The sequence below is a fragment of the Pollachius pollachius genome, assembly GCF_949987615.1.
Source record: "Pollachius pollachius genome assembly, chromosome: 8".
Lineage (NCBI taxonomy): Eukaryota > Metazoa > Chordata > Actinopteri > Gadiformes > Gadidae > Pollachius > Pollachius pollachius.
The window spans coordinates 2,531,059-2,586,058 of record NC_136941.1 but is presented as its reverse complement, the minus strand read 5'-3'; the positions used below and the strand labels follow the sequence as shown (position 1 = coordinate 2,586,058).

Sequence of the window (55,000 nt, the reverse complement as noted above, 5' to 3'; positions counted from 1 at the left end):
TAAGGAGGTGTTCATGAGGAGATAGAAGAGGAGAAGTGAGAGTTAGGAGGTGTTCATGAGGAGATAGAAGATGAGAAGTGAGAGTAAGGAGGTGTTCATGAGGAGATAGAAGAGGAGAAGTGAGAGTAAGGAGGTGTTCATGAGGAGATAGAAGAGGAGAAGTGAGAGTTAGGAGGTGTTCATGAGGAGATAGAAGAGGAGAAGTGAGAGTAAGGAGGTGTTCATGAGGAGATAGAAGAGGAGAAGTGAGAGTTAGGAGGTGTTCATGAGGAGATAGAAGAGGAGAAGTGAGAGTTAGGTGGTGTTCAGGAGGAGATAGAAGAGGAGAAGTGAGAGTTAGGAGGTGTTCATGAGGAGATAGAAGAGGAGAAGTGAGAGTAAGGAGGTGTTCATGAGGAGATAGAAGAGGAGAAGTGAGAGTAAGGAGGTGTTCATGAGGAGATAGAAGAGGAGAAGTGAGAGTTAGGAGGTGTTCATGAGGAGATAGAAGAGGAGAAGTGAGAGTAAGGAGGTGTTCATGAGGAGATAGAAGAGGAGAAGTGAGAGTAAGGAGGTGTTCATGAGGAGATAGAAGAGGAGAAGTGAGAGTTAGGAGGTGTTCATGAGGAGATAGAAGAGGAGAAGTGAGAGCTAGGAGGTGTTCATGAGGAGATAGAAGAGGAGAAGTGAGAGCTAGGAGGTGTTCATGAGGAGATAGAAGAGGAGAAGTGAGAGCAAGGAGGTGTTCATGAGGAGATAGAAGAGGAGAAGTGAGAGTTAGGAGGTGTTCATGAGGAGATAGAAGAGGAGAAGTGAGAGTTAGGAGGTGTTCATGAGGAGATAGAAGAGGAGAAGTGAGAGTAAGGAGGTGTTCATGAGGAGATAGAAGAGGAGAAGTGAGAGCTAGGAGGTGTTCATGAGAAGATAGAAGAGGAGAAGTGAGAGCTAGGAGGTGTTCATGAGGAGATAGAAGAGGAGGAGGACCAGAGAGAGGAACCTGGGCTTCCTGCCATCAGATCTCTTCCCGCTCTCCCTCCAGCCCTGCGTCTCGTCTGCAGACGCCGTGAACACCAGGCCCTGGTGACATCACTTTACAAAGAAAAAAATCTTTATTTTGAGTCCCTTATTAATCCTATCGAGACGTTTGTGTTGCATGGCCTCACTCCATCTGAAAATGTGTTTTGGTGCGTGGCAGAAGAGACGTACCATCGTTTGAATCTACATTCAAATATAAAAACAAAGCGGGTTTTGGATGAGTTTTGAAGCTGTGGCTGATCAGATGGCTGTGAGGTCATTTCGATTTTCTAAAGTTAATTACTGATCATCAAGGTGGGGGTCTCTCCTCCTCCAGCATGCTACACCCGCCCCCACAGCACTGTTCAAAACATCTCCTTGATTTGCATAATAACTGGGTGCCTGCCGGGATGAATCCCTGTACATCAGGATAATGATGTTTTAGAAGGGCGGCCGGTTTGGTGTGGAGGTAACCTGCAGCCACATGTAAACGCTGGGGAGGAATCCTGTTTTTGGTGTTGTTGTGTCCTTTTTGCTGTAGGAAAACAAGCACGCATGCACACGCACACACGCACACACATAGACACATACACACACACAAGCACGCACGTACGCACGCACACTCCGGAGTGTTCTTGTATGCAAATGTGTGAGTGCAAACGAAAGTACACATGCACACACACACACACGCACGCGCACGCACGCACGCACGCACACACACACACACACACACACACTAACGCACACACACACACAGACATACACACTCACACTCACATACACACACACACCCACACACACTCAGGAGTGTGCTTGTATGCAAATGTATCAGTGCACTCATTATTTTGCCTCCAAGCACACGTGTGTGGTTGCACACACACACACACACACACACACACAAACACACATACACACACACAGGATTCCTGAAACACACTGTGTACAACTGCACTAAAAACATTGAATTATTCATAAAGAATTAAAGTCGGAGAGATGGAGGCAGTGAACAGTGGCGCCACAATATTGTGACAGGTGAAGTTAGGAATGCAGGCAGCGTGACCATTATTCACAGCAGAGCCGCCGCCGCGTCCAACACAGTATAATGCAGCAGCATACAGAATGACACAGGAACACAGATCTGGGATCAGCACTCCTAACCTTGTGTTTTATCACCGTGATGCTAAGGTGCTCCCCGGCATCACGTTCCCCCATAATGCCTTCTGATCCCACGCCGCTCCACTTAAAACCCCTGGACCGTGTGGTGCTCTCCCATTGGACGGCCAGGGACGCCGTTTACAGCCTAGTTTGGTCCGTGAGGCGTGGCGGGCGCCGGGGACATCAGGTTTATCGTCTCCGGGCCCAACCAGCTCTTTAATGTCCGGAGTCTCACTGGCTCGTTGCTCCGGCTTATCTGAGGTGGGCTTCTGGTGGACTGGGGCCTCTGGCGGCCATGATGAAGGCGCATGACCCTGAGCCCTGCCCTTTAGACATGTCTCTGTGCCGAGGGACATGAGGAGAGAGGAGGTGGAGAGAGGAGGTGGAGGAGGGAGAGAAGAGGAGGAGGGAGAGAGGAGGAGAGAGGAGGGAGGAGGGAGAGAGGAAGAGGCGGAGGGAGGGAGGAGGGACTGGAGAGAGAGAGAGGAGGAGGAGGAGGGAGAGTAGGAGGAGGAGGTGGGTGAGGAGTAAGCAAGAGAGTGGAGGAGAGAGGAGAGTGGAGGAGGAGAGATGAGGGGAGGAGAAGAGGAGGAGGTGGAGAGAGGAGAAGATGAGGAAAGAGAGGAGATGAGAGGAGGAGGAGAGAGAGAGGAGATGAGAGGAGAACAGAGCTCGATAGTAAGAGTGAGAGCCCAAGCTGAAGGGTCCTGGAGGTGAAGAGGAACACCTCCTCTCGGCGGGACCTCATCTGGGAGAGAGTGTGGCCTCTGACTCCTCCGTTAATAGAGCGGGGGACATCTGTCACCCTGATTGGCAGAGCGGGTCACGGTCCAGGATCAAGATCAGGATCCAGATTCAAGATCAGGATCCTGGATGCAGGTCAGGACCCTAGATCTGAATCAGGATCCCCATCACAGAAACCGATTTCTTCCATCTTTGTCTTCTATCTCCACCTTCCTCTCAGCCCCCTCTCACTTTCATGGTGGGTTCTTCCAGGCCTACCTCCGGCTCCCAAACCTCCCAACCACACCCCACCACCCACAGTGATGAACAGGAAGTGAGATGGTCCGACATACAAACCTCCTCCCCCCCGCTGGCACACAGCCGGACACACAACAGGACACACAACTGGGATGATGACACCGCTGTACATGGTGATGGTTAACGTTGCTGGTGAGAAGTGTAGACCTCGGTTTATATTAAAGGGTAACGCCAATGCCGAGAAGAAAGAATTAGAGCGATCAGAGGGAATTTTGGGAATAGTAGTCTCTGTTCTTTTACTGTGTCGAGATCACTCAAAAGCCGTCCTTTCGGCGAACATACTCTCTCTTTTGACATCACGCTCTCTCTCTTTATTTTAATTCTGTCACGCCGTCTCTCCTTCCCCCTCTCATCCGCGCACCATTGAGAGACACCCTCATTCCACAGGTCAATTAATTTTAATCAGAGTGTGTCAATTTAATCGGAGTTCAAATAGCCAGACAGACACTTTGTGAAAATCTCATTAACCTTCCCGTTTCCAATCTGTCCATCCGCTGGGCCGGGCGGCCCGCGAGTCAGCCGCTCCCAGAGTCGCCACACGCTTTTATTTTGTAAAGCGGTAAACAAACTGGGGAGTTCAGGAAATGTCACTCTGAAAAAAAAGGCTGTAAATGTCAGTAGAAGGCGGCGACATCGGTTACCGCGCCAACGCCGCCGTCGCCATCGCCGCTCCGTGGCTCCGTTATTGTCTTCCTGCGTCGACGCTAAGGTGTTAACGACCCTGTTTTGGCTGTTAATTGCCGCTGCTCAATTAATATCCAACAGTCTCGCCGATGATTAATACTGTGCAAATACGCTGCAAAGGCTTCTGGGAAAAGGGATGAGTGCGACACGGAGCCGGCTTTACCGGAGCATATGCAGCGTGTTTGTTGTCAGATCAACTGATTTAAAAAGCTGTGTCGCCGTAACTCTCCTTCCTGAGGGACCATCACGGCAGCTGTCTGTCTGCGTCGATGCGCTTCCACTCTATCAGGGACAATCTCTTGCTTGTGTGCACGCGTGTGTGTTGTCATGACGTCGTCATGATGTCACAACTCACACGACGTACCCCAAGGTTCCGAAATGGTTCCCAAAGATGTGTTTTGTTACTTTCTTGGACTGTTTTAGACCTTTTTCAGACAGAAATGAACTTTCATGAACTCATTGTTATGCTGCTGATGATTCTTGTCTGCCCATGCTGTACCGTCGCACTCCTAGGCATGCCTGAGGTGATGACACACACACACACACACACACACACACACACACACACACACACACACAGGCACACACACGCACACGCACATACACGTAAACACAGGCCAGGCACACGTACACAAAGGCACACACATAAACATACACACACACACACACTTAGACACACAGAAAAGTTGCCGTACAGATACACATACAAACATGTACAAACACACATGTGGATACACACACACACACACACTCTAATGCGCTTTCTGCCCATTATTGGTGGCTCTCTCTCCTGCTCTGGGCGGCTACATGATGACAGGCCTTCGCCTTGCTTCAGCCTCTGCTTTCACCCCACAGCCTATAGGGTTCGACCATGTGATCCAAAGATCCGTCGAGGAACTTCAAGTCTTCTTGGCCATTTGTTAGCCTATCTTGTGTGTGTGTGTGTGTGCGTGAGAGATTGCGTGCATACGCATGGGTGTTTGCTAGGTGGCAAACTAATTGTATTTATGCAGTGGCGGTTTTAGGCACGGGCGAACCAGGCAGCCGGCCGGGGCGCCATATTTGTGGGGGCGCCAAATTACATGGGGGGCGCCACGAGCAGTAAAAAATAAAAACGCGCCGCGAAGCGGTTTTCAATGAAGTACATAACATTGTGTGGGGAATTGGTACAAACCCCCCCCCCCCCGCCCTTGGAGGAAGTCTTGCCCTGGGCGTAACTGGACGTAGAACCGCCACTGTATTTATGCAAAAGTGCAGCATCTAATGAGTTGTAAACATTCAGATTGCGGCCACAAACAGAGCAGAAGACAACGCTTCATTAGCGTTGCGATTTATTCCAGCAGGTATGGGATGTTTGTTGCCCCGCAGCGACTTTAAATAAGCCTCCTCTGCTGCTGCACTCAGGGACCAGGCCACTGAAGGCAAAGCAATAGCACCGCAGATTAGACTGGCTTTGCTGCGTCATGCGTGCGTGCTTTATGTAAACGGTACACAGTACAAACGATCTAATGTAAATAAGTAATAATAAGTAATATCAAAGAGTTGCACTTTTGTCGCATGTGCACTTCTCCTATATTTAGTTCATCTCGACTCTGCATAGAAACCAATGCACAGCCACCATTGAATGTTGTACGTCCTGGCACTTGTACATTGCACTTATTCAAGGTACTTAATTGTGTAGCATCTACAGTAGCTGCTATCGCTGCTTTACACGGGGAATGGGTTAGCCTAGCGATTGTAATACTTGCACTTGGTTCTATGAACATCTTTACTGTACCGACAGCGATATATTGTTTCACTTCTTATGACAAATGTACTTATTGTAACAAATGCACTTATTGCAAGTCGCTTTGGATAAAAGCGTCTGCTAAATGCCCTAAATGTAAATGTAAATTTATGCACTCTATTTATGAATATAATTAACACAAACACAAAGCACTTCTGCTTCTTTGATTTGTTTTACATTTTAAGCAAAGACACAGTAATATAATATTTAAGAGCGACTGGAAATGAACAACATGTTCCCTTGCCGTCCGTCTCCTTCCTGAGCCATTAGACGGTGACTGTGGATGTCTGGCTCACACTTCACACTGCGGTGAGAAGCAAGTTGTTTGTTTCGATCTATCACAACCACACTCCCTGCCGATTTCTAATCAGGCTTCCTGTCGGCCACCTTGATTATGATGTTGATTAGGCTGTATGTATGTGTGTGTGTGTGTGTGTGTGTGTGTGTGTGTGTGTGTGTGGGGGGGGCAGTTACTAATTGGATGACAGAAGAAATCAGCCGAGAGCCAATCAGCTGGCTCATCTCAGTACACCACTTCATTGGAGGATTTTGGGGTGCGGACGGGGGAGGGAGAGGGGCAGTCATCAACAGCCTCTCTGAGTTCTATCTTTCTTTCCTTGTCTCTCTCTGTCTCCTTCACTACCTCTCTTTCACGTCATCTCTCTCTGTCTGTTACTCCCTCTTTCTCTCTCTCTCTCTCTCTCTCTCTCTTCTTTTCTCTCCCACTCATACTCTTTTTCTATTGTTCAACTTCATCTCCCACCTGGGAAGCAGCGCTTGAAACAGCATCCGAGAGCGGACATGTGAGCATGCACGTGAGCGTGCATGTGAATGAGCATGCATGTGAGTGAGCGTGCATGTGAGTGTGAATGTGGTCGATCATGCATGTGAGCGTGCATGTGGGTGAGCATGCATATGAGCGTGCATGTGAGTGAGTGTGCATGTGAGCTCTGGTCGGCCTCGGTTCCAGGCCTCAGCCGTGTCTGATGTGACTGTAATGCAGTCTGTGCGTCCGTCACAAAGAGTTGGGGTCTCTGTTGGCTGTGTTAAAGAACCTTTCTCAAGTTTTCTCCTCCTTAACTTTTTCTCCTTTGAGTTTTTATTTCTTTCCTCGGTCCTTTGGGGCTTTGAGTCTGACAGACAGGCATGCGCACTGTAACCAAACCCTTCCGACCATAACTGTGATAAAGTCCTACACGTCGAACTAGACTCTACCCCAATAAAGATGTGTAGCTCATTTTATTGACTGATCTACATTTCCCCCTCCCTCCCTCCTCACGCTACCTTTTCCCGCTATTTTCTCCCTTCACTCTGCTCTCCCTGTGTGTTGGCGTCCATCTTGGAAGGCGCTGGTCCTCCATCTTATTTCCTCGGCTCCTGTTCTGCCGTCAGGGACTGTTGGTCAGGGACGACGCACCGGGGAAGAACGCTGCCGTTTAAGCACAAACACACACACACACACACACGCACATACATGGTACACGCACACACACACACGCAGACATATGCACACACACACACACACACACACACACACACCGTATACCCACAACCACACAGACACTGATGCACACCACCACACACACAAACACGCAGGCACACACACACACCGTATACCCACAGCCACACACACAAAAACACACACACACACACACACACACACACACACACACACACACACACACACACACACACACTCTTTATCACATCACTTGTACAGTACAATCGTGCTGCTGGCTGAATTGGTAATTTTCTGCCTGCCTCCCACAATACATCAGGGGTGTAAAGCGCTGCGTTGCGTTGCTCTGAAGTATGGAGCTGACGCGCTGGAACCACGGGGGAAGGAGTTCAGGCGCCTGGACTTTTCACTTACCAGACGGCGGCTCCTTCTCCTCCTCCTCCGAGCATTCTAACTGGATGCCTGCCCTTCAAAACGATGCTGTTTCCCTTTTGTCATGTAAAGTAGTGCCTCTACAAAATGAGATTATAGTATTGATTATTAATGATAATTATAAACAATAGACTAGCAGTTGATCGCATTGTAACTAGGGGGTTTATCCCTATCGACTCCTTTCCTGATGACGTGCGTTTATTAAATCACTGTCATATAGAGCTAAGTGGCTAGCAACTAGAAGGTATAAAAAAGCACTACTTTTACTTTTTTTGATACTAACTACTCAAACAAATAAATAAAATAAAAACTATTTAGAAATATATCATTTTTATATAAATGACTTTATGACTACCCATATTCATGTATTATTACTAAAACTATATATATTTTTTACATTTATCCACATTACTTTAGCTGGGGGCCCCTAACTTAGGGTTGTGCAACCTTCACCGTCCAAAGAGCCTTCACCTCTCCCGACTAATAGAATTAATACGGGGCCACAAAACTTATTGGACCCCTAAAATTTATAAAACACAGCTTTATTTTTCTACTTGTAATGTGTTTCCCACCACTATCAGCAAACCCTCAAAGCATTTGTGCCATACACATGTGTTGATTTAATAAAAAATAATAAAACATAATATCCTGACTTGTCAAACCAAATCAAGTGCGGCGCGTGGGTGGTCAGTCGACTGCTGCTTCACGACATCCTGCCGACACCGCGACAACGAGCAGGAACCCTTTACAGCAGACACACTTTACGGCAAGCATTATAGCGTGAGGGAAGTTAGCCTGGTAGCTAACAACAACCGGTCTCTTGGTGAACTGCACAGCGATATACTTCTACATTTACATTAAGTGGACCGACCTGCCGACATGGACGTGGGCGAACTCCTCAACTACCAGGTAGATGTTGTCTGGACTGGATGTTTCTGTGTGGACGCACATGGTAGCGTTGGAGACGTTCATTCATCCTGAGCCTGGCGTTGTCACACAAACACAAACCTAGAACACTAACGCGGTCACCTGACAACATTTACCGTTCACCTTTATGGCCTAAACTCTGTATTCTATCATATTATAGCACCGTATGTTGAGTGCTGCTCTGAAAAGTAGATAAAACACCCGTTTTATCCGGACTGTGCCATGTGTGAGTGCTGTTTCGTTACCAGGGAGTTAACCTTGTTACGTGTTACCTACGTGTTATTTTATTTAGTGTATTTAAATGTATCTTGCCTGTTGTGTATAAACATAGTACACATCAGACATACATCTGTATGTCGTGGATATTCGTTATTAGTTATCTTTAGTGGCGCGGAAGTCCAAGGCGGGTTCTGCCCATACTGTGAATTAAAAGTAGAAAGTAAAATCCGATTAAGATAATCAAACTGAAGTGCACATTTGTCTTTTCAGTCCTAGTGGAGCTATTTCATAACTGAGCTGTACATGTTGAGTGGAAATGCCTGAAACTTACCCCTCAGTTCATGGCCATGTTGCTTTTCTGTGCTTTGCTTTTGTGTGTCTTATTCATTCATACGTTGTGCGTTGATCATTTTTTGGTGTACAGGAACGAGTAGTGGTAAGAGAGATTGACCCCCAGCCGAGAGGTACTGGCTTTGATCCCCAATGTCCTTAGTCTAGCTACGGGCTTCCTAGAGCCAGATATTCCTACCTGCTCCTGGATGACGTTGATCTGAGTTCATTCAAAGTTTCATTGGATGGAAGATGAACAGATAGATACTTTCTTCATCCCCTTGGGGAAATTCAGGTATCTAGTAGCTCCCGAAATCAGTCAACAGTCAAACAACAAAATGGACAGTAAAAGTCAATAAGAAGTGAGCAATATTAGAAAATTTTGCAAGTGTACCAAAGAGAATGACTCAAGGTAGATTACGTGTGCTACTCCTTTCCCGGAACAGGGTAGGTTCCCCTCAGAATACTCAGTGTACCCCCTACACTTCTAGACTTTTGAAAAGTCCACCTTGGGCTGAGTGTCCATTATGTCTCCTAATCCCTTCCTCTGTCTGACCGTCAGCCCGACAGAGGAGCGAAGAGAATCCGGGACGAGGAGGGAGGAGGCGAGGAGGCCAGAGGCGGTAAGCAGCTGAAGGGGGCTAGGGATCTAGCTCGCCACAGAGAGGCGGCACTAGGACCTGGGGACGACCCGGACCAGGAGGACACCAGCGAAGACAGGAAGAGGATCCTGGAGAAGCTGATGGACTCAGAAGAGGAACCTGAGGTAAGTCGAAGGCCCTCCTTGTTACCTAACCTCAGTCCTTTTTGTTTGTTCCCTTCTTCCTACCTAAGCTTGTTCCTCCCTTCCTTTATGGATTCCTTCTTCCTACCTTCACTTCCATCTTTCGCTCTTCCTACCTTCACTTCCATCCTTACCTTTTTCCTATCTTCACTTTCATCCTTACCTTCTTCCTACGTTCACTTCCATCCTTCCATCCTTCCCTACTTTCTACTTTTACTTCCATCCTTAATCAAAGTTTGTGCCCTCCTTTAGGGCACAAATTTGGTTATTCCTTCTTTCCTTGCTTCCTTTCGTACTTCCTTCCTTTCCTCCTTGACTGCCGTCTATCCTAAATTTGTTCCTTCCTTCCATCCTTTCTTCGATACTTATTTCATACCCTCATGGTTTCACGTTCATGTGCTTGTTTATTATGCGGGGGGCAATGAGTTGGCATGGGGTCAAACAGGGCGAGATATGGGCTTTGAACAAGTAACTTGGCTATTTCATTTATAACGGTTAATATTGACGCTGCTTAATTACCGAGTAATTACAAAAAAGTTACCTTGTATTGTTGTCTATTATGATAAAACGCCCCTTTGACTGTGTTTAGCTATCCATCATATTAGCAGTTGTGATATGAACCTTCAGAATCCATGCTTTATTCCACTGAGCTTCCATCCTAGTTCTCCCATCCATTGGCATCACACACGAAAGTAAAGTAGAGCAGCTACCACCTGTTTTATAGAAACGTTAAATGTTGCGCTGATTAATGCAATTAGGTTTTGCCCCGAAACCTTTTAAAGCTGTTGAGGTGCACTATTTGTTGTACAGATGTGAACGAATCAGGGCGAGGCGTCTCATTATTGCCAACTCTATTTTCTGTTTTTCATCTGGGCTCTACTTCTTGTCTGTAGGGCGAGCCGGTGGACGAGAGCTCCGTGAAGAAGATGATCCTGACCTTTGAGAAGAGGTCCTACAAGAACCAAGAGCTGAGGATCAAGTTCCCCGACAACCCCGAGAAGTGAGCGCCGAACTCAGCCCCCCCTTAACCTACACCTTAAGGACTCCAGTCGTCCCCTTAACCTACACATTAAGGACTCCAGTCGTACCCTTAACCTACACATTTAGGGCTCCAGTCATCCCCTTAACCTACACATTAAGGACTCCAGTCGTCCCCTTAACCTTCACATTAAGGACTCCAGTCGTCCCCTTAACCTACACATTAAGGACTCCAGTCGTACCCTTAACCTACACATTTAGGGCTCCAGTCATCCCCTTAACCTACACATTAAGGACTCCAGTCATCCCCCTTAACCTACACATTTAGGACTCCAGTCGTCCCCTTAACCTACACATTAAGGACTCCAGTCAACCCCCTTAACCTACACATTTAGGACTCCAGTCGTCTCCTTAACGTACACATTTAGGACTCCAGTCGTCCCCTTAACCTACACATTAAGGACTCCAGACGTCCCCTTAACCTACACATTAAGGACTCCAGTCGTCCCCTTAACCTACACATTAAGGACTCCAGTCGTCCCCTTAACCTACACATTTAGGGCTCCAGTCGTCCCCTTAACCTACAAATTAAGGACTCCAGTCGTCCCCTTAACCTTCACATTAAGGACTCCAGTCGTCCCCTTAACCTACACATTAAGGACTCCAGTCATCCCCCTTAACCTACACATTTAGGACTCCAGTCGTCCCCTTAACCTACACTTTTAGGGCTCCAGTCATCCCCTTAACCTACACATTAAGGACTCCAGTCGTCTCCTTAACCTACACATTTAGGACTCCAGTCGTCCCCTTAACCTACACATTAAGGACTCCAGTTGTCTCCTTAACCTACACATTAAGGACTCCAGTCGTCCCCTTAACCTACACATTAAGGACTCCAGTCATCCCCCTTAACCTACACATTTAGGACTCCAGTCGTCTCCTTAACCTACACATTTAGGACTCCAGTCGTCTCCTTAACCTACACATTTAGGACCCCAGTCGTCCCCTTAACCTACACATTAAGGACTCCAGTCGTCCCCATAACCTACACATTTTTCAATGGACTTCAGTGACCATACTTAAACATTTCCCTCTTCCAACTTAATTTACGCAGTCACAGTTATTATAGTTCTCTAGTAAACATCCCACTCATTAGATGATCATAGGAATACAAGGGCCATATTTTATACTTTTGCGCGGCAGTATTTTTATAGCTACCATTCATTGTGTTAGCTCTGATACTCTGCTATACATATCCAACTACTGCTGTTCACACAATGGCTAGTAGTAGAGTGATGCGATGACGTTCAACAGGACATTGATGTTAAAATTGATAAACAAAGAAATTACAAAGTTGCTGCAAGTTTCCGGATAAAAGCCCCTGTTCACCCAACAGGAAATGGAGCAATATTGTCTGTCAGATAAAAGTTTTATGACGGTCTTAAATCTATGCACTCTGCATGTGCTTTATTCCCATGGTACGACCCGTTATAACCCCCCCCCCCCGTGCTGGCAGGTTCATGGAGGCGGAGCTGGACCTGAACGACATCATCCAGGAGATGCACGTGGTGGCCACCATGCCCGACCTGTACCACCTGCTGGTGGAGCTCAACGCCGTGCACTCCCTGCTGGGCCTGCTGAGCCACGAGAACACTGATATCCTTCACCACGGACGACCACCGCCCCCACTCAGACTGACCAGGGGTTTACCCCCATCCTCCGGTCGGATTCCCCTTCACGTTATCCTCTCATGAGTTCGATTTTAAGAGATCATGTTTAGATCGATTAAGATTTATAGTAGATGAAGTTTTTTTTTACGATCGATATGACTTAAAATAAAATACAGAAGTCACGACAACGCGCAGGCACACACGCTAGATAACCTCAGACACAGAACAGACGCATCCAGTGTGTGGGGGCTGCGGTCGGAGGTGTGCTTGCTGTAGAATAGACGATGTGGCCCTCAGGAAGTGACGTGCAGGAAGTGACCTTAACGGGCCCACATATCGCCATCGCGGTGGTGGACCTGCTGCAGGAGCTGACGGACATCGACACCCTGCAGGAGAGCGAGGAGGGGGCCGAGGTCCTCATCGACGCCCTAGTGAGGCCACTCTGTCTGTCTGTCTGTCTGTCTGTCTGTCTGTCTGTCTGTCTGTCTGTCTGTCTGTCTGTCTTCTGATAGAATCTATACCACCTAATAATTCACATAATGTGTTCCGGCCATGGGCCTATGATTACTAATTTGAAAGGGTACTGGGTTTGTGTGTGTGTGAGAGACACCCATTTTTCTTTATTTGTTTCATATTGACGTAAATAACAATTCGGGGTTCCTAAGGTAACGTGTGTGTGTGTGTGTGTTTGAGTCCTGTAGCTTGAGGGCCAGGTGGTCTGGGTTCCTATTGTAACGTGTGTGTGTGTGTGTGTGTGTCCTACAGCTGGAGGGCCAGGTGGTCTGGGTTCCTATGGTAACGTGTGTGTGTGTGTGTGTGTGTGTGTGTCCTACAGCTGGAGGGCCAGGTGGTCTGGGTTCCTATGGTAACGTGTGTGTGTGTGTCCTACAGCTGGAGGGCCAGGTGGTCTGGGTTCCTATGGTAACGTGTGTGTGTGTGTGTGGGTGTGTGTGTGTGTCCTACAGCAGGAGGGCCAGGTGGTCTGGGTTCCTATGGTAACGTGTGTGTGTCCTACAGCAGGAGGGCCAGGTGGTCTGGGTTCCTATGGTAACGTGTGTGTGTGTGTGTGTGTGTGTGTGTGTGTGTGTGTCCTACAGCTGGAGGGCCAGGTGGTCTGGGTTCCTATGGTAACGTGTGTGTGTGTGTGTGTGTGTGTCCTACAGCTGGAGGGCCAGGTGGTCTGGGTTCCTATGGTAACGTGTGTGTGTGTGTATGTGTGTCCTACAGCAGGAGGGCAAGGTGGTCTGGGTTCCTATGGTAACGTGTGTGTGTGTGTGTGTGTCCTACAGCTGGAGGGCCAGGTGGTCTGGGTTCCTATGGTAACGTGTGTGTGTGAGTGTCCTACAGCAGGAGGGCCAGGTGGTCTGGGTTCCTATGGTGACGTGTGTGTGTGTGTGTGTGTGTGTGTCCTACAGCAGGAGGGCCAGGTGGTCTGGGTTCCTATGGTAACGTGTGTGTGTGTGTGTGTGTGTCCTACAGCAGGAGGGCCAGGTGGTCTGGGTTCCTATGGTAACGTGTGTGTGTGTGTGTGTGTGTGTGTGTGTGTCCTACAGCTGGAGGGCCAGGTGGTCTGGGTTCCTATGGTAACGTGTGTGTGTCCTACAGCAGGAGGGCCAGGTGGTCTGGGTTCCTATGGTAACGTGTGTGTGTCCTACAGCTGGAGGGCCAGGTGGTCTGGGTTCCTATGGTAACGTGTGTGTGTGTGTGTGTGTGTGTGTGTGTGTGTCCTACAGCTGGAGGGCCAGGTGGTCTGGGTTCCTATGGTAACGTGTGTGTGTGTGTGTCCTACAGCAGGAGGGCCAGGTGGTCTGGGTTCCTATGGTAACGTGTGTGTGTGTGTGTCCTACAGCAGGAGGGCCAGGTGGTCTGGGTTCCTATGGTAACGTGTGTGTGTGTGTGTGTGTGTGTGTGTGTCCTACAGCAGGAGGGCCAGGTGGTCTGGGTTCCTATGGTAACGTGTGTGTGTGTGTGTGTGTCCTACAGCTGGAGGGCCAGGTGGTCTGGGTTCCTATGGTAACGTGTGTGTGTGTGTGTGTGTGTGTGTGTGTGTGTGTGTCCTACAGCTGGAGGGCCAGGTGGTCTGGGTTCCTATGGTAACGTGTGTGTGTGTGTGTGTGTGTCCTACAGCTGGAGGGCCAGGTGGTCTGGGTTCCTATGGTAACGGTTGTGTGTGTGTGTGTGTGTGTGTCCTACAGCTGGAGGGCCAGGTGGTGGCCCTGCTGGTGCAGAACATGGAGCGTCTGGACGAACAGGTGAAGGAGGAGGCGGACGGCATCTACAACACGCTGGGTGAGAACCGCCGGTCGGCTCAGGGCTTCACCGCGCTTCACCTGCTGCCTTCCCATGATGCAGCGGGGCCTCCTCAGTGGGTGGGTTTGGGGAGATATCGGCCGTGTACCGTTCGAGGGGTCATGGTCCAACGTGGGAGACCGTAACCGTGGTGACGGGCAAAACAAAGAACCGTACTAACGTTCGATACTTACTTTAGATGAGTGTCCACTGTAACCATGGCAACATTCACTTTTATTTATGGTTCTGTGGTCAGTATGTCCGTCACTCCAGTAAGGTGTGCAATCGAGTATAAATTCACACAAGAAACAATGATGACTTCACAGCATCAATAGTCTCAAAGAGTTTATATTGAAGGGGATAACCTTCCCAGCAGCCCTAGTCCTCCGAAATTCCTGCCATGATGAGTTTTGTTATGAGTTTGACTGTTACGTGAGGTAGTGAAGTTATTTTCAATGACAGCCAGAGAAGAGAAGCCAGAGAACATCTGCATTCAGTGAGATTGGTTTTGGTGTGAGGAGAGCCAGGAGGGTTTTTGAACTACTCCCCTCTATTGTTGGAGCTCTGGGGGCCAGCTTCTCCCACGCTGCTCTCAACCACAGCCAAGAAACACCAACTCCCATAATCCCTTGCTGGGGTGTTGGCTGTTGAAGGAATACAAAGCCACAGGAGGGCTGGAGAAGATGAAGTGCTGAAGACGTGATCTCTCTCTGTGTCTCTCACTTTCTTTCGGTCTCGCCCTCTTTCTCTCTTACTCCCTTTCTTACTTCTTTTCGCTCTCTCTTACTTAATTCTGTTGACATTTGCTCTTCATGCATTCTCAGTCTCTGTGTCTCTCAGTCTCTCCCACACTTTCTCTGTCTGTCTCTCACTTCCTCTCTCTCTTTCACTCTGCCTTTAAGATTTGCTCTCTCTGTCTCTAACTCGCTCTCTCCCCCTCCCTTCCCCCATGGTGGTGGTTTTGTGGTGAATCAGCTCTGCTAAGACGATTCTACCACCGGATTGGGGCTATATGTCAAGGAGAAGCCGCGCTGCGACCAGCTGCGGTTTGTGTTGTTGTGCGTGCACGTTAGACCGTGAGCACACACACATACGAAGCACGTGCACACACATACGAACCACACCACAGGGCTTAACCACTGTGCTCTGCTACTGCAGTATGAGGAATTATCCTTATTTATGACCAAATAGGGCAATATGTTCAGAATCACAAGCACTGCAGGATGATGCATGGGCAATTTTATCATCCGTATGTCATGATTATGACGACGCTGTAACAGTGGTTCACACATAAGCTTCTTCCCTTGACACACACACACACACACACACACACACACACACACACACACACACACACACACACACACACACACACACACACACACACACACACACACACACTACTAGTAGAGAGCTGGTTTCAAGATTGTCCGACAATTCCCCTGCTGCATTTAGGTGTTTTTCGGTATTTCCTCTGTGGAGCTCGGTCCAAATCACATTGGGTTAGAGGTGGCGTGACATGGGGCTGATTGTCCTCTGTTTGTGACTCCCTGTCCTCCTCTCTGCAGCCATTGTGGAGAACATGGCGGAGTTCCGTCCCGGTCTCTGCACTGAGGCCGCACAGCAGGGCCTCGTGCAGTGGCTGCTCAAGAGAATCAAGGTGAGGCTCACTCCCTCTCTCATTCACACACACACACACACACACACACACACACACACACACACACACACACACTACAGACCGTTGGTATGAAATGCAGTTTCTATGTGTGGCTATTAAATCCTTCACATCTATTTGAACTCTACTTACTACACCAGAGTACTGCGGGTATCCGTGGCAGGGGATCAGAGTCGGCCTCCAAACCCCAGCAGCATAATGTCAACCCTGTTGATGTAAACCGGGGGTTTCCGAGGACGACCTCGAGGAGCGGATTTGTCGGGGCTCAGCGATGCCTCTGAGACAGCCCCTGTTTGCAGAGGGGCTGGTGACCGGCATAGCCCCCCTTCCGCTCCCTTATCCTCACGCCCGTTCTCCTCTCTGCTCCGTCTCTCAGGCAAAGCTGCCCTTTGATGCCAACAAGCTGTACTGCAGCGAGATCCTGGCCATCGTGCTGCAGAACAACGACAGTGAGTCTCCGGGCCGTGGGGGGGGGGGGGGGGGGGGGGGGGGGGGGGGGGGGGGGGGGGGGGGGGGGAGCTGGGGCCTGAATGTCGCGTAGCTTCACCGCTCAACTTCTCAGTCCCTTCGGTTTGTTTTCTCTCTTTCCACGCCAACAAATGGATTCTTTATGCGTCTGAATAACAAACCGATGTGGAAGAAGGTCAAACTAGGAAGCCAAACAAAACAGAAAACCCGTTATCTCAAATCAATATCCCCCTTTCCTCGATAGACCGGCGTGGTCATTATTTCCAACCGCCTTTTCCCTCCAATACCCTGGTTGCTAACAACGCTAATTTGCTAGAAACTAATTTGTTGCGTTTTTTTCTATCAACTTGAAAATAAATTGCAGAAGTCGCCAAAATTGAATTCCCAGAATGCGTGGGTGGTGTGTTAATGCTGCTGTGCGTTGTGCGATCTAAATTGTGCGGCGAACGTGACGCTGAGTGTGTGTGTGTGTGTGTCTGTCCTGCAGGCACCAGGGAGCTGCTGGGGGAAATGGACGGCATCGATGTCCTTCTGCAGCAACTCTCGGTGGGCCCAACCACGCTCTTAATTAACTTGATTTATTCACTCACACGCACACACACACACTCATGCTCATGCACGCAAACACATACTCTCTTTCTCACACACACACACAGACACACACACACTCTTTCTCACACACACAACCCATCTTGTTTTTTACGCGAGCAATCCTTCACATTAAATGTTTCACACGTTTCATTCACGTCACATCCTCTTTCACATTAAAAGTTTGCTACTTTTCGGGTGCTGTGTCCTCCCACGATCCTTTGCTGTGCTGTGGTGTAACCCTGTGATTCGTGTTGCTATCCTTGCCCCACCAGCACCACTGGTACTTTATTTATACCGCCCCATTCAAACACCCCTGACAGGGGCCGCTAAACCCTGCTGGTTAGATACAGAGCTGCACAACATGGGCGGGGTGGAGCACAATAAGCAATGTCCTGCTGTAGCTCCACTCGCAGGCCTGCACTCCACAGATGAAATAAACGGAGATAACCCATCATATATATAGAGAGATAGAAATAAATATAAATACAGAACCTAACCGGAAACTACAGATCATATATATAAAGAAAGTAGATAGACTTGAAACCGAGAGAGATAAAAATGAAATCAACATGAAATAAGTATGATATAAATTCATAATTCAACTGGAAATGCATCCCATAATAATTAACAATGAAAGATTGCGCTGGATGAAAGCCAGTCAGCATAACGTAATGGTGGTCTATGATCTCCATGATCCTTTGCGGTGCCATAGTAGACCCCCTGTGTTTACCCTCGGTTTGCCGCCCCCCCTCAGGTGTTCAAGCGCCACAACCCCTCCACGGCGGAGGAGCAGGAGATGATGGAGAACCTGTTCGACAGCCTCTGCTCCTGCCTCATGCTGTCGGCCAATCGGGACCGCTTCCTCAAAGGGGAGGGGCTCCAGCTCATGAACCTCATGCTCAGGTGAGTCGCCTCGCTATGCTCCTCTCAGGTGAGAGGGAGAGCCATCGCTCAGGGATCACTTCAACACTGCGTCACTCTCATTTGGGCAGCTGTTAGCTTGTCTCTCCAGTTGTTTTCTAGTTTCCTGCACGTCTCTCCATTTGTTTGCTAGTTTTTCTGCTAGTCTCTCTCGGGTTGTTTTCTAGTCTCCTGCTTGTCTTTCTCATGTTTTTTCTGGTGTCCTGCTTGTCTCTCTAGTCGTTTGCTAATTTCCTGCTTGTCTCTCTCAGGTTGTTTTCTAGTTTCCTGCTTGTCTCTCTCAGGTTGTTTTTCTAGTTCCCTGCGTGTCTCAGGTTGTTTTCTAGTGTCGGTCCTGTCTCTCCAGTTGTTTTCTGTTTACCGTTTGTCTCTCTCCGGTTGTTTGCTAGCTTCCTGCTTGTCTATCTCAGGTTGTTTTCTAGTCTCCTGCCTGTCTCTCTCCAATTGTTTGCTAATCTCCTGTGTGTCTCTCCAGTCATTAATAGTTTCCTGCTTGTCTCTCTCAGGTTGTTTGCTAGTATCCTGCTTCTCTCTCCAGTTGTTCGTTAGTCTCCTGTGTGTCTTTCAGGTTGCTAATAGTTTCCTTCTTGTCTTTCTCGGGTTGTTTGCTAGTATCCTGCTTGTCTCTTTCAGGATGTTTGACAGTTTCCTGCGTGTCTCTCCAGTCGCTAGTCTCCTGCTTGTCTCTCCAGTTGTCAGTTAGCTAGTCTTCACCACGCTCCGTGATGCAGAACATCACGTAGCGCTATCGGCTGGGCCTTGCCTTCCCCGGCCGATTGATCTGAAGCCAGATGACCTTAAGGGCTGATAAAGAGACATGACGCACATGTAGTGAACCCCCCGGCTTCCTGCTTTGATGAGCACATCAGCAGAGGGAGAGACGCAAAGGGCGGCTCAATATCCCGCGGAAACACCACATCCTTTTCTGCACCGTCTGTGTTAGCTTTGGTAGAGTAGGATGATGAGAGAGAGAGGAAGGGAGTGAGCAGTTGGGAGAGAGATTTTATAATAAAGGTGGAGGAGTGTGCTGTGTTCACCAATCTCTGGATCCTCTGCATCGATAGTTATAGAGTTAACGAACAGGCTTTATGTAATGTGGATGTAGGGTGGGGTGGGATCCTCATGATGTTCAGACTGATGGAGCATGGAGACATTTCATTGAGACTGATGTGATTATAATTAACAGCTGTTAAATATATATATATTTTTACAAAATATTGCACCATATTGTTATCAATCTAATTGTTTTGCTTGTTTTAGCTGTCCAAACTGAACTGCTGATGTTTGTAGCGGCTGATGTTTGTTTGTTTGTTTGGAAAATTGGCAGCCAGTCATGGGTTTTAATTAATATTCGAGCACCTCATGTATTCCTGGGGTCTGAACCCGTGGGGGTTGTGACCAGTGTCCGCAGCGTCATCGGTCCTGTTGAGGCCTGGTTTGATTTTCCTCCTGACTCAGAAACGTAACTGGTTTATGGCTCTTCTCCTGCGTCATACACTGTTGGAGCAAGCCCTGGGAAAGCGGTCGAACACTCTTGACAGCTGATTATTATGATTTTTTATAATTATAAACGTGTTATTATATTGTCAGCCCCACAAGGTTTGATAAAGTATACCGTTTTTGTTTTGCCTTCTCAAAGTCAAACCATCGGTCCAATTGACGAATGAAAAAAACGATTGTGTCTGTTCTATAAAAATATATATAACTATATACAACTTCCAAACCTCCATGAATATAACAAACCTTGTCAACGGATTTAGTCTCTGAAATGTGAATACATCCACACCCCTCTCTTCCTTCCCCGTACCCTTTTCACAAATCAACACCGAGAGATCAAATCCAGGGCTTCAAGTCCCGTCTCTGAGGCTGTCAAGACATGACAGCTGCCCGCTAACGGGCTTCTCTGTTGGACAGGCAGGCAAGGCTGTCTGCTGCATCCCGTCTGTCTGTCTCTCGTCAAACCCCAACACCGCCACCTGTCATTGGAGGGTGTTGTGGGAAGTGGCTGTGTTTCATACCCTGATAGGTGGAGGAAGAGATGCCATTAGAGGATTTGACAGACTTTTTCTATTCCCTGTTGTTGTGTTTCAGGTTTTCATGTTGGAGACAGGGATTTGAATTATACACTCCTAGTGTAGCTTGAGGCCGTTTTGCAGTGAGGTTTTTGAATGGGTGTACCGATAATTATTCCGCCACGTTTTGTGTGTGTGTGTGTGTGTGCGTGTGTGTGTGTGTGTGACGGTATAGATAAAAAAATATGAGCAATAAATCAATTACAGTAAATAATGACATGAAAATTGGTTCAATATTGCAATCCTTTCCTCATCAAACAGGAGGTTATGAGAACATAACACTAAAGCCTCCTGTGTAAACCATACAACCATATTCATATCATCGTCTCACAGTCCTCACAGTGAAAATCGTTGTGAACATGTTCTGACGCGAGTCTGGTCTTTCTCTCCCTCCCTCCCCCCGCAGAGAGAAGAAGATGTCCAGAACAAGCGCCTTGAAGGTCCTGGACCACGGCATGACCGGACCCGAGGGGACCGATAACTGCCATAAGTTTGTGGACATTCTGGGCCTCAGAACCATCTTTCCCCTCTTCATGAAGACGCCCAAGAAGATGAAGAAGGCCGGGCTGTCGGAGAAGGAACACGAAGGTCAGTCGGACGATTTCACTTTCCCTTTCACTTTCTATTTCCAAGAGAATGCCCGTGGAGCTCTGCCAAATGGTTTCACTTTCACTTTTTATTTCCAAGAGAAGGCACATGGAGCTCTGTAAAACGGTTTCACTTTCACTGTCATTTTTTCAAGAGAAGGCCCATCTATCAAATGGTTTCACTTTCAGTTCAGATTCCCTTTCATTTTAAAGAGAAGGCACCTAGGAACACATGTTTCAGTTTGGGTATTGGTTTGCCTTTAATTTTCCAAGAGAAGGCAAGTGGAGCTCTGTCAAATAGTTTCACCTTCAGTTTTTGTTTGCCTTTAATTTACCAGAAGAAGGAACATGCTGGTATGTTAAATAGTTTCAGTTTAAGTTTGCCTTTAATTTAACAGAAGAAGGAACACAGAGCTCTTGTCAAATAGTTTCCCTTTCAGTTTTGGTTTGCCTTTAATTTATCAGCAGAAGGAACACAGAGGTCTGTCAAATTGGTTGACTCAAAGTTTACCTTTCATTTTCCAGTATAAAGAGAAATCATATTTTTGCCCCAAGGTTCCCGTCTATAACGTCCAAAGCGAATAACCTGGCCAAAGCATTGGTCACCATTGTTTGACCGACCTCAAAACTCAGACAGTCCATAAAATCAGCCCAATCATGTTTGATTTGTTCTGTCTGGGCTCCTGAAACTATCTTGTCTCAGGAGTAGGTGAGGGAGGGACAGTGGAAAGTAGGGGTTGAGGGAAGGGGGCACGGATGGGGAGTTGAACGAAGGTTTGAGGACGAAAGGTTGAGTGAGGGAGGGTGTGAGTGAACAGGCGATGGACGGAGTTAGGCATTGGGTGAGGAATGGGTGGGTGTTAGGGTGTCAGCGAAAGAGTGATTTGGTGTGTGAGGGATGAAGGCTGATTGCGGCTGTTGTGATGGAGTAGAGCTGCAGGATCATGACAAAAATGTTAATTGGGATTATTTTGCCCTGATATTTTCATTGCGATTATTAATTGCTATTAACGGAGCTCCATCCTGGCCACTGCGTCGCGTTGCCTCGTGTGATTTATTAAGCGCTGGTGATTACTCAGACCTCGCATGGACCCACACGATTCTAGCGCACGCTGATTAATCAGAGCGCTCATTGCTTGTGTTGCAACTGTTTTTAATTAGCGTTTAACGTTACCGACATACTAAATCGAATGTGTTTATGTATTCAATTATTTTACATACGTAAAATAAAAAGCATTCATCTTTGCGACCTTCCGCAATCATCCAATGGCAGAGGCCAGAATCGGGTTTTCCAATTAAAACGCGACGAGTTGTGCGGCCCCACGAGGGGGGGGCGTGTGATTGGCCGCCGGCGGGGACAGACACAGCGGCGGATGTAGAGCAAGTGGGAGCAGCAGTGCATTCAGATCACACGCCTCGCGTCACACTGCAGCCAGCCAACGAACGGAGCCGTTCGATTGGGCGCTACCGCACGTTTAAAAAAACAACACGACCCCACAGCGACGCGTCGCACTGTGTGTATTCTAAACTTCAAAAGTACCCCCCCCGGCAGAAGCTTGATAGAAAACACAGAAATGCTCTTGTGCGGAACCCGGTGTTCTGCTCCTGTGGGTCTGGCTGGCCCAATTACCCCCCGCTGCCCGCCACCCCCCCCCTTGGTACAATCATCATAATTCACCTTTATGTCCTGGGCCCGCCGCGACCCCGAACGCCCCCCAGAGAGGCGGACAAAGCGGCTGCCATTTTGTTGGCGACTCACCTGTGGTGGGCCGTATTAACCCTTGACCCTCTCAAGCAGCAGGGGGGGGAAGAGTTATGAAACGTGTTTGTGTGTGTGTGTGTGTGTGTCGCTATGCAGTATGCAGATGACCTGAACCCGGTTTCACCACATTAGCTTCCACGTTGGCATCACACGCTGGGCTGCCATGGCAACGGGACCGGCAGGTCGCCTCCGAGAGGAATCCATCCTTCAACGACCCCAAACGACTCCCTTAATTAAGGCATATGTCCACGCTCTTTCCGCTACGATGAAGGCAGGGCTGTGTGGTCTTTGGTACACACTTCCCCAGCGTTCCTGGTCGCCACACTTCGTCGTCTGTGGAATTTAAAAAAAAAGGTCTTTGTTCTGGTAGATGCGTAGGCGGGGGAAGGCTGTGGTGGAAAGGTTGTTGTAAGATAGGGATGTGATCCAGACATCGTGGGCGGGGGTCTGGGAACATGAGAGGGGTCATGGACCTCAACGGGGAAAACACAGTTTTCAGTTTTCAGACACGTTGAGGAAGATTCTTCAGAACAGAGCTAGTGTGCATGCATGCGTCACACTCTTGTCCGTGCTTTGTTTCAGTCTGTCTTTCAGTCAGTCTGTCTTTCTCTGTCTCTCTTACTCGCTCCCTCTTTCTTTACCTATTGCTCTCACTTTCTTTCTCAAACCGTTCCTCCCTCTCCCCCACCCTGTTTCTCCCACTTTCTCTCTCTCCCCCCTCCCTAATGCCCCTCTGCCTCTCCTTCTCTGTCTTCCTCTGTGGTGGGGTAGGGGACAGCCAGGGAATCGCCCTGTGAGAACAATGCACGCATCCATTCATCCATTCACCAAGGTGCAACGCGTAGTGGAAATGAGAGACGAGAAAAGTAGTTTTTCAACAAGTTCCACAGAGTGTTCAGAACGCACCCTCGAGGTGCTTCCTGTGATGTCATCCCCAGCCAATCAACAATGCCGGGGTGAGAATGGGTGGCAGACAGGGGCTATATTTAGGGGCGCTGTGAGCGCTGTGTCGCAGAACAGATGCCAACAGACGCCTCATTTACATGCACACGCACACCAGCCAGTCCCCGTCACTACGGGAACGGTGGCTGGTTTCCTGTGTCGGTTGTTCTAGTGTTGTGGTGTGTGATGGAGTTAAGGGCAGAAGGAGACTCCAGTGGAGTTCAACCCTAGAGCTTCGAAGTTTTGCTGTTTGTGATTCTGTAAGCATAGTACTACAACTCTGTGCACACGCACACACCTGCGCACACATGCTTTCTCACACACACACTAACACGCACAAACGCACGCACAGACGCAAGCGCACGCACAAACAGACCTAATCACATACACAAACAAAGAAGCACTCACGCAAACACTTTCACACGCACACACAGACGGACGCACAGTAGAGATGGGCGATATGGCCTAAAATCCATATTGCGATATACATTGCAGCCTCTTGCGATAACGATATATATCACAATATAAAATCATAAAATAACTGTTTCAGAACAGGTTACATAGACCCTAAGGAAAGCCAAACTGCTAAATGTATTAAAAAGAGAAAAAAGAGAAATATAGTATGTCATTTCAAGAACATTTATTGTGAAACACTGTAATCATACAACATAATGTTGCAGATAAATAAAATTAGTATTGGGTTTCTTTTCTTTAGTGCAAACCATTCTAAAAGGCACTACACTTAGTTTAAGTCCTTGGTTCTTAAATGCCAAACCAAGATGCAGAGAACAGGAAAAACGGGTGTCTTTCTAGATAAGGAACAGACACTGTACTGACAATTAGGGATGGGCATGATTAATTGATGATCGATCATTGATTGTTAAGATTTTTGTCGATTACGTGATATTTTTAACCATCAAAAGGAGGTTGACCCAGCCGGAGAGGTGGTCTCGGAGACGTTGCTCAACATGGAGCAAAGAGGAGACGGAACGTCTTTTGGATATTTGGGTCCAATATCCAAAAGACATTCCGTCTCCTCTTTGCTCCATGTTGAGCCAACACCCGACGGTCCGACAAAAGCAAGTAAAAAGTATGCTGGAAAACATAACTTAAAAATGCAGATGCATTTAACACATTCCGAGTCAGGATGAGGGAGAAGGAGTTGGACCAGTCCGCAGATCAATGTATATCACGCTGGATATCCATGATTATTTACTTTCACCAGTGCTTCCCCCCCCCCCCCCCCTTTTTCTTTAACACTCTACAACGCCCCAGACCTTTTTGTCCAATGATTTAACGTTCTTTGCACACATGCAGGTTTGTTGACGAATTCTGGCACTGTTGCGAAAATTGCAATGTGAAAAGGAATTGCACCAAACCAAAAATTAAACATTCTATTTTGCGTCATCAACATGCATTATCGCGATAGAGTGATAGAATTAAAATCTCTATCGTAGGCCATTTTTTATCGTTTATATCGTATATCGTTTATATCGCACATTACTAACGCACAGTCACAAACACATTCACACGCACAGACGCAAACACACTCACAAGCGCACACATACTCATACACACGCACGGTCAAACGCATCCGAAGGCACACACCGACAAGAGGCACGCACGCACACTCACAAACACATCTACACGCACACTTAGACAGAGGCACGCACACACAGAGACACAAACACATCTACACGCACACACAGACAGAGGCACGCACACACAGAGACACAAACACATCTACACGCACACACAGACAGAGGCACGCACACACAGAGACACAAACACATCTACACGCACACACAGACAGAGGCACGCACACACAGAGACACAAACACATCTACACGCACACACAGACAGAGGCACGCACACACAGAGACACAAACACATCTACACGCACACACAGACAGAGGCACGCACACACAGAGACACAAACACATCTACACGCACACACAGACAGAGGCACGCACACACAGTCACAAACACATTCACACGCAAACACAGATTGGCGCACGGTCAAAAACACATCCACATGCACAGACGCAAACACGCACAGTCAAACGCGTCCACGCGCACACACAGACATGCGCGCGCACGCACAGCCGCAAACAAATCCACACGCAAACACAGATTGGCGCACGGTCAAAAACACATCCACATGCACAGACGCAAACACGCACAGTCAAACGCGTCCACGCGCACACACAGACATGCGCGCGCACGCACAGCCGCAAACAAATCCACACGCACAGCCGCCCCAGCCGTCCCCTTGCTACCCAGCAGCGGGACCGCGGCGGCCAGTTTTCGGCGGATGAGTTTGATGTTAATCTGCGTCGTCATAATCACACGCGGCTAATCCCTTTATGAGCCACTTTCCCGGGGAGAGATCCGCCGTGCGATGCCCGGGTATAGACACTCCTCTAATTAACATTTCCTCCACGCTCCGAGGAGTGCGCCGCCTTATCTGCTACACGCCACTCGCTGTTCCCCTTTCACAGCCCCCCCGCCTTTGTGCCTGTGTCACGCCGGCCCCCCGCTGGGACAGCGGTCGTGGTGGTGATTGTGGAGCGTTGTCTGAGTGAAACAGGGCGCCCGGGTTGGGGGGCGGGGGGGGGGAGTTGGAAGCTGCTGGAGGTCACATCAGGGAGCTGTAAACAGGCGGTGGGAAAGAACCGGAGAGGATCTAGATGAATTAAATGGACTTAAAACCGACCACTCCCTCCCTATGTTCCTCCCTACGTTCCTCCCTCTCTCTCTCTCTCCCTCCCTCCCTACGTTCCTCCCTCTCTCTCTTCCTTACCTATGTTCCTCCCTACGTTCCTCCCTCTCTCTCTTCCTTACCTATGTTCCTCCCTACGTTCCTCCCTCTCTCTCTCTCCCTCCCTACGTTCCTCCCTTCCTCCCTGCGTCCCTCCCTCCCTACGTTCCTCCCTCTCTCTCGCTCCCTACGTTCCTCCCTCTCTCTCCCTCCCTATGTTCCTCCCTCCGTTCCTCCCTCTCGCTCCCTCCCTATGTTCCTCCCTACGTTCCTCCCTCTCTCTCTCGCTCCCTACGTTTCTCCCGTCCTCCCTGCGTTCCTCCCTCCCTACGTTCCTCGGCGATTAAGAAGTGCTGCTGTCATGCTGTCCCTGTCATTGACAGGCACGATGGGAAGACATGCGCTGATTGGTCAGAAATGAGCCGGGGGCGGTCTTCAATCTAAATTGCCTCTTACAGGGTGCAGGCCTGGGTTCAACCACAACAGATAACCTCACTGAGCGTCCACTCACTCATAGCTGACGGATGGGGATGGCATAGCTAACGAATTACACTATAATGATGGCTCTTAATTCCTACCTGCAGTACCTTCCCCTTTTGAGGTACTTTAACCCTGGACTGTTTTTGGGGGCTCACATCGTAGGAATGTGACTGCTGGTTTTCTGTATATACATCCCAATCAGCCAGTCCAAACCTGTCTCTCTACCGGTCTCTCTGCTCGTCTCTCTGTACCTCGCTCTCTCTACCAGTCTCTCTATACCGCTCTCTCTACCCATCTCTACCTTTCCCTTGTTGACCTTGATTCCTTCTCTCCCCACACCAGTGAGAGAGTGATGGAGAAATGTAAAGTAAGTACGTATCCCGCTCTACCTGTATTCATATTCTATCTATCTACCTTTTGGACGGTCGACAAGAAGTCCACCGTCCACAAAACATCGTGGTACAGGGCTAGAAAAACTCTAAGGATTTGTTGTCAGTTTATTCCGAGCGAGGAGGCAGTTATTGTTCCTGGTTAAATTCATCCGGCTTTAAGGTCTTCACATCGCTGTGGTTTATATTCCCCCGGGGATTCAGAGGTGTCTTAAAGCCGCTGCGCGCCGTCAGGCTCCGCCCTCAGACAGGAAGCTTTACAGACGCGCCGCTGGTGGATCGCCTCGTCCCAGTGGACGCGGCCGAGGCCCTGACACTGACCAATCACAGCGCGGGTTCACGGAGAGGGAGGCGTCCTCTCAGGACACGAAGCGTCATGTCCATCAAATAAGCATAAACAACGCGGTGAAGTGTCACCAAAATGCTGAGATATTGAGCAGATTGAACAGGAGTATGTGTGTCTAGTGTTTCAGTGTGTGTGTCTAGTGTTTCAGTGTGTGTGTGTCTAGTGTTTCAGTGTGTGTGTGTCTAGTGTTTCAGTGTGTGTGTGTCTAGTGTTTCAGTGTGTGTGTCTAGTGTTTCAGTGTGTGTGTCTAGTGTTTCAGTGTGTGTGTCTAGTGTTTCAGTATGTGTGTTTAGTGTTTCAGTGTGTGTGTGTCTAGTGTTTCAGTGTGTGTGTGTCTAGTGTTTCAGTATGTGTGTCTAGTGTTTCAGTGTGTGTGTAGTGTTTCAGTGTGTGTGTCTAGTGTTTCAGTGTGTGTTTGTGTGTCTATTGTTTCTTTGTTTGCCTCTAGTGTTTCAGTGTGTGTGTGTCTAGTGTTTCAGTGTGTGTGTCTAGTGTTTGTTTGTGTGTGTAGTGTTTCCTTGTGTGCCTCTAGTGTTTCAGTGTGTGTCTAGTGTTTGTTTGTGTGTCTATTGTTTCTTTGTGTGCCTCTAGTGTTTCAGTGTGTGGCTAGTCTTTCATTGCGTCCGACTAGTGTGTGTGTGAGTGTGTGTATGTCTCATGTTTGTGTGGGTGTCTAGTGTTCCATTGTGAATGTGTGAGTGTGTGCGTGCCAGATGTTGCAGCCTGGGTCTTGTGGGTAACGACGCTGCATCATCCGGGGGACCCTTGGGAACGGAGCGGTGCCCCTGATTCTCTTACAGTTGTCGCCTAGCAACAACCAAGCCTCACCGAGAGATTATTGACCCCTGTTGATAAGATCCAATTACACTCCTTTTCCCATCTCTCTCTCTCTCTCTCTCTCTCTCGCTCTCTCTCTCTCTCTCTCTCTCTCTCTCTCTCTCTCTGTTCGCTGTGCTGTAGTGGTTCGCTCTCTCTCACTCTTATTCTCTCTCTCTCTCTGTTCGCTGTGCTGTAGTGGTTCGCTCTCTCACTCTTACTCTCTATCACTCTCTCTCTGTTCGCTGTACTGTAGTGGTTCGCTCTCTCTCTCACTCTTACTCTCACTCTTACTCTCTATCACTCTCTCTCTCTCTGTTCGCTGTACTGTAGTGGTTCTCTCTCTCACTCACTCTCTATCACCCTCTCTCTCTGTTCGCTGTGCTGTAGTGGCTCTCTCTCACTCTTACTCTCACTCTCACTCTCTCTCTCTCTGTGTTCGCTGTACTGTAGTGGTTCTTTCTCGCTCGCTCTCTCCTCTCCAGAGTGTACTGTTCAGTCGATTTCTCTTCTCAAAGCCTGAGCAGATCTCAACTGACGAGCTTGATTGGCCGCCCGGAGGGACAGGCGGGCCATGCAGTTAATTACGCCCATCATCTCGCAGCGCCTGCCTTTACAACTAATGAACGCACAGCCATTATTACCCTGTTAAAATGTCAGCGCAGCTCAGGGCACCGTGGTTACCTTAAAGGTAATACGGCCTGCTAATGGAGGGCCATATAATAATACACATTTATTCACTTGTCTTGCTCGTTTCAACGGCTCCTCTCGTCATCTTGATGTATAGTTCAGACTGGCCATTAAGGGGGCAGCTAGGGCCATGGATGCCCGCAGGTGGAGTGTAGCCATGCAGGTTCCCCTGGGAGTCAGGCACCGCCACCCCTCCACTCTCCTGCCCCCAACTGTCTGCTATTGTTTATTCACCCAGCCCTCCCGCCAAGGTGCTGGTCAGTCTATTTTTAAACACGTCACTGATGAGCGCTCCACTTTGTTGGGACTGACTGACGTCTGCATCGGCGTGTCTCGGACTCCGGCCTGCGTCACGGCCCTGCCGAACACCACCCCCCGGCACCTCTGTTAGTCTGGGCTGTTTGTCTCCTCCCCCCCCCCCCGCCCGCCCGTCCGGCCCGCAGGTGCTATGGCATTCAGATGCCTGCTCCAAAATGTCACTTCCAGGAGGAGTGTTGCACCCGGTACCTCTCAGACCCGGTACCTCTCAGACCCGGTACCTCTCAGACCCGGTACCTCTCAGACCCGGTACCTCTCAGACCCGGTTCTTCTCAGACCCGGTACCTCTCAGACCCGGTACCTCTCAGACCCGGTACCTCTCAGACCCGGTACCTCTCAGACCCGGTACCTCTCAGACTCGGTACCTCTCAGACCCGGTACCTCTCAGACCCGGTATCTCTCAGGTACCTCTCAGACCTGGTACCTCTCAGGTACCTCTCAGACCCAGTACCTCTCAGACCTGGTTCCTCTCAGACCCGGTTCCTCTCAGACCCGGTTCCTCTCAGGTTCCTCTCAGACCCGGTTCCTCTCAGACCCGGTTCCTCACAGGTTCCTCTCAGACCCAGTTCCTCTCAGACCCGGTACCTCTCAGACCCGGTACCTCTCAGACCCGGTACCTCTCAGACCCAGCTCCTCCCAGACCCGGTTCCTCCCAGACCCGGTTCCTCCTAGACCCGGTTCCTCTCAGACCCGGTTCCTCCCAGACCCGGTTCCTCCCAGACGTGCGTGGAGGCCTAGGTTGGGGCAGCCCTGGCCGGGTGAGTTCTGAGTGTTCACGGCCTGTGTCCTCTTGTGGTCCTGCAGAGCACGTGAGCTCCATCATCTCGTCCATGCTGAGGAACCTGAAGGCCCAGCAGAGGAGCCGGCTGCTCAGCAAGTTCACCGAGAACGACTGTGAGAAGGTGGGCTCATGTTACCGCACACACGCTACCGCACACACGCTACCGCACACACGCTAACGCACACACGCTACCGCACACACGCTACCGCACACACGCTACCGCACACACGCTACCGCACACACGGTACCGCACACACGCTACCGCACACACGCTACCGCACACACGCTAACGCACACACGCTAACGCACACACGCTACCGCACACACGCTACCGCACACACCCTACCGCACACACGCTAACGCACACACCCTACCGCACACACGCTACCGCACACACGCTACCGCACACACGCTACCGCACACACGCTAAACCACACACGCTACCGCACACACCCTACCGCACACACGCTAACGCACACACGCTAACGCACACACGCTAACGCACACACGCTACCGCACACACGCTACCACACACACCCGACCGCACACATGCTAACGCACACACCCTAACGCACACACGCTAACGCACACACGCTACCGCACACACGCTACCGCACACACGCAACCGCACACACGCTAACGCACACACGCTACCGCACACACCCGACCGCACACACCCGACCGCACACACGCTACCGCACACACGCTACCGCACAAACGCTACCACACACACGCTACCACACACACCCGACCGCACACACGCAACCGCACACATGCTAACGCACACACCCTACCGCACACACGCTAACGCACACACGCTACCGCACACACGCTACCACATATACGCACACACCAATGCACACTGGAGCGCACCAGGTGCTCATTTGCACACGAACACTTCCAGCCACACATGGATCCCACCCACACCTTCGTCTCAAGCAGAGACTTCGCTCGCTGTAGACGTGGTGTGTGTGTGTGTGAGTGAGGAAGAGGAGGAGAGGTGAGAGACGGAAGAAGATGGCGTTAAGAACACAGCAGGTCCCCGACGTGGGGATCCGCTCTGATCATGTGACGCCCTCATAGAGCGGCATGGTGGCTGAGGGGACGCTAACGTAGCGTTGGAAGCGCCGTGAAGAGCAGAGCTGTTGTTTAGTATGTGGAGCACAGCGGGCTGGCAGTCACCTCCTCCCCTGGTGTGTGTGTGTGTGTGTGAGACTACACAATCTGCTCTGTCCCTGTTGTCTTCATTTGAAGCATTTCTATTTTTAATTTAGCCTCTCTTCGTCCCTTTCTGTCTCTCTATGCGTCTATCTCTCTTTCTCTGTCCCTGTCTGTCTCTCTCTCTGTCTCCCCTCTCTCTCTGTCTCTGTCTCTCTCTCTCTCTGTCTCTCTGTCTCTGTCTCTGTCTCTCTCTCCCTCTCTCTCTCTGTCTCTCCTTTCTCTCTCTCTCTCTCTCTCTCTCTCTCTCTCTCTCTCTCTCTCTCTCTCTCTCTCTCTCTCTCTCTCTTTTCCCCTCCCCAGGTGGACAGGCTGATGGAGCTCCACTTTACGTACCTCGAGGCGGTCCAGCAGGCTGACAAGAGGATCGAGGGCGAGAAACACGTACGCATCTAAAAATAATCCCATTAATATTAATCATACTGCTGAGACTCACAGGACCTGTCTGTCCTCGCCTGGAGACAGGCAGACAGACAGGCAGGCAGACACACCACCGCTGCTGCTGCTAGTCACAGGACCTGTCTGTCCTACCCTAGAGGGAGGCAGTCAGACAGGCAGACATATCACCTCTGCTACTCACAGGACCTGTCTGTCCTCCCCTGGAGGCAGGCAGACAGACATGCAAACAGACATATCGTTGCTGCTGCTGCTACTCAAAACACCCGTCTGTCCTCCCCTGGAGACAGGCAGACAGACAGACAGGCAGGCAGACATACCACCGCTGCTGCTGCTAGTCACAGGACCTGGCTGTCCTGCCCTGGAGGCAGACAGACATGTAGACAGGGAGGCAGACATACCACAGGTCTTCTGCCGCGACTCAAAATACCTGTCGGTCCTCCCCTGGAGGTAGACTGACAGGTAGACGGGGAGGCAGGGAGACAGACCAACAGGCAGACTGTTGCAGGAGCGAGGAACTGATAGAACACCGGGGTTCATAATGGCTTTCTGAAAAAGAGAGAAAGGCAGATGGAGGGAGGAAGGGAGGGCTGTTCATAGAGGGAGGGAGAGAGAAAAAGGGGGAGGGCAAAAGATGGAGGAAGAAAAGGAGAGAGCAGGAGATAGGGGAGGGAGGGTAGCCGGAGATAGTGAGGGTCGACTCGGGGGGGGGGGGGGGGGGGGAGGGAGGAAGAGGGAGATGGAGAACGAGAGCGGGAGGAAGAGAATTCAGAGGGTTGAATATTTAGAGTGTGTAAATGAAGAAGAGAAGGGAGCGATGGACGAGGATGAAACCAGATTACCTCCGAAAGAAGAGAGGTCTGGGGGAGGGGGGAGGCGAGGAAAGAGTGAGGCAGCCAGATCTCTATCACACAGTGGCACTAGATAAATTCCTCAGACGGCTACTGTGGCGAGAACGCCAAGAAAAGGACAGCAGGACAGCTTGACATTCTCATTCTCTCTCTCTCTCTCTCTCTCTCTCACCCCCCTTCTCTGTCCCTCGGTCCCTCCCCCGTTATCTGGGTGCTCAGAGGGAGGATGTGTGTGCTAGTGATAAGGTAGTGATAAGCCGTACAGGAAACATAAAGGGCTAACACTGTCCTCTGCCGGCGGCCATCTTGGAGCAGCTGAGTCCTGTTGGGCTCCGGTGTAGCCAGCGACCGCCCCCCTGGCCTCCATTAGGGATCCCAGTCTCCGGAACCAATATCACTTGTAAAATATGTTCCACTTACAACCCGTATAATGGTTGCTCGTGACGATGGCTAACGAATATAAAGGGGGGGAAATTACGTAAAAGAGTAATTGTTTTGACCGTGTTTGATGCGTGATTGTAATGGTTTAGGGTGGAGGAGTTTGGCTGGGTTATAACAAGAGCCCAACCGACGCTTGAATCTAGGGGACTAAAGTATTAAATATCAACCAATATTCACGGTACAGATATATCTGCCGTTATTCAGTGTATATATATCGTGGTATCCGGGGGTTGGTTCAGCCCCTTGTGTTTCGATTCTGACCCTCCAGCAATGCTTCCGACCACAGCAACATGCTTTAACACCATGAGCTAAAGGAACCAACGACCTACAGTGTGGGGAGGAGCTACTGACCTGTAGGGGGAGGTGCTACTGACCTGTGGGGGAGGAGCTACCGACCTGCAGGGGGAGGAGCTACCGACCTGTAGGGGAGGTGCTACCGACCTGTAGGGGAGGAGCTACTGACCTGTAGGGGGTGGAGCTACTAACCTTTACACAGAACAGGATGTGAACCTATTAGTGTTGGGAGTGTTTACGTGGATGTGCTCGGTTAACGGGGTGAAATTATGCCACCTGCTGTGAGTGTGATTAGCCCTTAGAGGCTGTTTGAAACTCTGCCTTTTACCCAGCATATGTCTAGGTGGACAAGCCCACTTGTGATGTCACAAAAAAACAGGAAAAGGCAGTTTTTCAAACAGCTCTTGAACGCTTATCACACTCACACCTGGTGGCATAATATCACCCCTTTTAGAGAGTGAAAGCATTTAGTGGTTCAAGCACCACAGTAGAGGATTTATAAAGAGCTGATTACATTTATAAATCAGTATTTCTTCCAACAGTATTTCTACATTTTTCTATCTCCCGCGCTTATGTGCAGACATGTACGTTACCCATGTATGTGACAGGCCAATGTGGTCGGATACAAACCAGTCACATGCAGCAGTCCAGGGAGTTCCTATCGCTGGACGCAGTTTGTACTGGGATAGGAGGCTGGTGTTCTGCGGTCTGGTCGGTGCTAGTGAACCACCGCCCTACATAAGGCCTTTGTTGCCCTCGGCTAAGGGGGTTCTGATGGACTGTAGTGTGTTTGGGCCGCTTGCTTCTATACGTTTTGTTTAACAGGAAGATAGATATGTCAGCCTTCTGCCTGTAGCCCATGTTAGGTCAGTCTCTCCCTCTCTCTCACCCTCTATCACCCTGTTTGTCCCCGTCTCTCTTACCCTCTCTGTCTGTCTCTCTCTCTCTTACTCGGTCTGTCTCACTCCTTTACCCTTTCTCACTCTGTCTGTCTTTGTCTCTCTCTGTCTCTCTCTCTCGCTCTGTCTCTCTTTGCCTCTCTGTCTGTCTGTCTCTCTGTCTCTCTCTGTCACTCTCTGTCTCTCTCTCGAGCTCTGTCTCTCTTTGTCTCTGTCTGTCTGTCTCTCTGTCACTCTCTCTCTCTGTAGCCTCCTCGAATGTTTTCCCCCCCTTGTTGTGATTTAAGCCGTCTCTCTCTCTCTATGTATCCTGTTCTCTCTCGCCCGCTCCCTCTCCCTCGTTTTCTGCTGTGGTTAAAGGTGTTTGAAGGGCTCCGAGCCAAAATGTTTTTCCTCTGCAACATCCACAGATTTCTCATGAGGATAGCAGAGGAGAGCGGTCCCTGCCCCCTCTCCCCTCTCCTCCACCCAGCTCTCTCCTCTCTTGATCTCTCTCTCGCTCCCTCCCTTCCTCTCTCTAGTCTGTGGAACCAATCTTAATAAGCAGCTTATTTTTTCTCCCACCTTGGCACATCTCTCCCTCTCTCTCTCTCTCTCTCTCTCTCTCTCCGCTCATTCTCTCTCTCCAAATTTTAACTACTCTTCCTTTCATAAAGTCATACGGTCTGTGTGTGGGTGTGTGTGTGTGTGTGTGTGTGTGTTGCTGTTTTTAAGTGTCTGTGTGCGCGTGTGGTGGTTTTTTGCGTCTGTGTGTGTGCGTCCCTCTGTCCGTGCGTGTGTGTATACCTCTTTGTGTGTGTGTCTGTTTACACCTCTTGCCTCCCTTTTTTCTAGTAATTCCTCACATCCTCCCCGTTCTCCTTTGTCTCTCGCTCTCCTCCTCTTTTCCACCTCCCTCTGCCTCCCCCCCTTCTCGTCATCTTTCTCTTCCTCCTTCTCTACCTTTTCCTTTCCCTCCTCTTTCCAAATCCCCTTCTCTCCTTCCTTCTCCTCCCCATCCCCTTCCTTCCCTCCATCTATCTCCTCCTCCCCTTCTCTCCATCTATCTCCTCCTCCTCCTCCCCTTCCTTCTCTCCATCTATCTCCTCCTCCCCTTCTCTCCATCTATCTCCTCCTCCTCCTCCCCTTCCTTCTCTCCATCTATCTCCTCCTCCCCTTCTCTCATCTATCTCCTCCTCCTCCTCCCCTTCCTTCTCTCCATCTATCTCCTCCTCCTCCCCTTCCTTCTCTCCATCTATCTCCTCCTCCCCTTCTCTCCATCTATCTCCTCCTCCTCCTCCTCCCCTTCCTTCTCTCATCTATCTCCTCCTCCTCCTCCTCCCCTTCCTTCTCTCCATCTATCTCCTCCTCCCCTTCCTTCTCTCCATCTATCTTCCCCACCTCCCTCCCTCTTCCTCTCCCTCCTCCTCCTCCTCCTCCTCCTCTCTGAGGGGCTGTCATAACCAGGCTCTTAACTAGCTGCTGAATTGACTCCCTGACAAGTAATTACTCCGGCTGTCCGCTGCGTCTCCTGGTGCGTCTCCTACTGCTGGCCCCCTGTCCATCCCTGGCCCCTCCGCTGTGTGTGTGTGGGGGGGGGGGCTGAGGACGGAGGACTGGGCCGCGGGGGCCAAAGTTGGGTTGTGGCGGTGATTTCAGCGGGAATCCCTCTTCAGCAAAAGTCGTGCACGCTAAAAATTGGGGAAAGAGCGTGCGCGCGCGCACGTGTCCGTGTGTGTGTGTGTGTGTGTGTGTGTGTGTGTGTGTGTGTGTGTGTGTGTGTGTGTGTGTGTGTGTGTGTGTGTGTGTGTGTGTGTGTCCTTGTCGCCGGCTTATGCTTTCAAGGAGGCTGGCCAAGCATCAAGACTGCTAAGCTTTGATGCTTTGCCAGCCTCACACACACACATTTATACCCACCGTCTCTCACACACACACACACACACACACACACACACACATCTCCTGTAAACCCTGCATTGCCAACCTCCTCCTCCTCCGAAGAGGTGTCAGAGGAAGTTTTAAGGAGTTTAACTGAACGATCAAGACGCCTCTGCCTGTTCCCTTCAGTGTGTGTGTGTGTGTGTGTGTGTGTGTGTGTGTGTGTGTGTGTGTGTGTGCGTGCACTGAGGGACCAAGGTGCCAGGCTTTATTTATTACCTTGAGAGATGAATAAATCAGACAAAGACCTGTGTCGGCCCGGGTCCCCTGCCGCTGAAGTTTTAACATGCTGCAACTTTAATGAGAACGCACACACACACACACACACACACACACACACGTACACACACACTCCGTCTCTCTCTACACACAAACACACACAGAGCCACAGAGGGTTTAGCCGAACTTGCTGACAAAGAGAGAAACGGCTTTAATTCTGCATCCTAGACTCCCATCGGACGGACACACACACACACTCCCAAGATTTAATAATACGCTAACGCACATCAAACCTGCACATGAAAACACACATCCAACCACACATAGGCAGGTTAACACTACAGCAACAGAAAGAACCCAGGCGCACACACAAATACAGAATGCACACAGAATACACACACACACACAGAATGCATACACACACACACAGAATGCACACACACACACACAGATTACACACACACACACACACATACACACACACACACACACACACACACACACACACACACACACACACACACACACACACACACACAGAGAATTACGCAGCCTATTACGTGAGCGTAGCGGTGGGGGGTCTGCTCTCGCTGGGGACTGCTGTAATAGACCCCTCCTGCACCTCATCCTCCTCTTCCTCCTGCTCCTCTTCCCACTGCTCCTCCTCTTCCTCCTGACCCTCTTGCTCCTCATCCTCCTCTTCCTCCTGCCCCTCTTCTTCCTCCTGCACCTCCTCCTTCTCTTGCTCCTTCTGCAAATCCTCTTCCTCTTGCTCCTCCTATACCTCCTCTTCCTCCTGCCCCTCCTCTTCCTCCTGCCCCTCCTCTTCCTCCTGCAAATCCTCTTCCCCTTGCTCCTCCTGCCCCTCCTCTTCCTCCTGCACCTCCTCTTCCTCCTGCCCCTCCTCTTCCTCCTGCCCCTCCTCTTCCTCCTGCCCTTCCTCTTCCTCCTGCCCTTCCTCTTCCTCCTGCCCCTCCTCCTCCTCCTGCCCCTCCTCTTCTTCCTGCCCCTCCTCTTCCTCCTGCACCTCCTCTTCCTCCTGCCCCTCCTCTTCCTCCTGCACCTTCTCTTCCTCTTCCTCTTGCTCCTCCTACACCTCCTCCTCTTCCTCCTCTCCTTCTGTCGCTCGGAGGTCATCAGATTTCTTTGTGAACCTGTGGTCGACAAACCTTCTTCAGCCTCTTCCTCGTTATCTTCCTCTTCTGTTCCTCTCCCTCCTCCTCTTCCTCTGGTGTCTGATGAGGTGCTCCTCCCTCCCCGGTCTGATCCAGTCTGGTCCGGTCTGATCCGGTCTGATCCGGTCTGTACCGATGGCTCTCCGCCTCTACACCACGGATAGGGTTCTGATGGGGGAGGATCTGATGGCCATTTTGCTTCGCTGTGATCTAACCAGACCAGACCAGAGACTCTTTCCTGTTTCTTTAGTCCTTTTACTTTAGATCTTTCCTCAGCGTATTGATATATTACGATATATCCTCAAGTGTAATTGATCTGATCGAAGATAAGGCCCCGTGCCCAGCCCATACTTTGTCTCTGAGATTAAATCGTGTGTGTGGGTAAATGCCGCTCGCGCTGGTCTGTAGCTCCCCGTGGCTAAGTGGTCATTTATTTTCATTAGCTGTTTTGGGAGCATTGCTATTGACTCGCTGGGTTTGTTATTCAATAGGCCAGGATGAAAATATAGGACGCTTACGCCAACATTGCTGCCATAAGTATTTCTGTCACATCTCTTTTATTGGTTAAATCGTATAAGCGCACAGCCGGTAGTAAATAACCGTGCATTTACCTCCAGCGCCCCCACCCGCCCCAAGGAGAAACACACGCTCGTTATATTAAAGGAACCATTTTAAGACCCAATGGGGTCTGAGATTCATGGCGTACCTTGAGGATTCTGATAGTCCGCCAAAATCTTACTTTTTATTCCCCTGTCCCCGGTTTTATTCCCTCCGTATGCTTTTATTCGAACTCTCTGGATTCACGTTTTTTATTCAGATTTTATTATATCCTGTTCCCTCTAGGAACTCTTTAACAATGGTCGGGTGGTCCCAGTGAACGGGCCTGTAATGGGGGTCCTGAGAGCGGCCCGGGAGTCGGTTGGTGCAGGAGGGAATCGGTTGGTCGGTCTTGGAGGGAATCGGTTGGTCAGTCTTGGAGGGAATCGGTTGGTCGGTTTTGGAGGGAATCGGTTGGTCGGTCTTGGAGGGAATCGGTTGTTCTGGGAGGTGTCTGTTCTAGTACTTTGGGCTGGGCTACAGCGTCAGTAGCCTTAGCACTTTGTTCTCTGTTTAAGTATGCGTATAAGTACTTGCCGTGGTTCCTATGGGTATTAAGAAGTAGCACTCCTTTGGTATTAGGGTGTTGTTTCCCTGGGTCTGCAGTAGTAGTCTGGAGGGGAACCAGCTGAAGACAGTAAACTGTGGCTCCACTGCGATGTGGGTTGAGTGGAGGTTTGAAGAATGTCAGTAATGTTGTCGTGGTGATATTGATGGAGAGTCAAGCCGCAGGTTCTGTACTTGTTCTTCATGGCCAGAGAGACATTGAGCTGCAACTACCAGAGGGGAGAAGGAGTGCGTGTGGGTCTCTTCTCTCTCTAGTGTGTTTGTGTGTGTCTCTCTCCCGCTCTCTCTCGCTATTGTGTGTCTGTGTGTGTGGGTCTCTCTATAATCTGTGTGTGTGTGTCTCTCTCTCTATATAATGTGTGTGTGTGTCTCTCTCTCTATAGTGTGTGTGTCTCTCTCTCCCTCTTGTGTGTGTGTGTGTCTCTCTCCCTTTTAATGTGTGTGTGTCTCTCTCTTTATAATGTGTGTGTGTGAGTGTCTCTCTCTATAATGTGTGTGTGTGTGTCTCTCTCCCTCGTGTGTGTGTGTGTGTGTCTCTCTAATGTGTGTGTGAGTGAGTGTCTCTCTCTATAATGTGTGTGTGTGTGTGTGTGAGAGTGACTCTCTCCCTCATGTGGTGTGTGTGTGTCTCTCTCTAATGTGTGTGTGAGTGAGTTTCTCTCTCTCCCTCATGTGGTGTGTGTGTCTCTCTCTCTAATGTTTGTGTGTCTCTCTCTAGTGTGTCTCTCTCTCTCTCTAATGTTTGTGTGTCTCTCTCTAATGTGTGTGTCTCTCTCTCTCTAATGTGTGTGTGTGTCTCTCTCTCTCTGTGTCTCTCTCTCTCTAATGTGTGTCTCTCTCTCTCTAATGTGTGTGTGAGTGTGTCTCTCCCTCCCTCATGTGGTTTGTGTGTGTCTCTCTCTCTAATGTAGTGTGTGTGTGTGTGTCTCTCTCTCTCTCTCTCTCTCTCTCTCTCTCTCTCTCTCTCTGTGTGTCTCTCTCTCTAATGTGTGTGTGTGTCTCTCTCTCTCTAATGTGTGTGTCTCCCTCTCTAATGTGTGTCTCTCTCTATCTCTCTCTCTAATGTGTCTCTCTCTCTAATGTGTGTGTGAGTCAGTGTCTCTCTCTCCCTCATGTGGTGTGTGTGTCTCTCTCCCTCATGTGGTGTGTGTGTCTCTCTCTCTCTAATGTGTGTGTCTCCCTCTCTAATGTGTGTGTGAGGGAGTGTCTCTCTCTCCCTCATGTGGTGTGTGTGTGTGTCTCTCTCTCTCTAATGTGTGTGTCTCTCTCCCCCTCCGCGGTCCAGTCTCTAATGATGATGAATGGGAGCTGGGAGCCTATTGGCGGAGAACTGTTATTGGCTACTTGTTAAGATGGATAACTATGCAGGGGAGTGTGCGTGTCAATTAGGAGACCCCCCCCCCGCCCTACTGCGGTGGGGAGGTGGTCCCAGCAGGACAGAGTGGTGCCTGGGGGGCAGCTGGAGACCCCGGCATTAAACCCACAAAAGATTAAATCGCACAAGAACAATAAATATTGTATCGCAATATTAACAGAATCACAATGCTGTCATATCTGTATTGCGTGCGTGTGTGTGTGTGTGTGTGTGTGATGTTTGTGTGTGATTACGTGTGTAAATAATGTGTGTGTGTGCATACATAATGTGTGTGTGTGTTTGTATGTTGTGTGTGTGGGTGTAATGTTTATAATTATGTGTGTGTATATAATTGTGTGTGTAATGCGTATAGTTATATATGTGTGTATATATAATGTGAGTGTGTGTAACGTATATAATTATGTTTGTGTGTTTAATGTGTATACTTGTGTGTGTTTGTGTTATGTGTGTGTGTGTGTAATTTATATAATTGTGCGTGTGTGTAATGTGTATATAAATATATGTGTGTGTGTGTGGGTAATGTATATGTGTGTGTGTTTAATGTGTATAATTGTGTGTGTAATGTGTATAATTGTGTGTGTCATGTGTATAATTGTGTGTGTGTGTAATGTACATAATTGTGTGTGTGTGTGTAATGTGTATAATTGTGTGTGTGTAGGAGATGGTGCGTCGGGGGGAGATCCTGGACGACGGCCTGGAGGATGAGTTCTACCTCAGACGTCTGGACGCCGGCCTGTTCGTCCTGCAGCTCATCTGCTACATCATGGTGGAGATCAGCAACTCTGGCATAGCCCAGGTACAGACACACACGCACACGCACATACAGACACACACACATACATTATATATACACACACACCTCTGTTGCATCGGGTGGAGATCAGCCCCTCTGTCAACACTCGGCACACGCGGCCATGCAGACATTTGGTAAAGGCCACGCATCCATAATTCCAATTGTATTCAAATGTTATCCTCTGTCTGTCTGTCTGTCTGTCTCTGTGTGTGTGTGTGTGGGTGTGTGTGTAGCTGCATCAGAGGGTGCACCAGATCCTCAACCTGAGGGGAGGCTCCTTGAAGGTGGTGAGACACATCATGAGAGGTAAGACACACGCAGTCTGGGTCACATCGTCACCAACTTTATTGATCCCATCTTAGAAAACAGAACAACAAACTACAGAAAAAAAACTTTGATCAATTACATTTATTTAAATTGTACAAATATTTGTAAAATTCAGGGATAGATGGAGGGCCTCTGGTGTCAGTATGCCTGCTACAGTGGGAATCAAACCCGCTACCTCTGGGCCGGGAGTCTGCCTCCCTAACCACTGCACTGAACCTGCTCTTGTGTTCCAGAATACGCTGAGAGCATCGGCGATGGCAAGACCACCGAGTTCAAAGAGGCCGAGAAGAAGAGAATCATGGACCTTCTGGAGAATTTCTAATCACACATACGCGCGCGCACGCACACACAAACACACACACACTCAAACGCACACACACACGCACACAAACACACAGTCCCTGAAGGAGGATCCAGTTGTATTTGTGGTCGGGTTCAGCCTCTCTGAAGAGCTCAGATTGGATCTGATTGATTCGTCTCCATGCTGAGCTCTGCTGGCCTCACATGACTCTGCAGTCTCGTCTCTATGACAACACCGGGTTCCGGAGAGAGGCAAAATAAATAGAAAGTAACGCAGAGCAATGGGATCAAGCATCGACATCGGGTCGACATTAATTGGGCCAATCAGAGATGGCAGCAGGATTGACCTATGGTTCGAGATAGGGGAAGGCTGGGTTTGAACGCCATAGTTCTGAAGTGATCTCCTGTATACATATGACACCATGGGCTGACAACTGGGACGTGTGGAATTTACAATTGGGCTCCCTCACCCACACAGAAACACGCACACTCAGACATATACACACCCATGCGCACAAACTCTTGTGTATTTTACTTACTTGTTTTAGATATACATGTAAAATATTTTGTACCAAAACATTTGTTAATAAAATGCTACTCGAATGTTCGGGCGTCGTTTGTTTGCTTATTTAACTCAGACGTTAAGGACTTTGGCGCGCGGTCTCACCACCAGCTGTCTGCAGATCAGTCCCTAACACACACGGGAGAGGATAACGCTTTTCTCTGCAATCAAGACGACGCGGAACGGAAACGGTGGCTTTATCTCGGCCAGACGGGCCGAGGTGGTCGAGTCAACCGAGGGGAAGTGGGCTGACAACCTGAACCCACAGCGTCTGATAAGAGCTCAGGCCATCCTCAAAAACCCCCACTGTCAGACCCCCGTTAACCTGCCCCGGTCAGCCTCCACACGGGGAGCACGCAACGTCGTCTGTTCTCTAGCCCCCAACCGGCGTCTTTAAATCCTCATTATAAATGATTTGTGTCTCTGAATCCATCATTCACTGAGACTTTATGTGGCCGTCTTTCCCGTATAAACCGCTCCACAAGCGACCCATCGTTCATGATCTCGGGTGACGGTATTTTTTGTCTGCCTCCTTGTTTCAATTGATATTTCATCACCTTACAGTAGACCACAGAGAAAACGAGGTTTCCACGCCGATGCTTTATCATTCTGCAGAGTCTTGAGTCCGCTCCCCCCCCTCGTGGGTGATAGACACCCAGCCCCCCCTCCTTCCCCCTAGAGAATTCTTGTTTACATCGTGTACCGCAATCTGCCCATCAGCGGGCGTTTATTGACCTATCAAAACCCGCACACGACTCCGGTCAAAGTGGCCGATCAAGGCGGGAGCGGAGCCGATGTTTCCCGACGTGACAGCTGTCACCTGTCTGTCTCCCGCGAACACGCACGCGCGCCCTCTGACATCACTCGCTAACGAGACGTCGGCGCGATCTATTTGCATATACTGGCGGCGGGGCTCGCGCGGCGCGGGTCTCTTATCGGTGATTAGGGCCGCGCCGTGTTGAACAGCGGTCGTACAACAATTTCACAGTTGAGAAGCGGCACAATAATTGTATTTTCCGAGTGACTGGATACGAACAGTGTGGTGCTGGGTCCTCTCCCAGCCTCCCAGGCTTCGTACTGACAACCCGCCGGGCAGGGGGAGGTGGGAGAGAGGAGATGAGAGGAAAAGTGGAAAGGATAAGGGAGGAGTTGTTGGGAGGAGAGTGTCGATGGAAAGGAGAGGGCCAGGAGTTTAGAGCAGATGAGACGGGAAGGAGTGGGATTGAAAAAAGAGGAGGGGGGGGAAAGGAGTGTGAGTCAGAGGAGGAGGCTGAGTGGAAGGCGTGGGAGTGAGAGGATAGGAGACGGGAATGGGACTGAGAGGATTGGAGGTGGGAGAGAAAGAGCCGGAGTGAGAGGATGGGATTGGGGGTGGAGAAGAGGAGGAATATAAAGCTGTTCTTCAGTATTTATTTGTCCTCCCAGTGGTGCTCAGAGAGATGTGAGCTGCCGCTGGTCAGCGTCGGAGGCCAGTGTTTCCTCCTCCAAGCTCTTCAGAGTAGCGAGGTCGTCCTAGTGAGCGTCAGCCTTCTGGAATTATAAAGGCCGAATTTTATTGTTGGTAACTTTATTTCATATTTTCTTAACAAATGTGGAGAATATATAACTTCATTCATCGCGAAAAAGAACCCACTCTTGAAAGCATGGCTTTGTGAAACTATTCACATAAATTAACGAATACTAAGGTCTAAGCTGTTCTCTGATTGGATGTCAGCCTAGTCAGTATCTTAGCTGTTCTCTGATAGGGTAACAGTCAGTCAGTATGTTAGCTGTTCTCTGATAGGGTGAAAGTCAGTCAGTATGTTAGCTGTTCTCTGATTGGATGACAGTCAGTACGTTAGCTGTTCTCTGATAGGCTGACAGTCAGTCAGTATGTTAGCTGTTCTCTGATAGGATGTCAGTCAGTCAGTCAGTATGTGAGCTGTTCTCTGACAGGATGTCAGTCAGTCAGTATGTTTCCTGTTCTCTGATAGGCAGACAGTCAGTATGTTAGCTGTTCTCTGATTGAATGACAGTCAGTATGTTTCCTGTTCTCTGATTGGCTAACAGTCAGTATGTTAGCTGTTCTCTGTTTGGATTACAGTCAGTATGTTGGCTGTTCTCTGATTGGCTAACAGTCAGTATGTTAGCTGTTCTCTGTTTGGATTACAGTCAGTATGTTAGCTGTTCTCTGATTGGCTAACAGTCAGTATGTTAGCTGTTCTCTGTTTGGATTACAGTCAGTATGTTAGCTGTTCTCTGATTGGCTAACAGTCAGTATGTTAGCTGTTCTCTGTTTGGATTACAGTCAGTATGTTAGCTGTTCTCTGATAGGCTGACAGTCAGTCAGTATGTGAGCTTGGTCTTCTAGCCAACTTGGGAAATCGGCTTTTCTGTTTGCGTTAAGAACTTTGCTTTCAGAATGTTCCTGTCCCACACTCAGTGGCTTTCCATCCATCAAGTGGACGGACCATAACGTAGAAAAACCCTCCAATCTGTTGGAGGTAGAGATTCGAAACTCTGGCAACTGGCGTTCACGCCGTCTGGGCCCTGTTCAGTCGCCTGGAGCCGTATGCTCCTGGGAACTTAAATATCTAATTATCTAAAATCGATGGACTCACCCTGTCAATGCCTTGGGCGAGACACGTGTCGTTTGTCAAGGAATCCGGCTCGATATACCTACAGTGTATAACATTAGTAATCTATGGCTCTATAGAACTAGTGTCTAACATTAATGACCCACAGCTCTATAGAAATACAGTGCATAACAGTAATGACTAACGGCTCTATAGAACTACACTGTATAACAATGACCTACGGCTCTATAGAACCACAGTGTATAACAGTAATGACCCACAGCTCTATAGAACTAGTGTATAACATTAATGACCCACAGCTCTATAGAAATACAGTGTATAACAGTAATGACTAACGGCTCTATAGAACTACACTGTAAAACAATGACCTACGGCTCTATAGAACTACAGTGTATAACAGTAATGACCCACAGCTCTATAGAACTACAGTGTACAACAGTAATGACCCACGGCTACAGTGTGTAGCTGTCCATGGTGCTGAACGGTCATCTCTGTGTTCGCTTTGTCAAAAGGAAGTGGATTCTTGCATTTTTGCCAAAACAAACATCGCTCCTTAAAAGCGAATGTGCACAAAGGTTTATGTTGATGAAACGCAGAGTAGCTAACATTAAGGCAAGATATTCAAATAAAAAATAAATAAAATCTAAAATAAACACATTGTTCCCGTTTAGCTACCTGTGGATTTTTCAGGTCAAAAGGTTGGGTGTCACATGTGTAACTTTCTCTGAGGGCGAAACACTTCAATTTGATGAGTCTTTCTGCTCCGTATCCCTCCGCTTGATTGATATTCCCTCACTGCGCGCCGCGCCACTACCTGTCCCTCCCCCCCCAAAAAAAACGTCCGCCCGCTGCGCGGACTACACGGAGGCAGCGGATAGAAGCAGTGCTCCGACCGCGTCGAGGAGGAGGAGGACGGCTGCACACCACCACAGCACCCCGCTCATCACCTGCGGTTCAGTTCGACGCTCGGACGTGGATGGGATCTGTTCCACCTCGGTTCCAGCTCATGTAACAGACAGAGAGATCAAGAAACACTGGGATCTCCAGAGCGACGAGATGGGAGCGTTTACGGTGCTTGTGGGGACTTTGCATTACGCGGGACTCTACGTCCAACTTAGTGACTCCACCAGGCCATCTGAGAACCACCTCTCCGGGAACGGTAGGCTGGGGGACCCCGTCTAGGGCTTTGCTTTAGGGAGGGCTGAACTCACGGGGGTGGGGTAGAATTACCTCTGTATATTTATATATATATTTATATATATATTCTACATAATTGGCATGCGATGCAGGCCAAATACTATCAGTCCTATCAAGCTCATGTACAACATGATTTAGAATGAGTCCCCATGCAGATAGTGTGATGGTGTGCGTGTTGAACTGAGAATCCACAGGTCAGCCGAGCAGCTCAGAGAGGACGTGTTCATTTTCAGAGAGCAGGAATAATTTCAATTAAGCTGCAATTACTACTGGGTTGCTCTATTAATATTGCAGCTGGGCATTGCCACCCGGTCCCAGTTGTTCTTTCTGAAGTCGGATCCTGTGGCGTGACGGGTATTCACGTCAAGTGCCCTGAATGTAACCTAACTCCAGTCCGGATGGAGAAACGCTTCATCGTATCGTGTGTTTGTCTCTTTGGGTGTTTCAGCGCGCTTGCCTTGTTTGGATTATTCCATTATTTGTGATTATTGAATTAATTCAGTTCTCTGATAGGATGTCAGTTCTATCTCTTTTTTTTCTACAATTTTACTCGATTATCCATAGCGATTTTTTGTCTAGGGTTTTAAACAAGCTGTGTGTGTGTGTGTGTGTGTGTGTGTGTGTGTGTGTGTGTGTGTCTGTGTCTGTGTCTGTGTCTGTATCTGTGTGTGTGTGTATGTGTGTCTGTGTCTGTGTCTCTGTGTGTGTGTTTGTATGTGTGTTTGAGACTGGTTGAGTCACTCGCCTGCGTGTGTGTCACTGGGGGGGGGGGGGGTGGGGGGTGCGTTGAACAACCGAGCCCCCAGCTGATCTGAGGACAGTACTTTATGAGGACATTGCTTTATAGCGACAGTGCTGTATGAGGACAGTGCTTTATGGGGAGAGTGCTTTATGAGGACATTGCTTTATGGCGACAGTGCTTTATGGGGAGAGTGCTTTAGGAGGACTTTGCTTTATGAAGACAGTGCTTTATGGGGACATTGATTTATGAGGACATTGCTTCATGTCGACAGTACTTTATTAGGACAGTGCTTTATGGGGAAAGTGCTTTATGAGGACATTGCTCTATGGGGACAGTGCTTTACAAGGACAGTGCTGTAAGAGGACAGTGCTGATCTGAGGAAAATTCTAATCTAAAGACACTGCTTTATGGGGACAATGCTTTATGAGGACAGTGCTGAATGGGGACTATGCTTTATGAGGACAGTGTCCTCCATGTCCTATAGGAGTTGGTCATCCTGCTCAGGGGGTCTACAGGCAGGTTACCACCTTAACCACAACACTATCCTGCCCCATCGTAGCTCAGGAGATAGAGCGGGTTGATTTTTAACCAGAAGGTTGCTAGTCTGAGACGAGCTAGCAGTTGCCTTGCATGGCTGACGCTGCTGTGAATGTGTGTATGAACCGTCGCTTTGGATAAGCATCTGCTGAATGCCCTAAATGTGAAAAGTAAATGTAAAAATTAGTTTACATTAGTAGTAGGCTGACGTCTATAGGCTGCAGTCCTACAACCTCCATATCTGTCTCAGGTTGGAAGGTATTTGATGTGAAATAAGGTAAGATAATACTACATTTATCCCAGATGGGGATTTCAGTTATTGGATGAGCAACACTATATGAAAATATGTGGATTATTGACCAGGCGTGTTTCAATAGAGTTAGACCATAGAAAAAACGGGATGCACATGAATATCTGCACAATAGCTATTATTTTAGAGAGAGACACACACACACACACACACACACACACACACACACACACACACACACACACACACACACACACACACACACACACACACGCAGACAGATAGATGTAGAGGGAGGGACTCGGAATCTGTAATGAAAGGGAAACAGGAGCGTTCTCCATTTGACTTCCTGAGTTCCCCCTGAGGGTCCGGCGTTCCGCAGCCCTCCGCTCGTTAGGTCATCGTTAGTTTTCAATTAACACATCATTAGTGCTCGTCTCCTCCCCGCCCATTTAATTATTCCACCTCATCGATCGCCTTTGTTACAAGTGCTATAGGAGCCCGGGGACCAATCAGGTTCTCGTGTTTTCCTCGGGAGGCGGGGTCAAACACTAACTCATTCTGAGCCCTCTCTTAAGGCGGATCCAACCGGAGAAGCACAGTTGTGGATCCAGTTTGAACAGGTTGGGTTTAGGCCACACCGGGCTGGGTGCGTTGGTGTGTGAACCCGCCAGACATTTCCTCTGGGCCTCGTACCAGGGACGTGTCTGTCCTGACACGTAGAGTCAGGGGTCGTTAGCTGGTCGCTGCCACACTCGGTCTCTTGCGTGTGTGTGTGTGTGTGTGGGAGAGTGTGTGTGTGTGTGTGTGTGTGTGTGTGTGTGTGTTCGTGCGTGCGTGCTTGTGTGTGTGCCCAGGGGGGAGGCCCAGGTCTTCTGTCCTCTCCCCAAGGCAAGGTGCACTGAGGCTGGGCAGACAAGGCTAGAAGGGTTACCCGGGGGTTAGCATCTCTGGAGCTTTAGCACTGGAGGTTGCTCATGGAATATTTATCGCTCAGCACATCCCTGATTCCTGAGGCATTCTCGAATCAGAACTTCTACATTTGAAACTCCAATCACAGGGCTTCAACTCCAACTTCCAATAATTCTGATATGTTTTTCAGTTCTTATGCATTTTAATTTGTGGCTGACCTTCGTAATCATACAAAGGTAAATGTTGTACGAATAATGTTGAACAGGAATATAAAGGAAACTGAATGCTGCCTTAAGTCTAAATTCTTTTTCAAAGTATTGAAGGGGTGATGGTGGAGCCAGTACTCTCTGAACTGATGGGTCGTCCTGAACACGAGAGAGAGAGAGAGAGAGAGAGAGAGGGGGGGGGAGAGAGAGTGAATGAGAGAGGGGGGGGGAGAGGGGGAGAGAGAGAGAGGGAGAGAGGGACAGAGAGAGAGAGAGAGAGAGAGAGAGAGAGAGAGGAAGAGAGAGAGAGAGAGTGAATGAGAGAGAGAGAGAGGGAGAGAGAGAGAGAGAGAGAGAGGGGGAGAGAGGGAGAGAGAGAGAGAGGGGGGGGGGAGAGAGAGAGGGAGAGAGAGACCAGCCCTTCTCCCTCCACACGTCCTGACCAGTACCGGTGGGTATGTCCATACTCGGATATCATTTCACCAGGACAGACATTTAGAGCCGGCGGTCTATGGCGCAAACATGGACCGACGCATACATACAATGGAACTGACAAATGGTTCTCTCACACACACTCTGAGGGACGGAGGGAGGGAGGGAGGGAGGGAGGGAGGGGGAGGTAGAGAGAGGGATGGTTCCCTGCTGAAGCGATGTCAAGTGGCTGTCAGTTCAGCCAGCAGTCAAGGTCTCATTTTCTTACGTCTGTTCCTCCCCGTCTCCTCTTCCTCCTCCTCCTCTTCAACCTCTCCTCCTCCTCCTCTTCAACCTCTCCTCCTCCTCCTCCTCATCCTCCTTCATCCCCCTGTCCACCTGCTAAGCTGTGTGCTTTTTTGTGTGTGTACACGTGTGTGTGTGTGTCGGTGAGTGTGTCTTTCTGTATGTGTGTATAAGTGGGCTTTTGTGTGTGTGTGGTGTGTGTGTCTGTGTGTGTGTGGGCTTGGCCACTGCAGAACTGGAATGAATTGAATCAGCTTTGAGAGGAGTCATCCAAGGCTTCCTCTGTTTGTGTGTGTGTGTGTGTGTGTGTGTGTGTGTATGTGTGTGTATGTGTGTGTGTCTGGGTGTGTCTGTGTGTGCGTGCTGGTATATGTGTGTCTCTGTGTATGTGTACACGTTCGCGCTTGTGTGTGTGTGTGCGTGTGCGCTTGCTGGTGTGTGTGTGTGTGCTGATAGGTGTGTCTGTGTATGCGTGCATGCTTGTGTGTGTGTGTGTGTGTTTGTGTGTGTGTCTAGTTACCGATTTGCTCGCTCTCTCTCATGTGTGTTGCAGTGTATTTGTGATTGTGGTGTCAGAGTGTTGATTACCTTTGAGATTATGCTGGTGGTGTTGAGGCAGGGGTAATGACTACAGTGATCAGGACAGTGCTGCTACTGATGATGATGAAGATAAGGGTAATGCTGATGACGATGATGATGATGGTAACAGTTTGGTGGAGGGCTGGACTTGGCAGCGTGAGACCGGCTGCCAAGTCCATTAGACACATTACAGCTAACACTGTCATCAAAGGGAACACACACACACACACACACACACACACACACACACACACACACACACACACACACACGCACACACACACAGCTTCCCCTCCGGGGCGGTTCTTGGCAGGTGTAATTTCTTGGCAGTCTACCATGAGAAAAGAGGAGGAGGAGAGAGGAAAAGATGCAAAGAGGAGGAGGAGAGAGGAGGGAGGAGGAGAGGTCTGAAGTGGTGTCTTTGTGTGATGATGAGTAGCTCCCACCCCCCACCCCCCCAGTGACTGAGTATGGTCTGCTGAAGGGCTGAACTCCACCCCCATGCAGACAGCTGTGTACTGCGCCAGTCTCCCCTCGTCCCTACACCCTCCCCAGATAGAGTACTCTTGTAAACTCCAAGGAGGGAGAGTTACATAACTCACTTTTTGTTATAGCTGCTACTCCAATTTCGATTGTATAGCTTTTCAACTTGCGAGTTTCCCATAGGAGGAGCCGTCTGCTGCAGCAGGAGTGACTTCGACTCCTTAGATCCGGAGAGAGAATGGACCGCGGGAGAGGGAGATCTTTTGAGTGAAAGAAAAAAAGATAACGGAAATCAACCAAACTATCGCGAGTGCAACGTTGCTCTCCTCTGCCCCCTGGTGGTGTAAATGTAGCGTTGTGGTGTGTGTACCTCGGCGCTGCTTTGTTGCTGGAGGCGTCGACGCACCTGCTGCCCGTATGGGTGTGGGTGCGTTTCCAACGTTTCCAACACACCCACAAGCGTTTCAAACTAAGAATGAAATCCTGTCATGTCTGTGAAGAGAGATGAGAGGATATAATGGGACTGGAGTTGTTGCTATGTTCGACTCCCTGCCAAAATGTTCTGGGTTTGATCCCCAGTGTCAGCAGTCTATCTGTGGGCATCACTGAGCAAGAGATCCCCTGACCCCTGTAACCGCTCCTTAATGGCAAAATTCCCTGAATGACGCTGTGGATGAAGTTGAAATCTGCAGTGAAGGCGTCGAAAGACGACAATTCTCGAGTGACTGCGCTTTTATTTTGAAGAGGCCGAAATATCCAAGGCTCCCCTTTGAATCAGAGTTACTTGAACTCGGCGTTCTGCAGGCTGACATTCTCAGCACCACAGTAGGCCATCCCATAATAGGCAGCATCCGGTAGGCCTTGAGGAGGTCTGACTTTGAAGTCGCTTCTATTGCATCCTTCTTCTTCTCCTTCCTCTTTCATGTTCCTGATTTTGACACAAACATTTACATTTAGATGGATTCCTCGCGCCACGCCCGCCACGCGCCTGAACGGGCTCAGAAATTCTCAGTTGTTTTTTTTGGTTTTATTTTAAAATGAATAAATGTGCCAGAAAAAAATGCAATCAATTAGTATGCGGTCGCATGAATTCTGATATTGCAATCACTGTAAACACAAACGCACGCACAGGCATGACACACACACACGCACGCAAGCGTGTGCAAGCGCACACACACACACCGCCTGTGAAAAATCGCTCACGTCTCAGCACACAAAAGCTGTTTCTCTCTTACACACACACATGCACACACACGCACACACGCACACGCACACACACACGCACACACACACAGGCTGTCCAGCGTTGCATTCAGCGGTCGCTCCGGAGACACAGTAATGGTCTGTCTGAGAAATCCACAGGCTGTGAATGTAATTGGTGTGTGTGCGTGTCTGTCTGTGTCCGTGTCTGTGTGTGTGTGTGTGTGTGTGTGTATGTCTGTGTGTGTGTGTGTGTGTGTCATATTGGGCAGCATAATGATTCTCGGTGAATATTCCACTGTTGGCTGGCCATTCTGCTATCCATCTGTACTTGTTATATCCATCCATGCATCCATACATCCCCACTGGCATATATGCCGCGGAATAATGAGGACAGAATTGGACCGATCGCACTTCACTCGGCGGGTGACCACCGAGCTGTTTACGTGGAATCGAACACCAGCGTTTTGTACTGTGAGGGATAAAGTTACCGTCAAACTGAGCATCCGTCACAAAGAGACATGAATTATTCTGACACTGCTCCCTGCTCACTGCAGCAGTCTCTCTCCTTCCTCTCTATCTCCTTCCTCTCTCTCCTTCCTCTCCTCATTCCTCTCTCTCCTTCTTCTCTCTCTCCTCCCTTCCCTTTTTTTTATCTTTTCCTTGTTACGTTCTTTAGTTTGCTCTTTCGTCCTTCCTGTTTCTCTCTCTCTCTCCCTTTATATCTTAACCCCTCTCTTCTCTCTCTCTCTCTCTTCTCTCTCTCTCTCTCCCCCTATCTCTCTCTCGCTCTCGCTCTCTCTCTCTCTCTCTCTCGAGACCTTGTGATGTCACGGCGGTGTGTTGGTGAACACCTCGTCCTCCTCCCCGCTCCTCCGACCTGGCAGATGGCCGACCAGACGACCTCCGGAAGAACGGAGGGGAGGGGGGGGGGGGGAGTCTGGGGGGGAGTCGGAGATGGAGTCGCAGGAGCAGGTGGGGGAGTCGAAGGAGCAGGCCCTCCCCTCCCTCCCCCCGTTCTGAAGGCGCTGGAGTTTCTTTTTTTAGACGCCTGTCTTCAGGAGCGCTGGGGTGAGGGCCCATTAGAGCTGACACCTTTCACGCCTCCTTCTTTAAATACCCTCTCTCTTCTCCCCCTCTCCCTCCTCCACCTCTCCTTCTCTCTCTCCTCCACCTCATCTCTCTCACCCACTCTCTCTCTCTCCACCCCCTCTCCCTCTCTCTCCTCCAACTCTTTCTCTCTCTCTCTCTCCCTCCCTCTCCGCCACCTCTCTCTCTCCCTCCTCCCACTCTATCTAACTCTCTCTCTCTCACTCCCCCTCACCGCTCTCTCTTCCTTTCCTTCTCGGTTATGACTTTGTTTTCCTCTCCCACTTTTGCGCATCACTTTCCCGTTTATTTCGTTCTTGTTCGCACCGTTCCCGTCGCTCTCCCGCGCGGGTGAGAGTGACAGAAGCGGTCCTGACTCCCTGGTCGTCCCGTCTGCTGAGCGGTCTAGCGGTTGGCAGCAGTGGAGATTATACAGCGAGTGTTTAAGAATGCCAACAGCTGTTAATCAGCCAGCCGGCTAGCTAAGATCACTAATGCTAATTGGTTTAGCGCCTGCGTAATTAGCTCCAGCGCACTGGAGAGCTTGAGGCTTGGGCCCGAATCCTTGACTCCGGAACATGGTCCCAATTCTGTGGTTAGCTTAGTCTGTCTGTCTGTCTGCCTGTCTGTCTCTCTATTTATCTCTCTCTGTCCCTATGGCTGTGCCTCTCTGTGTGTTTGTCCGTCCTTAATCATTCACCCCTTCTCCACACGCCCTGTCCACCTTGTCCTCCTCCCTATCTCCCCCTCTCCCTCCCTCCCTGTCTCTGTCCTCTCTCTCCCTATCTCCCCCTCTCCCTCCCTCCCTGTGTCTGTCCTCTCTCTCCCTATCTCCCCCTCTCCCTCCCTCCCTGTCTCTGTCCTCTCTCTCCCTATCTCCCCCTCTCCCTCCCTCCCTGTCTCTGTCCTCTCTCTCCCTATCTCCCCCTCTCCCTCCCTCCCTGTCTCTGTCCTCTCTCTCCCTATCTCCCCCTCTCCCTCCCTCCCTGTGTCTGTCCTCTCTCTCCCTATCTCCCCCTCTCCCTCCCTCCCTGTCTCTGTCCTCTCTCCCCCTATCTCCCCCTCTCCCTCCCTCCCTGTCTCTGTCCTCTCTCTCCCTATCTCCCCCTCTCCCTCCCTCCCTGTCTCTGTCCTCTCTCTCCCTATCTCCCCCTCTCCCTCCCTCCCTGTGTCTGTCCTCTCTCTCCCTATCTCCCCCTCTCCCTCCCTCCCTGTCTCTGTCCTCTCTCTCCCTATCTCCCCCTCTCCCTCCCTCCCTGTCTCTGTCCTCTCTCCCCCTATCTCCCCCTCTCCCTCCCTCCCTGTCTCTGTCCTCTCTCTCCCTATCTCCCCCTCTCCCTCCCTCCCTGTCTCTGTCCTCTCTCTCCCTATCTCCCCCTCTCCCTCCCTCCCTGTGTCTGTCCTCTCTCTCCCTATCTCCCCCTCTCCCTCCCTCCCTGTCTCTGTCCTCTCTCTCCCTATCTCCCCCTCTCCCTCCCTCCCTGTCTCTGTCCTCTCTCTCCCTATCTCCCCCTCTCCCTCCCTCCCTGTCTCTGTCCTCTCTCTCCCTATCTCCCCCTCTCCCTCCCTCCCTGTCTCTGTCCTCTCTCTCCCTATCTCCCCCTCTCCCTCCCTCCCTGTCTCTGTCCTCTCTCTCCCTATCTCCCCCTCTCCCTCCCTCCCTGTGTCTGTCCTCTCTCTCCCTATCTCCCCCTCTCCCTCCCTCCCTGTCTCTGTCCTCTCTCTCCCTATCTCCCCCTCTCCCTCCCTCCCTGTCTCTGTCCTCTCTCTCCCTATCTCCCCCTCTCCCTCCCTCCCTGTCTCTGTCCTCTCTCTCCCTATCTCCCCCTCTCCCTCCCTCCCTGTCTCTGTCCTCTCTCTCCCTATCTCCCCCTCTCCCTCCCTCCCTGTCTCTGTCCTCTCTCCCCCTATCTCCCCCTCTCCCTCCCTCCCTGTGTCTGTCCTCTCTCTCCCTATCTCCCCCTCTCCCTCCCTCCCTGTCTCTGTCCTCTCTCTCCCTATCTCCCCCTCTCCCTCCCTCCCTGTCTCTGTCCTCTCTCCCCCTATCTCCCCCTCTCCCTCCCTCCCTGTCTCTGTCCTCTCTCTCCCTATCTCCCCCTCTCCCTCCCTCCCTGTCTCTGTCCTCTCTCTCCCTATCTCCCCCTCTCCCTCCCTCCCTGTGTCTGTCCTCTCTCTCCCTATCTCCCCCTCTCCCTCCCTCCCTGTCTCTGTCCTCTCTCTCCCTATCTCCCC

General features: G+C 49.8%; 2 protein-coding genes across 2 annotated transcripts in view; both read left to right on the top strand.

The window, feature by feature from the left end:
• Positions 1–8,318: 8,318 nt before the first annotated feature.
• On the top strand, positions 8,319–42,325 carry ctnnbl1 (catenin, beta like 1). Its single transcript, XM_079741101.1, has 16 exons — positions 8,319–8,459; positions 9,589–9,792; positions 10,704–10,810; positions 12,305–12,449; positions 12,797–12,889; positions 14,654–14,747; positions 16,316–16,407; positions 16,802–16,874; positions 17,381–17,439; positions 18,239–18,387; positions 20,884–21,065; positions 30,373–30,470; positions 31,871–31,951; positions 40,957–41,094; positions 41,325–41,397; positions 41,652–42,325. Exons 1-16 carry the CDS (start codon positions 8,430–8,432, stop codon positions 41,738–41,740), a joined length of 1,707 nt encoding a protein of 568 aa, XP_079597227.1. The 5' UTR covers positions 8,319–8,429; the 3' UTR covers positions 41,741–42,325.
• A 3,587-nt stretch (positions 42,326–45,912) lies between these two features.
• The window catches only part of vstm2la (V-set and transmembrane domain containing 2 like a), a gene marked incomplete at both ends in the record, with an annotated part of 16,669 nt that continues 7,581 nt past the window's right edge, over positions 45,913–55,000 (top strand). Inside the window, one exon of the mRNA XM_079742290.1 lies at positions 45,913–46,015. Within this exon, the coding sequence (XP_079598416.1) occupies positions 45,913–46,015 (103 nt within the window). The remainder of the gene's footprint in view (positions 46,016–55,000) is intronic.

Excerpts from the sequence above, each read along its gene's own strand:
- ctnnbl1 (XM_079741101.1), top strand. The coding sequence starts at position 8,430 with ATGGACGTGGGCGAACTCCTCAACTACCAG. Across the intron at positions 10,811-12,304 it reads TTCCCCGACAACCCCGAGAA|GTTCATGGAGGCGGAGCTGG; the intron begins GTGAGCGCCGAA and ends CCGTGCTGGCAG. Across the intron at positions 12,890-14,653 it reads AGGTCCTCATCGACGCCCTA|CTGGAGGGCCAGGTGGTGGC; the intron begins GTGAGGCCACTC and ends TGTGTCCTACAG.